Consider the following 51232-nt stretch of genomic DNA (forward strand, 5'->3'; position numbering starts at 1 on the left):
TTAAGGTAGGTTAGAGTGGATTTGTGAGGAAAGTTTATTGAGGTTTGTGAGTGATATGATGATGGTAAGGGGTTTTTATTTTTTTTCAAATGTATAAAATATAAATTTACAAATTTACCATTTACTTAAAAAATATTTAAATAATAAAGTATGAGATATTTTTGTGTAAATTTTAGTTAATTAAAATTTTATAAATACATATAAAAATATTTTCATTAAATTAAATCAAAATTAAAATTATCTTTTACTATTGTTAATATTATTATTTAATAAATTTGTTTTAATTATTATTAAATATGTATTTTTTTAATTTTTATTATTATTGTTTATAATTTATTATTATTATTATTATTTTAAAAATTTATTTTAGTTACTAGTATTATTTATAATTTTATTACATTTTATATATTATTTCTATTTTAAATTTTAAATATATTACTATTATTTAATAGTTTTTACATTTATATTACTAATTTATTTTCTTTTATTATTACTATATAAATACATTTATATTATTGCTATATGAATATATTTATTTTATTACTATTATATTATATTATTATAATTAATTATTTTATTTTTATTTATGTTATAAATATATAGTATTTTTATTATTATTATTATTATTATTATTATTATTATATATAAAGTGTTATTTTATATGTATATAAAAAATAATTAAGGGTAATTTTGACTTTCTACCGGTACTATGTGAATTTTTTGTAAACTTTCATTCCTATTCTTCACATGGTATATTAGATTCATTTTATCTATCTCCCCCAAATCAACTTTATTTTCATCCTCTTGAATCACCGGAAACAAACCCTAAATTTCATTATCTTTCAATCCGAGTGAACACGGATCAAACGAGCATAAATCATCTCCCCCAACCCCTTTTATGTTTTATTTGGATTAAGGAGTGGATTTGAGATGATTTAAAAGGAAAGTGTGAAGAAAGTGAGATTGTTTGGATTAAGGTATCTTAGAGTAGATTTGTGAATAAAGTTTATTGAAATTTGTGAGTGATATGATGGTTGAGAGGATTTTTAATTTTTTTTAAAATTTGCAAAATATAAGTTTACAAATTTACCCTTATCTTTAAAAATATTTGAATAATAAAATATGAGATTTTTTTTAAAGATTTAAGTTAATTAAAATATTTGATGTAAAAAAATATTTATTTTTATTGAGTAATTTTATTTTTATTATAAATACATTAAAAAAAATATTTTCATCAAATCAAATTTTTTATTATTATTAATATTATTATTTAATAAACTTATTTTAATTATTATTAAATATGTAATTTATATTTATATTTATTATTATTGTTTACAATTTATTATTATTATTATAATATATATATATATATTTAAAAATATTATTGATCAAATATTTCATTTAAAAATATATAAATGTATTTAAAATTATTTCTATATTAGATAATATTATTATGTTTTATATTTAATACTATTATTATATAAATTATCCTTTGTTATAGATAATTATATTTATTATTATTAAATAATTTTATAACATCACATATTCTATGTGGCTTTCTTGACTAATCTTTGGGCACATTTCTTCGCTCACAAATACACGGAAATCAGTAAAAAGAAACTAACATAATTTGTGTATTTCTTTCTTCGTATGCATTAAACAACAAAAAAAAACAAACAAAGCCTAAGTATTTCTCCAAACATTTCTGGTGATAGAAAAAATACTATAAACATTATAAAAAAAAATAATCACAACATATATTTAATTTACAATTGTAAAAAAATAGTCTCTTCAACATTCCACATCGACTCAAAAGTAGTCATCTAAAAAAATATCTTTGTCTTAGGAAATTAATCACACTCCAACCAAAACAAAGCTAAGAAAATATTAAAAAATAAATAAGACATGAACTTTAGAATATGATTTTTTTAAAAATTCTTACTTATTTTTTGGTAGAATTTAAACAATCCAATTATTTATTGTAATGAAATTCTGTTCTTTTAAAATGTTATCCAAATAACATATTTTTTCATAAAATTTTAAATTTTTTTAAAATTTTCTATCCAAACATGCCATAAAACTTTATTAACTAAATTGTTTGGTAAAAACCATTTTGGAGCATCTTTTTTTTTTTAACTTTTCTTTATGTTTTACTTTATCAAAGTTTTAAATAATAATTGAATGATTAGTGGAAGTGTTGAATAATAATTGAATGATTAGTGAAATATTTTACATTTTTAACTTTTGTAATTAAGTTATATAAGTTCTTATATTATTTTTTATTAAGGACAATATACTTTTGGATAAAAGATATGATAATCGCAACACCTAAAAATGATCAAATATTTAAATTAAATATATTATTATAATATAATTAAGAGATAATTTTTAACCATCATTTTATTAAAATTAACTTAGCTCATTTAAAAAAAAACTTAAATTAAAGCACCATAACATAATGTTTAAATGTAAAGGATGAAAGCATAAATGATTAGGAACATAAGAGATTAAAAAAAGTAGTCTTTTAAATTTCAAAAACAGGTCAGAAATGTCAATCCAGTAATTCCATGGCAAATGCGTAAATACTCACAAGTTCGGTGATGCCTAACGAACTCTCTCGTTGTTCCTTCTACTTCAGTTGGTTCGTTGTATTATTTGGACAAGCTCCGGTGCTTTCTCCGCCTCCTCTCCTCCGATCAATCTCCGGCAAATTTACGGTCGATATCCGGCAACTCTCCGGAAAGCCTCCGATCATTCTACGGTACGCTTTTTTGTCAACCTCCCTCGACACTTCACGTCCATCCTCCTTTTTATTCATCAATTTGCTTGTTATTTTCTGAGATTCCATTTATTTGCAAACTTTAAAAATCATAAATATATTTATGGGAATTATGGGAGAAAATATACAAAAGTGTCTTTATAGATGTGTGTGTTTGAAATTAACGTTTAAGTAATTGTGATTGTTACTGTTGTTGTTTCTAATTCTGGTATTGGATCTGATTGATTCGAATTGGGAAGGTACGGTAGAGAAATTGGGAACAATGAGTGAGGTATTTGATGGGTATGAGCGTCAATACTGTGAGCTATCAGCGAATCTTTCGCGGCAATGCACTGCGGCTTCTGCTCTTGATGGAGGTAATGCAATCAATCTTTTTCTTGACTCACACTCTTCAATTCCACACTTATATTATTTCAGAGGGTAATGATTTTGAGGCCCTTGTGAAAAACTTTAGGAACGGGAAGAACGTCGTAAAAAGGTTGGGTTGACATGATATTATACAATATTTGCAATTTTTACATTCTAGCACCTATACCTAAAGGCTACTTGTTTTAGTTCTAAACATACACTTTTTAATCCATTTTAGTTCCTAACATATAAAATTATAAGGATTAAAACAGATTAAAACGTTTGTATGAAGTAAAATGAGTTTAAAAAATTGTATGCTCAGGGACTAAAACTAGTAGTTTCTATGTGTATGGACCAAATTGCAATGGTAGTACTAGTATAGAGATCAAATGAGTAATTAAACCTTATATAATTACTTTCCGAATACGATGATATAGTTCTACTTTTCATGATTACGGTTGTACTGGTAGTTAGTCTAATCTCTAATTAATAGGGGATTTAACTTATCTAAAGTCGTTTACAGAGCCTATTAATCATTAACAGACAGATTCAATACAACCACTCAAAATTTTAGTCAAGAACAAAAGGGATATCTACTTGTGATACTTGAAATCAATTGAGAAAGATACGATCTTTAAAAATTAATTAATATTAGTTAAGATTCAGAAGATAACAGACAACTAACTATGTCCTATAAAATACATCTCTCACGACGAACATGGGGACGAAACTGGCATACTTTGGTTTGAGGCCATTTAAACTTTGAACCAAAACATTAATGCCCACCGTGTGGCTTGGTAAAACTCTTCCTACCTCCACATAATAATATATAAATTTTTTGAGAAATAACTCCAACATCATGAGGAATTAGAGACAACAAATTCAACCTGGAGATAATGGCTAGTCTGCATCAAATTTTGAACACCATATGGGAACTGCAGCGTGAAAATGCAAAGGCCAAAGGTCAAGTAGAAGAAGCTCAGGCTGAATGTGAACGACTGTGTGAAGAAGCTCGCGTTGAGCAAGAGCAACAAAGAGAAGAGGCTCGTGTCAAGCAAGAGTGATTGCGGGAAGAAGTGAAGATGTTATGCCAACAGAGGAAGTCATTCGAGCACATGAGAAGTTACAAAAAGGCCAATGAAGAACTGTAACAGGCCATACGCAGACAGAGATCCACCGAAGGAAATGGGGCAAATCCTTGCCCGGTACACGCTCAAGCAAATCCACAACCCTTCTCCAGGGCGATCATGGAAGAACAAGTACCCCCTCACTGCATGGTTCCCTAGATCACACCGTTTTCAGGATCTAGAGAGCCACTTAAAAGCTTTTCGAGTACAAATGTTGATATCAGGTGACTGGGATGCTATACAATGCAAAATGTTCGTCGGGACATTCACGAGCACCACACTCTAATGGTTTAGTGGAATTCACGATGGAGTCATCAACTCTTTCCAGACTTTTTCTCAAATATTTGTGGAGAGATTCGCAGCCAATAAAGTCAAACCTCCACGAATTTTCGATCTCTTTGATATTAAGCAGCAGGAAGGTGAACCTTTAAAGAGTTATCTTAATCGTTTTTACGACATCTCGGTTCGCATACATCAACCCAATTAAGAGATGTTTGTTGATGCTTTCATCAAAGGACTGCGGGCCAACCCCTTCAGTGAGTCCCTTATTCAGAATAGGGTTGATTTTATGGCTGAAAGAACAGATCGTGTTCTCGGACATCTTAGTGACTCATGGTGCAAATTTCATCAAGCTCATAGACACGATATTGAGAGATGTTATGCCTTGAAGGCTCAGCTCGCTAAGCTAGCGAAAGAAGGTCATCTAAGGGACTATGAAGAACCGTTCTGAACAACTTCACCAATCCCAAGTCTTCGTCCTTCAATTACTACAAAGCATGAAACTCCCATATTGGGTGACTATGATCAATCTTGAATCCCAGCTCAGCTGGTGTAATAAAACTGTTGATAATGTTCAGCTTAAATCCCAGCTCAACTAGTGTAATAAAATTGTTGATTGTGTTCAGCTTGACTCCTTGCTCGACTAGTGTAATAAAACCGCTGACTATGTTCAACTTGACTCCCAACTCGATTAGTGTAATAAAATCGTTGACTATGTTCAACTCGACTCCCAGCCCGGCTAGTGTAATAAAACCGCTGACTAGGTTTAGCTCGACTCCCAACTCGGCTGGTGTAATAAAACTGCCACTTATGTTCAACTCAACTCCCAGCTCGACAGGTGTAATAAAACCGCTTATTATGTTCAACTCAACTCCCAGCTCGGCTGGTGTAATAAAACCACTGATTATGTTCAACTTGACTCCCAGCTCGGATGGTATAATAAAACTGTTGATTATGTTCAGCTCGACTCCCAGCTCGACTAGTGTAACAAATCCACTGATTATGATCAGTCTTGTCTCCCAACTGGATTGGTGTAATAAGACTACTATGATCAGTCGCACCCCCAGCTCGGCTGATTGAATTTTGTTGATCAAACTCGCTTCCAAATTTGATCAAATTGTTTAGCCCAATTAGCTCTGTGATGAATGTTCTTTCTTGATTGGTCTTTGTCATGTAAGACAAATTCTGATTAAAGACTAAGGAGACATGTAATTTAAATTTGGGGAAAACGATAAGGGAGAATAGGGCCTTAAACCGATTAGACACAACTTACATCGTAATTTATTTCTTGATTTTTTGTTAGATAAACCTCTTTGTCTCGTATACTTGGCTTGAGGCTGAGGAGTTGTGTATTGGTAGTTAGTCTAATCTCATATTAATAGGGGATTTAACTTGTCTAAAGTCGAATATAGGGCCTATCAATCATTAACATAAAGATTCAATAAAACCACTCAAAATCTTAGCCAAGAACAAAAGGGATATCTACTTGTCATATTTGAAATCAGTTAAGATAGATAAAAACTTTAAAGATTAAATAATATTAGTTAAGATTCAGAAGATAACTAACTATGACCTATAAAATACATCTCTCGCTATGAACATGGGGACGAAACGACATACTCTGGTTTGAGGTCATTTAAACTTTAAACCAGAACAATTGCATTACTATAAGATTATTAAATGCTTCTCTTTGAAAGTTGATTTCATGCATGCTGGAACTAATTGATGTAATGTTTATATATGATTTTAAAATTGGAAAACACTTAAATGAAGTTCTTTAGATGCTTTTTAGTTCTGTTGTCTAATTAAAATTGGAGTTTCACACTGGTAACTTGCACAATAAAAGGGGACATTTAAAGTTGGCACTGATTAACAAGGTGGGCTCCTATTTTGATTAGAGAACAACACTTAAAACATCTGAAAAACTCTTATGTTTTGTCGTTTAAAATTCCCGTTTTGCTAGTTTCTGCAGATACAACTATAAGCATGCTGTATGAAACTTAAACATGCATCAAAGGCTTGCTATGGCGGAATGCATGATGAAGAGACCTTGCTCCTGATAATTTATTTATGTTTTTCATATAATTTCTGCTGAAGAGGCTTTAGCTTGTTTGTTAAGGATGTAGTTTTTTATCAACTCTCATCCCACAACTTACACGCACGCACAAACAATGGATAAGGTCTGTAACTTTCACTGTCTAATGTTTGCGGGTTACCGTATGTGCTGCAGAACAAAAGAAGCAGAAACTTTCTGATATAAAAGCTGGATTAGATGATGCTGACACATTGGTATAATGGGACTTTTCTTCTCTTTCTCCTCCTGATGTTTTGCTCTATTATAATTCTTGCTTGAATATTTTCAGATTCGGAAAATGGACCTTGAGGCTAGGAGTTTGCAGCCAAGTATTAAGGCAACTCTTCTTGCCAAGTTAAGGGAATATAAAACTGATTTAAAAAATTTGAAGACCGAAGTTAAAAGAGTTACAGCAGCTAATGTCAGTTTCGCTGCTAGAGATGACTTGTTGGAATCGGGAAGTGCTGATACACTGGCGGTATCTCTCTTATATATCCTTCCTCAGATATTAATAGGTGTCAATGTTACTAATTCTGAACTGGAAGATTTGAGACTGGATTTGGCTGGTAATTTTCGTTGTTAGAAAAGGCTTTTTGGAAGTTAAAGTGGTGAATTGCCTTCAAGCCAAAGTTGGCCAAGTATGTGGGCCTCCAAGCCGTAATACCCACATTTATATAACATTAAATTACTGAAGTGTTGCGTGTATTTTAGGGATGGAGAGAGCGAGAAACATTGCATGATGTTTTGATATTTTGAATCTCAACTTCGGATTCTTTGACATCTGCAATTTCACCTCCATCTCAGTACTACGTTTCTTATGTACTGCAGTGCATTGATAGATGTTAATATATTAGCTTATTTTCATTCATTTTGCATTCTAATAGCTAATTATGGATGCTAGGACAGGTATCAAATGATCAAAAGGGAAGACTTCTGATGTCTACTGAAAGACTTAATCAGTCCACTGATAGAATAAAGGATAGCAGAAAAACAATGCTGGAGACAGAGGAGCTTGGTGTCTCTATCCTCCAAGACTTGCATCAACAACGTCAATCCCTACTCCATGCCCATAAGACAGTAAGTTCCACCACTAGGGAGTTTTTAACTCCACTTAGTAATGAATGGCCCCCTTTTATCTAGGTGATTTAGCATTGGATGCTCAAGCTCAACTAGCAGATGCACTTATAAGCACTTCACTGTTTAAAATGGTTTCCCTATATAGAATCCATCTGACCTCAGGCCAGTCAGATCATGTTTTCCCAAACCTTACTCCTGATAAGTCGAGTAGAATATTAATCGTTTCTCGTTTCAGCTCCATGGGGTGGATGATAACATTACCAAGAGCAAGAAGATTTTGTCAGCCATGTCAAGAAGGATGAGCAGGAACAAATGGATTGTAGGCTCCTTATTGACAGCTATGGTCCTTGCAATTATAATCATTTTATATTTCAAGCTGACTCGTTAGCTTGCTATCTTGGCTTCTCCTATGACTAAGTATGTGTTGCCTAACAATGTCACTGTGTTTTTCAAGAGCTGTTTGAGCAATGGTTCTCATTAAAATTTCTTATTATATGAAAAACTATTTGATTTGAGAAAATGATAATAGTACCATTACACATTCCTGTGATGCATCATTGTTCATTTCATTCTATGATACTTTAGATTGGCGTATGCAAAGAAGATAGAAATATCGTCACTATGCCAAAGAAAAAAAGAACAGAAATGGTACAGCAAATTATTGTCGCTAACGTTACACAGATTTTACATGACTTTTTAAAGTTGCAAACATGCATGCTTTTTTTATTGGATTTGACTCCTATACAAGGCACATGCCCTTTAGAGCCAAATCCTTTTTTATTCATTATATCTCAATTCCATCCTACCAAACACTTTCGTTGCATGCTACCAATTCACTTTCAATTTTTTTTGTCAACATAAAAAGTGGGGTCATTAGTATTTTATATTTTAGAATGATTACAAAATATATTTTGTAACAATTTTAAGGTACCAGTAAACTAAAAAATCAAAATGACATAAATTTAAAAAAATAGTAAAACAAAACTAATAAACTATTATGTAAATTTTATTTTATTATTATATATAAAAGAGTTTAATATTTGAAGATTTTTCAGTGCTTAAGTCAGTAAAATCTTGAAAAAAAATATTAAGTAAGAAAATTAGGTGGGTACTATCTGTGGGATCAATGTGTATTTATAGGTTTTTTAGCCCCTTGAATAAATGCTAAAATAATTGAAAGATAATTACAATAAAAAAAAAGATATAGTTAGTTACTGAATAGTTATAGTTTGGAATATAAGATATAATCATTCGGTTATAACCGACTATTGTTATCATATATATACATCTTTGGTGGTAGGATACCAGATAAATATATTATTATATACATTGAGTTATGTTATATCTTCGAGTATCTCGAAATCACTGGTACTTAAATTCTCCAAGTTCAAATCCATAAACTAGGTGCATGTTAACCAATTTGGTGGATGAACAAGTTTTATAGTGTTTATAAAGTATTATCTTTGAGTAATTAGTTCTGAGGTTGCATTTTCACAACCATTTTTTTAGAGGTCAATGCTTCGTGACCTTCTTACGGTACCAAGTTTATTCAGAATTTTTCAATCATAATTTATGATAGATGTCATATAACAGTGTGATTTCTATTGTGAATCAATGAGAGATTTTAATCCTTAATGATGAGTTATCCCCTTATTTTGAGGTGTTGCGTTACTTAAACAACTAACGTTTCATTTTCTATGACATGTTGTCCTAATATGCGAGATTTGAAAGTCATTGTTTTGCGCTTAAAATGGTCATTTAAAGCCTTTCATTTTCTATATATAGGACACATTTTCAACCTTTCACATTCTTTTACGCTTTTATGAGCTTTTTAACTCTTGTGTGCAAGTATTTTCTTCGTCATTCTTTACATACCACTCATCCTTCGTTCTTAGGTACGTCATGACCTCTTATTTTTCTTTTTTTGATTCCTCTAATGAGAATAGCCTTCTGGTAAGCAAAGTGATAATTGATATTGGGGCAGAACCATCCCCAAGTTGCACCGGCTCGTTTTCTTCTCCCCATGTATCAACTAGCTTTCATATTTGCTTACTTTTAAAGACATTTGAAACACTCAAGGCAGTGGAGGAGGAAGGTTGTGCAGTGACTTTCATTGTTCTCTTTTTTTTCTAGTTTTTGTATTTGTTGGTGTATCGTATTTTTCAGGTATGAAGTTTATCTATGTTGATTGGTGGCTCAACATAAAATGTGTTTCATGAATTTTCAAGGATGGAGTCCCACTAGAAGTGTATGCACCAATACCTTGGGTGGAGATCAAAAATGATGAAGGACGCTTTTACAAAGCGAGCCATGCAATCCTAAGTGGTTACCTCCCTTTGTATGACATTTTGGAGGGAGGTCAAGTTTGTGATATTGGGTTTGCTATTTGAAAATCAAGATAAAAATCTTGCACTAAAAGTATAGAAAAAGTTTATCAAATTTTTGGACAAGGAGTGATACCATTCCAAAATTTTGATCCCTTAAGAGTGGCTGGGAAAATCTTACAATGTACTCCATATCTTTTAGAATAAGTTGGCCTCAGTCATGTATGTTTTACATGCGCCTCTGGATTTGATTATCCATTGTACTTCTTGATGGTAAGCCCCTTCCACTTTTGAGGAAGTGGGGCGTTTATGATTTTTGGGATGAAAAGATAGAATTCATCAAGGCTTTCTTCCATTGCTTCATTTAGCAGGGGTATTGGAACAAACCCTAAAAGGTTGTTTTTGGTAATATGCTTGCAACTCCCTTTTTCATAACGATCCATGAGCCCAATTTGGTGTTTGGTGCTCGACGTTGGTTCTATTTGTGACTTGGATTTGGTAATCAACATGAAGTTGTTATGTCCTACCTTTGCTTTTTGCCTCTGAAATTGGGCATCGTGATTGGTCATCCCCTGTCCTCGACATGTTATTTTTTCACTAGGGTGGGACGAGACTTAGTTGTGTGCTAAATACGTTGGGTTTTGTCCCACAAATTCTACTTGATTTGTGTGTTTTGATCCTAGGTGAACATTGTGAGTTTCTCATGGAAAGCTTGTAATTCGACTCAATGTTGGTTTCACATGAGTTCAAAGTCCTTATATAACTTGGCTTGAATGCATGCCAAAATATCATATTTTGGAGGTTCTCCTCATGTTTTTTAAGGAGACTTTCCATGTGTGTTTTTAGGGTGCTAATAATTGAGGGGTCATTCTCTCTATGACGATGAGGTGTTTCATGTAAGCACCATAAGACTTATAGTTTGGAAAAACTTTTATCCATGTGTCACGGTGAAAACTAAATGTTCTTATCGAAAGGAGCATTACTCTTCCAACATGGAAGGAGTAGGTCCCAGAATAAGCTTTCCAAAATAACTTTCCAAAATATGTTTCTAGAAAGACTCTGGGGTATGCATCAATTCTCGGAAACAACTTTTCAATTCTCTCAAAATCCACAAAAAAGTTATTTTCACATTCAAATGCGAGTAACACAAATGCAGCAGAGAAGGTTAACCTCGTTAAGGTAACACAAACAACCTCAACTAAGGACATATTGTACCTGCTAGTTTTGTAAGTATTATCCGTCATCAGCACAATGTTAAACGAATTTAGTAGTTTCACTGAATTAGGGTGTGTCCAAAATATATCTTGCACCACATTCGTCCTCATGAAACCTACACAATGAAGATACATGTCTCGCTAAAATAACATCATCAATTGTTACGTTTTCGTTTTGTGACCTCATTTTGATCTTCGTTACACAATAATGGCATATTAAACTTTCTTTGTGGTGGTGACATTCTAATCATTATGTTCATTGTTAGCAAAATATTTCTAGGCTTCAATGAACTCTTTGTCATATCAACAAGCATGGACTTCTCATTAAGTGTTACCTACCAGCATATGGATGGCCTACCAACGTATTAAGTGTCATATCAACGAATTTTGGAATTCAAAATTCAAAACAATCAATATAAATTATGGAAATATTTTTAGAATTTATATTCACTATTCTTGATTCCTAATCTATAATTCATTTTTTTTTTCATTCAAGAATTGTGATGGAAGACCATCCCAACCACCTAAACAATTAGACTCAAATGAGAAAAAATTTGGATCATAAGATTCTTTTCTAGAAGATTCTCCTTTAGTAGGTTTTCGATTTAGGTTTTTAATTTTTGTAAAGAAATTTTGGACTTCGTATTTGAGTCATTTTAATTTAAGATTGTAGGGCTAAAGAATATCGACATGGCACACAAGGCTCCACATAAGCTTCCAACATGGCACCATCCATTTTCCTTCCTTCCTTTTTCACAAAGTGACTTTTCTTCTTCATGGAGCACATGGGAAGCTTCATGTTTGTCTTCTCTCTTCCTTATACCACATGTCAACTTATTAATGGAGAGTTCATAACTCACTTTTGCATGGAAGTCTTCGCTTTTAAATAGATCTCACAAGGATAAATTTGGTATTTTAGAATTTATGGGATTACAGAATCAAATTGAGGGTTGGAAACCAATTGGCTTTACTTTATAAAAGCATCATATGGTTGGACATAACAAGGTAGGATCCACTGAAACAAGTTGGTCTCTAACAATCTGCAAATATGGTTCAAATCTCTCTTTCAAGAGATGTTCACATTAAATATATGACAGCCTCGTATATGATTAACTTCAAATAAAGAAAAAATAAAAGTGTCAAATATAGAAATATGTATCATGTATGGTGTACTATATTAATAAAGTATATTGGAAAAACATGTATTCGGTCATTCAATCATATATTATTTTGCAATTATATATTTGATATCTGCAAGGATTTATAATATATTCTAACAACTTTATTTAAATTAATATATAAAGTTTTATTTTATATAAATAATGCCAAAGAAATATTTTTATTTATATTGCATCATAACCTTTAGAAATAAAATTAAAAGTAGAGAAAAATTTATTTATTTTAAAAATGGATTCAATATAAAATGTTTATTTAATAGCAACCATAAGATATAAATACACATCATACAAACATAAAGAATTTTACTTATAAATACATTAAAATTCAAATTATAAAATAATTAATTATACTCTTGTCGTGTCACAGATTTTCTAACCCATAAGAATAGAAAGTAATTATCTGTGATACTTCAACTATCGGTTGTCCAAAGAATTTTTAAACATTATGAAATTAAAAATAACTACATTACATGTAATAAACATTTGTCAAATATTATATATATATATAGACACACACACAATTACACAATTTCTTAAATTTATATTTTAAGATTATTAAATAAATAATGTTATTTTCATATTTGAATCGATATAATCCTTCACTTGTCAATTATTAAAAAGCCACCACAAAACGCTTTTAACAATAATCACCAAAAATATCAAATACTGTGGATGTTATTTCAAGTTGACAAAATTACTCAAAATTTTGGAAGTTAAAAGTTAAATGACTCAAATAACTTCTTCAAAAGATACAAAATCAAGATAAATTTTAAAAATAAGATAAATGACCAAAAGCAACTGAAATTTTACTATGGCAGAAAATTGATTTATCATCCCGAGAACAAAAAAATGTACAAAGAAATTTAGGGGGCATGAAAGTAAAATGTTAAACAAATAACTCATTTCTCAGGTCAATTTTTTAAAATGTCATGACATTTCACCATAAAATAAGCAGGAACAAACTGCTTGCAACTGTTTCAATAAAAAGTAAGCATGATACTCTCAGCCGCAGTGGACATAACCAGCAGGAGGTAATACCTTCAGAAATAGCTCAGAAGGATCATTTAGTGAGCTGCTAATGGAAAATGACCACGCAAGAGCTTGTTTCAACTGTAAAAGATGAGGTACATATTGGATCAGCACCCCAGATACATGAGAGCAGGTGCACATGCTAATAATTTGATGCTTTGGTCAGAACTTTCCAAAAAAAGTAAGGAATCCTTTTGATAGGACAATATCAGTGCAGAAAGAATGGATTGGCCCTTCATTTTGTCAAGTAAAAGTAGCAATTACATGCTCAAGCATCCTCAGGAGAAGAATCTCTTGCTCCCTGGTCATCTTCATCCTCTTCATCATCATCTTCATCATAGTCTATTGATGCAGGCTGTCCATTGAGATCCATATTGGCGCCGTTTAATTTTCTGACAAATTGTCCCCTCACTCGAGGCCGCCTTTCAGCAAGTCGTTTCCGGTTAACATACCTAATTTTCTTATCAAAGCAGCGCTCTTTCCTTTTCTGTCTGAACTTCATTAGTGCTGCTTCTCTCCTGTCAACTTTACTTAATTTTGCTTCTGATGAACTTGAGCTTCCAAATGATGGCCATGAATGGGGTTGAGGAACCTGACCAGGTTGTAAGCATATACTCATCGGGTAGTATGGGAAAGATGCCATCCCCGTTCCGTGAGGACCACCTTGGGGAAGATGACTGTATTGAGCAATCATAGCTGCACTATGATGATTCTGTAGGTCCTGCATATTCTTTTGGTGATACATTTGGGCAGATGAAGGCATCATAACATGATTAAAACCTCCTGAAATATAATATGGATAAGTATGTTGGGAAGCCATGCCAGATACTTCATGCTCAGAACAATGAGTCCCATTTCTTGGATGCATCACACCCTGATGGAAATTTTTATCCTTGTGCTTTTGCGGTGAAACTTCCATTGATGCAGGTGGAGTACAAGACCTTTCAATAGAGAGAGAATCAGGTACACTACTGCAGCTGGGTAAGTCATCTTGCGATTGACTTTCACAGGTCTCTCCATTTTCACGTGTTTGAAGGTCATTCACCCCTTGTTGCGCACATGCTTGATGCATAGCTTCCATCCTCACATGTGCAGCACCATTGTTGTCTACATTAACAACCCCTTCAAAGTTGCTCTTCAGTATAGATGCTTTAACATACGTGAAAAAGGCTGATGACTCCCCTATCCTTAGTTCACTCTTCTTCGGACCAGATGAAAAATGTGCTACAAAATTACAATAAACTGAAATGGGTATGTGCCACAAAAAGGTTTAACCTCAGGAACTCAAATTTCAATTCAGATTGAAACCGTTCAGATATTAAAAAGTATGGATCTATAAAAGGCAAGCAAAAAACAAGTGATTTCAAAACAAGTTCCTACAATCATACTTAGTAGTTGGTGCTACACTGTATAACTTTATTTTTATCGCAAAAAATCAATAATTTATGGCTTTTAAAAAATATCAAATGAAGAAAAGAAGCACACCTGTTCGGTGATCATTAAATCCATCCACATCAGGCCTGTGCTCTGATGCATGAGCATCTAGAGGTTCCACAACAGCAGCACCAATTGCAATAGAAGACTGAAAAAATAAATTATATGTATAAATGACCACATACTACAACACTTATGATTTGAAGTTATTAGTAGCTACATAATAACGTTTACTCATAGCTTAAACACCCATTTAATGATGTCAGCTCACAGCTGACTGATAAAAGGTAATAGAGAAATGCTACATCTAAACCCATTTATACTTGCAGATAACTAGTATCCCTTTTCTGCACTACACGAACCTTTCGATCTGTGTGGAGGAGACACAAAAACTAAATATCAATGAATAACTACCGAAAAAAAAAATTAGATTGTTTAATAAAGACTGGATTTTACATTACATCTCTATCTAGTATCTACCATGGCCCCCCTCAATACAAGATGCCAACAGTCCTGCAGGCTTGAGGCGTGAACAATAAACAATCCACCTACAACTTTTAATAAGAAAAATGGGTAATGGTATATCAAGAAATCCATAAGGGGTTATGGATTTTCTAAGAGTAGCTGATCCTTCTGACCGAGATGTTCTCCATAAACAAATGTCAACCTTCAGAAGCAAAATAGTCAACAAAAAAGGAAGGGAAGGGTAAAATAGTCAGAAAGGTAATAAAGGTAAAAATGCCCAAAAGCTCTCAGGTCCTATATAAATAGTTATAATCTTGAGGTAAAACACACTGTTCGTTTTCTAGCCTTCATGTTGAGCATCAAAGTACCCTTTCCACGTACTCACCCCCATTTTCACTCGAGTCCTGACATCACACTGAGCGGAGAGGAGGAAGGCATCAAATGTCAGGAGAGGTAATTTGTACTTATTTGCAAGTACACATGGCACAGATCAGACTCTACCCCACTTAACATATTATGAACTAACCAAAAGATTAAAGTTAAACTATTAAGACACAAGAATGACTTAATATCAACTCTTAACACACTCCACATGTAATAAGGCTCTAAAGATAGTTGTGACTTTTTATATCTTCAATTTATATGAAAATAATATTTTTCAAAGTATCAGTTAATAAACTTCTAGGTTTTGTTTATGATTTCCATGACCATGCTACTTAAAATTGGTTTTATGGAATTAATTTATTTAAACTTAAATCTGATCCATTGCTTGAGTTCCTATGAACATAGTCATTTACCTTTGCTCCACAATCAACAATTTATGTTTACCTATATTTTCTGGAGTTTATAATTCAATCTCTATAGTGGCATCAGATTTGACGTTACCTTAACATTGAATGGCGATATGAAGACTTATAAGCATGTCAATGTCAGAGTTGAATTAAAAATTACCCCTTCATAGATAAATTTAATTTCAAAGTTTACCATGATGAACAAATTTATTGATTGGTGATCATGTTGGTCGAATTGTTGCATTATTTAAATACTTAAACATCTCACCTCTTGCTCTTGTTGGACTGGTAATCCCACCTCTGGATTGTTGCTTCTCTTGGACTTGTCATCTGTGTCATCAGAGAACAAGGTGGTACTGTTTGTATTGGCATCACTGGGGTCTGATGCTACAATATCAAACTCATAACTCAAGATGTTCTTCTCTACGAGTCCAAGCTGCAAGCAAAGATATAAAACCTGATTTCAATTTCAAATTGGGTAGGTCTAAGCATGAATTTGAAAATCAAGAGAAAAGTTCCAATATGCAAAGGGCAGAATCAAGCTAGGTAAAGTGAAGGGGCCGCCCTAACATTCTATATCCCATGCATATTGTATTGTTAATTCATCATCCATGTAAATTGTTTCTATATGAAGCCTCCAGTAAACTCAGGGTCCCTTCTTTCCAAAATCCAAATTATCTGACAATTTCAGTGTACATAACTTAATGCAATGCAAAAACGAAATTACCAAGTATAATTGATATCTGTGCGATGGTAGCAGGGACAAAGTTGTTTGGCTTTGCCCCTAAACTGCTGCACAGATTAGGTAGCCTGATAATTAGCATGCAATGTGGCTACTACAAAATCTTGAGCATATCCTCTAATAGTTCCATACAAAATTAAGCAAATGGTTGTGTTATCAAAAGAATGATGCAAACTGACTGACCAAAACATAGAAAACTTTTGGTAGAACGTAGTTTTGCATTATCAACCTCCAAACTTAAAAAAAAAAATCAAAAACTACTACATATATTTTACTCATCTAATATATCAAAAAATTATGTATTATATTTATATCGTATCATTCAAACCATGGTTCATGTGAGGCTTTAAATCTTGACAACCTAATTCCAAAACTAATGACTATGATATGATGGTAAGAGTTGACAGCACAAAACAGCGGTGAGTCAAATCTGCATCAATTTTATATTGCCCAAAATTTACAGACAATAGGTCGAAAACTAATGAAACGAAAAAATACAAAATGGGGAACATCCATAAATATGAAGTTGACCGATACGAACCATGCGCCTCCGTCTCCACATATGCGTCCACAAATTTAATAGTTCATTAGTACGTAAGGGCTTTACTAGATAGTCGGCAGCTCCAAGTCTCAAGCACTTAACAACAACGGATACCTCATCTTGTGCGGACATCACTTATCAAAACAAGATATTCAAAACATTGATGAGCATAATATAATTTGCTTAAATTCAAGAGTTTCACTGATTTCTTAGCAATATAAAGAACCAGAGCTTACTTATAACAGGGATTCTGCGAAACTCTTTATCCCGTGCTATGTACTTCAACATCTTCATGCCCTTTTTTGTTGGAAGGTCAAGTTCAGCCAGTATGATATCTATATGTTGCCCCTCTGCATTCAGTGCGTCAATTACCTGTCTCGGCGACTTTACTAAGGTCACTGTGTAGCACAGAGAAACAAGAGGTTTATATATATAAAATCTCAGGGTAGAATTGCCCTTATCTTTGACAGACAGACACAAATCTTCAACAAATGAGTATCAAAAGAGAAATAGCAAAACTGATTATTTCAACTGCTCATTGAAATCGAACACTGGCCCAAAGTACACCAACCGAGTTTCAAGAGGAACTATAGTCAAACATGGCTTAGGGAAATTCAAGTTTGACTAAACCATCCTTTCAAAGTGCTGCCAACTCACCAACAAAATCCGATTCCAAAGTACCCTTTTTTCTAGCAACATATTCAAATTAATACTGTTCACAAGACACGGCCAAACACAACACTTTTTTCTTCGGAATTTGAAAGATGGCATAAACATAACCACAGCAAGCAAAGATAGCACGCAAAAAGCAAACAAGTAGAAAAAAGGGAGCAAAAAAAACATAGAGGGTATTAAAAAGGATTGAGTTGAGTTGAGTATCCGTACATACCCTGATAAGAACACCCCAAAAGAAGTGTGAAAACCTCTTGAGAACTGTTGGAATCGTTATCGCACAACAAAATCCGCACCTTACTTCTATCAATGAACCCATCACCACTCTTCCCATGATTTCCACCCCCACTTTCTATATTCAAATTAATCTCCTCGCCAGACTCCATATCCAACTCAAAAATTCGATTTTTAAAAAAATAAAATCACACACTCAGTCACCTACTACCCCTAAACATCAAAACCACGACGCTAAGGAACTGAACAAGACCCCTCATTATCCGCAACGCCACTTGCCAACCCTCAATCAAAAATCAAAAGCTCACTCACCCAGCGAATCATGTCCTCCCTCAATCGAACAAAACCAAGGATGATCAAAGGGCACCGTTCAACGGCGCACGTTAGCAGAAGGGGAAGAAGAGTGGAAGGAAATGATGGTGGGTAATAATTGGGTGAGAGGAGTCGGCGAAGCGAAGCATGGTAACCTCAGGTTTGTGTGTTTTGGGAGAAAAGCGATTAAAAAAAGGGGGACTAACGTGCGCGGGGTTGGGTTAAGGGAGAGGCGCAGTGCGCACGGGGCGTTGCATAGGGAGAAAGAGACGTGGAAAGGGAAGGGGAAAAGCGCAAGAGAGAGTGGATAGTTGGGTAGAGATAGAGAGAAGGCCACGTCATCCCCAGATCTTTCTCATTCAACCAAAATGTTCAATCGCCGATGACTGTCCACAAAATATCCCATCACACCTCTGAATCAAATCTGCTCCATAATAAATTCATTCATGCAATAATCATTCTAAATTTATTCCATAATAATAATAATAATAATGGAAATTTTAAATATTTTTAATTTAAATTTCATTTATTAAATCAAATTTGAATTTTATTTTCATAATTGATATTTTATTAAAAGATTAAATATGTTATTTATTTTATTTTCACATTAAATTATTTTTATCTCTTCTCTAAATTTTAAACTTTATGCATAATTGAAGTAAGAAAAGTATTAGAATATATCATTATCAATTTTTAATACTATCAAACATATTTTTACTATGGATTAAGATATTAAAATACTATGTTGACTTATCAATATAAAACATATTTAATTGTTTATTAAATATAATATATTAATAGATACTAAAGTACATTTTACCTATTATGAGATTAGATAATGTAATACTATTTATTACACCAATACTTAGTATGTAAATTTTTAACAACAATATAATTTTGATGTCACTCAAAGAAATTTAAATAAGTTTTTATTACCATTGAAATTGGTATATATTGAAATTAGTACTTTTAAAATGATTTTAATTTTTTTATACTAAATATTTAATGAATACGTTAACCTAATTATGTTAGTACTCTCTTATTTGAAGTCACATGTTAAATTTTATATTTTCATGTGTTAATATATTGTAAATATTTTATTATAATAATTACATGTTAACACTCGCAGATATAAAAATAATAAAGTTATTGATATAACTAAATTAACATTTATTATAAACAAGCAGAGAAAAAATTCTAAATAAAAAGTAATTATTTTAGTCTCATTTTAACAGTTTTAACCAAGCTTATTTGTTTATTTTAAAGTTATTTTTTTTATAAAAATATTTTCATGTTAAGCATTATGCAACTTGACATCTCAAATAACGACAATTATCTATCATCACATAAAAAAACATTATTAAAAAGAGAAAAAAATACAAAAATATAAAAACTTAGACAAAATCTATATGTTAACTAATACATAAATAAATTATACATATTTATAAAAAAGTAAAATTTATTACCTATGGATTGGAGTTGATGGGTATGAATTATTTTAAAGTTGTTAGGATTACAACATTTACTTTCACATATTTGCATAGTTTTCTTTAAATTTTATGACAATAAATAAAACAAAGTCATAGAGCATATCAGTTTGAATATATCACATGAACTATAATAAATTTGCAGACTAGTTAGCATAATTTTTTTTTATAGTTATCCTTTTTCAAACAATTTTTCAATGGATTAGTTACATAATAGTAAAGAAATTTCGTTGTTAAATAAAATAGTTAATTAGAAAGATGTATACTCGTTTTTATTTTATAGTAAATTTATCTTCAACCTCTAGTTAATCTGCTTGTTAATTAAAATGAGAAAGTTTTATATTCTTCAGTTAATTCATAACTATTGCGAATATGTAGGTAATTTCTCTTGCTCTCATTAATCCATAGTTCATTCCTTGCAAAATTATCATTACTTAACAATTACACCACTTACATATTTAAAATATATATATATATATATATATATATAAACAATGCTTATCAACTATCAATAATACTTATTTAAGCATTCATGTTATACTTGGTGTTATACAGTCGCGAATAGCTCCTCAAGATTTGTCACGTGTTGCTTCTTCACCTTAAAGGTAACGATCATGTCGTCTACGTATGCCTGCACATTTTGTCCGAGCAAGGGGACGAGAATCCTGTCCATCAATCGCAGGCAAGTTGCGCAAGCGTTTTTTAGGACAAAGGGCATGACCTTGTAGCAATAGCTAGTGAACTCTGTCATGAAAGCAGTTTTGTTCTCATCATTGGGGTGCATCCGGATCTGATTGTACCCCGAGAAGGCATCCAAGAAACTTAGTAGTCGGCAACCTGAGGCGTTGTCCACTAAGGAATCGATGCTCGGGAGTGGATAAGAATCTTTCGGACATGCTTTGTTCAGGTCCGTGAAGTTGGTGCACATCCTCCATTTGTCGTTGGCTTTCTGAATTAGCACCACGTTCACCAACCATTTAGGGTACTGGATCTCTTTAATATGGTCGACATTCAATAGCTTTTGAGTCTCCGTCTTGATGATTAGGCGTTTCTCTTCATTAAATTCGTCCTCCTTTGCACTACTGGTTGAACCCTGCTATCCATAGTGAGTCAATGGCATAGGAAGTCAGGATTTATCCCAGACATGTCACCGAAGGACCATGCGAATGCATCCAGGTGCCTGGCTATCATTCCAACTATCTGGTCTTGCAACTCCCGACCTAACGACGCGCCGAGCTTGAACAACTTTCCCTCGATTTCTTGTTCCTGAACATCACCGACCGATCCTGGTCGTTGTTTATAGCTTATCTCAACTTCTAGGACCTCAACCACTTTGCCCTCTTGAGAAATTGTGACAAAGTTGAAACTCCTTATGTTCTTCAAGCTACTATCATAACACTTTCGAGCCGCCTTCTGGTTGGACTTTATCGTAATCACCTTTCCTTTGAGGGATGGTAGTTTCATTTTCATGTGCTTCGTAGAAGACACCGCTCCTAACATGTTCAACGAGGGTCTTCCTAACAACTGGTTATAAGCAGAGGGAGTGTTAACCACAACATACCTGATGACGATAGTTTTGGTCGCTTCCTCATCTGAAAAGGTCGTCCTCAAGTCAATATAGCCTGAACCTCCACTTGGTCCCCTACGAAACCAACTAAGCACTCGTCATGTGCCCTTAATTGATCAAGGGATAGTCGCATATTAACAAACGTGGACCAAAAAAGCACATCTGCCGAGCTTCCCTGGTCAATGAGAACCCGATGCACCTTTCTTCCCACCATAACAACAAATATCACTACTGGGTCATTGTCGTGGGAGACGACACCCACCAAGTTTGCCTTCGTGAAGTAGAGATCTAGTTCTGGTGTATCATCATGATCTCTTACTTTCAACGACATCACTGCCCTTGCGTACCTCTTATGCTTGGTGGTCGTATTGCCTCCCCTAGAGAACCGGCTCGAGATCGTATTTAACTCGGCGTGCACCAGGACCTCGTGCGTCTGGTCCCGTTGGACAGCTTCCCCCTGTGGCTCTCCTTGGTCTGCTTCAAGGTATTCCTTCAAGAAACCGTCTTTCAACAGCTCGACCAGCTGGTAGCCTAGGGTCATACCCCATATCGTTCTTGAACCCCTTGTGGAATTCACACCAAATATCCTTTCTTCCCCCCAAATTACTATCAGCCTTTTGGGGGAACCTCAGCTTTTCGCCCACTGTGGGTATGCTTATTAGTTCCTTGTACGATATGCGAAACTTGGGACGAAACTCCTCCGTTTTACCTTTTGCTTTAAACTCGCCCTTCTTGTAAAAGGCATGTCTGACTTCTGCCTTCTTCCCAACTGAGGCCTTGTTAGCCCTCAAAGGCCGGGAAGGTTTGCTAGTCTCCTTTGGCTTAGCAAGCCGAGAATGCGAACCATTGTTTCTAACCGGCATTGCTTCTTCAACATTAATGTGGGCGACTGTTCTTCGTCTGATTTCGGAGAAAGTCTCCGTCGGATTTCTGATAAGGGAATACCTCGACGGGGTACAAATATCTAAATTTCATATTTTTAGATACTTTTTCAGACCTATTGTCGATACTAAGTAGCAGCCAAAAATTTGTATCCATTTTTCATGATATTATGCATGGGTCAGATATATTATGACGAATTCGTCAATCGCAGAACGGTCCTGGAGCGACTCCTTACTCGAAGGATGACACCATGACGTTCTCATCATGAGTTCGGAGTCTCACAGTGAGAGCTCAAAATCGGTTCAAATAATCCTTCAATGTCCCCCCTTCCCTCTAGCGCACATTGAAGAGGTAATATAGGACGGGGGGGTTTAATTCAATTGGCATTAAACTGCTCTCGAAACAGTCTAGCAGACTGTGTAAAAGAGGTCATATGGTCGTCCGGGAGTCCACTGAACCACTATATCGCCGTACCCGTGAAAGTGCCCATGAACATCTTGCACCTTACCGCGTCTGACCCACCTGAGATAATCATCTGGGCGTTAAACGCAGTAAAATGACTTTATGAGTCTTCTACTCCCGTGAAAGTGATCTTAGGTGCCACGTAATGTGCGGGTACTGGCTCGTCCATGATAGCTCGTGAGAAAGGCTCGAGGCAGTCTCTCTCAGGCGGGTTTGAATCTCGCTCCCTTGAGATACGTCGATCTCGCTGTTGTTGGTCTCTACGCAAATCCTCATTGGTTTTGCGTAACTCTTCTCGTACTCTTTCTTACTCCTGTCTGGACTATTCATTGGCCTCTTGGAGATTCTTAATGGTCCCCATGAGCTACTGCAGTGTGGGAGCCTCACCTCCTTCTTGTCCCGATGACACTTGTCTCGTATTCTTCATCGTCGTCTGTAGACTCGAACCAGAATGTGGATGGGATCAAGTTTTAGCGGGCCCCACGGTGGGTGCCAAATGTTCTCGCCGGTTGACTTTCCCGCCGGTTGATTAGGTTGAACCCCTCCTCCTAGAACTACCTCTCTGGGAATCAGACGCACGTATCCTTCTCGATGCTAGAATAAGGCTCCGTTGGGACAGAAGGCGCCCTACCTGTTGATTACACTCTGACGATCAAGTCAGCTAGGGTTCACCAAAAGTAACAGTTTCAATCTAGTGTGCAAAAACAATGTACCTTCCCTTGAAAACTTATTCTCCTTTTATCATCGCACATGCAACAATTTTTCCTAGAGATAAGCAAATTTTAACTGAAAATAATCATTTTAAACTTTTATATCTAACAGAAAACCACCTGTCACGGACACCGATGATCTTCAGGTGCTATCCGCAGACCCACTTTATGTTACCAATGCATCTCCCTATCTTCTTAGGGTTAGCAACTAACTAAGTGAAACAAACATGCAACAAAAAAGTTATTGTCACGTAATAACAACAAACATACACAATAATGACAAATATTATATTCACTACCCCAAATAATTTTATAAGTATGAACATATAAAATTGTTTCGCGTAACGGGCCTACTGCACTTTGGACTCATTCCTGAAAGAAGGTCATTTGTGTGAGTTTCACACAGATCCAACAACCAAATTGTTTTCGCACTCTGCCCAAGAACCGAGCATTCACATAAGTACTGCCGAAAACCGAACACGGGTAAGTACAAAACATATTATACCACTATACAATATTATATGATGAAAATAAAACAACATCACAAAATAATATATTTATATATTATTTATAAAAAAATATAAAGTGACTTAGTAAAAAATATGTAAAAATACGTAGACGTGTCTCTTCTTGGCTAGTTAATAAGAAAAGAAATATCTAAGCTTTTGTGTACATTTTCCTGTGACACATTTATTCTGAAAATTACCTCCAAATACCCATTTAAGTGCGTAACGGGAGAAAGAGCGGAAAAACTCCATGAAACATGATTGAAACGGAAAGAAAACAAACCCACCCTCACTCATTGGGTTGAGGATGATGATATTTTCCTACACTTTTATCATACAAATTCTACATTTCTTCTGAAACAAGCATGCATGATGTTGTGTTGCGGACACAACGAGTTAAAGATAATATAATAGCCGAGTATTACCAAATTGTGTGAGTTCACTTCAGTTCATGCGATTCATGTGAGCGATGTTCAACCTTGTTCGGCGTAAAGGCATCCCCATCATCAACGTTGCTCTCACCCACCCTTCCTCATCATTCTCCTCTGACGCTAACGCCATCATCCACATCCTCACGTCCTCCAACACCATCACTGAAGCCACCTTCCTCACCAAACAGCACCTCCAAAACTCCCGCAAACCCCTCACTCTCTTTTCCTCCCTTTTCCAATCTCTCAACCGCGCCAACCTCACGCCACGCGCGTTTGGAGTTCTCGTACTCGCCTTCTGCCAACTGGGTCTCGTCCAGGAAGCCCTCTGGGTCTTCAAAAACCATTCTTTTTTGCCTCCGTTACAGCCTTGTAACGCGCTTCTTCATGGCCTCGTCAAGACCCAGATGTTCGATTCGGCGTGGGAGGTGTACCGAGACATGGTGTCGCGCGGGTTTTCCGCCACCGTCATCACCTACGGCATTTTGATGAACTGTTGTTGTGTACGGGGTGATTTTAGCAACGCGCGTAGGGTGTTCGATGAAATGCTTGAGAGAGGGATTGAACCCAACATTGTGATTTACACTATTCTCATTCGAGTTTTTTGCAACGATGGTCAAATGGGAGAAGCCGAGGGTGTGTTTAGACGGATGAGAAAATCTGGGGTGGTGACACCCAATTTGTACACTTATAAGACCCTCATGGATGGGTATATCAAGATGGGTGAAATGAGACGGGTTTTTGATTTGTACAGTGATATGCTAAATCATGGCTTGCACCCTGATGCTGTCACTTTTGCTACTTTGATTGATGTTCTCTGCAAGATGAGGGATTTGAGGGCTGCGCGAAACTGTTTTGCTTATATGGCCAAGTTTGATGTTGTTCCTAATGCACATGCTTATAATTCTTTGATTGATGGGTATTGTAAGGCGGGGAACTTGCCTGAAGCAATGCATTTGTGGGTAGAAATGGAAAGGTGTGGAATCTACCCTGATGTTTTTACATACAATATACTTATCAAGGGTCTTTGTGACTCGGGTAGATTGGAAGATGCTAAGGGTTTCATGGAGAAAATGGATGAAGCTGGGGTTCTTACCAATTTTGTGACCTACAATGTGGTGATTGATGGGTGCTGTAAAACTGGTGACATGGAGAAGGCTATTGAGGTGTGTTCCCAAATGACTGAAAGGAAAATTGAACCTAATGTTATCACATTTTCAGCATTGATTGATGGGTTTTGCAAGAAAGGTAATGTAACAGCTGCAATGGGCTTGTACACAGAAATGGTGATCAAGGGTCTTGTGCCTGACGTGGTAACTTACACTGCGTTGATCGATGGTCACTGCAAGGTTGGGAACACCAAAGAGGCTTTCAGGTTGCACAGGGAGATGCTAGATGCAGGACTAGCACCCAATGTGTTCACAGTTAGTTGTATAATCGATGGCCTTTTGAAAGATGGAAAGATAAAGGATGCAATCAAACTTTTCTTGGAGAAAACTAGAGCTGGTTGCTCTGGTGGTAAAATGGATATCAGGTTTTGTTCTCCGAACGGTGTGATGTATGCTATTTTAATTCAAGGTTTATGTAAAGATGGACGGATCTTTAAAGCCACTAAGTTTTTTGTGGAAATGAGATGTAATGGTTTCATACCAGACATGCTAGTTTATGTCACCATGTTACAGACACACTTTCAGTCCAAGCATATGGTTGATGTAATGATGCTGCATGCGGACATGATGAAAATGGGTGTTATGCCCAATACTTTCTTATATCGTGTATTGTCCAGGGGCTATTGGGAGAATGGATATTTGAATTCAGCTCGTATGTGTTCTGAGCATTTAATGGAATATGGCATTCATCTTCCAGCATCTGGAGGGTGATACAGGTTTTGGGCTCCTTGATTGCAATATATATTACAAAAGGGTTTTAACAACTGATCTTCCGTTAATGAAATCATAATGCCACTGATGCTTAGTACATTACAGACTATTGATTAGCAAGTGATGTTCCCCCGGCTAGCATTGGCTCACATCGGGCTTATTTGGTCATGAGTGTTTGGTGGAACATGAATGATTATGTTTTGACTTTTGTTCATGGCCGTCGTATAACTCCAAAACCATTGAGAAAAAGGCATTGTGACATGAAGGGAACTTGCGTTCCACCTTTGATGGCTTGTCACACGAGAAAGACATATTAACATTGGATTTCTGTGGTTTTCTTCTAGTCAGAAGAGTAGCCATGACAGAGGAGAACTGACACCTTTTTCACTAGAGTTAATGATATACTGATCTTAGTGCTAATTCTTTCTGGTTTATTTCATAAAAACAACCAACCTAGTGGCTTTATTTTATGGTGAACCAAATATGAATAAAAGAGTCCCCATTCGAGGAAACGCCAGTTTTATGAAGTCTTACATTATTTTTATCTTTATTTTATTTTAAAGTAATGATACGCACGTTTATAGTTCATAAATTTGCAACATTGTACAATGAATACTAAAATATCTCAAAGTAAATCCATGAATCCTCCTAGAGGAGTGCTAAATTTTACTTGCATTGGGATAAAACTTAAGTCTTTTCTCTCCTTGACTGTGGAAACGAGTGCTTAGGGAAAAAGATCGGTGCTAATGTACAGTTCTTTCTAGGTAAAAACACTGATGATTTGGGTCGGACATTAGTATTTTAAAGTTAAAAATCAGTATTTGTGTACGAGAAAAATGAAAAAGTACATGAATTTATATGAACTGAATTCATCAAACTTTTCATCTTTACATATAAAAATGACAATAATCTTATTTATAGCCAGAAATCATGGTTGATGGTAATCACGTATCCTTAAAACTATGGTTTTTAAAAATGACTAAAATTTGTAATGTATTATTCTTTTATGATTTTTTTAAAACTTAGTTAAATATCATGTCTGAAAAACTTTGATTTCTACTAATATTAACTTTTGAAAAGTAAACAATCCTTTTAAAATTTAAAATTTTGAAAAAGTTATATTTTCCTTCTATATTAAATGTTGAAAAAAATACTTCTATAACTTTCAATTTTGAGAAAGTTAAATTTTCCTTCTACTAAACATGTCTGTCTGCTTTCTTATTTTCTTCTTAGTTTCAATATTGTAAAGTGGAAAAAATTTGAAGGTATATCTTACTTCCTGTTCCCTTCTTCAATGTTTGTGCATTGGAAGTTAAAAAAATTCATTTCATGGAATTTTAACCAGTTTTCAGCAAACTACACGCATTTAGATCAAATTATACACAAGTGCATAGCATGGCAGAACTGAACGTGTGATATTCATGACACGCTTGAAATGGTTCAACTCTTTGCTTCGAAGCAGCGCGAACACGTTGGTTCATCGTGTTCCCATGTCCAAGTGGCATCACAAAGCTGAGTTCCCCGTTAGCCTCAAACCACCAAGACCTAACCAAACCCTTAGGAAGCACCTTGAATGCAACAGGCACACCGAAGTGCTTCTACTCTTCAGATCCTTCTTAAGAAAAAGACCCACTTTCAACGCCATTGACAGCTTTTCTTTGCTTTATGCCCTCAAAGCCTGCAACAACAAACACTCTTCCACCCAAGGAAAACAACTGCATACCCTCATCGTAAAACTTGGGTACCAAGCCATAGTTCAACTCCAGACATCCCTTTTAAAAGTCTACGCCCAGAGTGGCAACCTTCGTGATGCGCACCAAGTGTTCGTTCAAATACCCTCAAAGAATATCATATGCTGGACCTCTTTGATTTCTGCCTATGTTGACAACCACAAGCCTGGGACAGCTCTGCAACTGTTCAGAGAGATGCAGAGGAACAATGTAGAACCTGATCAAGTCACTGTGACCGTTGCCCTCTCTGCCTGTGCTGAGACCGGGGCACTGGAAATGGGTGAATGGATTCACGCTTTCGTGAGGTGTAAGCAAGGGCTGAACAGAGATGTGTGTTTGGATAATGCTCTTATAAACATGTATGCGAAATGTGGGGATGTTGTGACGGCTAGGAAGGTGTTTGATGGCATGAGAAACAAAGATGTCACAACTTGGACTTCCATGATCGTGGGGCATGCAGTCCATGGGCAAGCATGTGAGGCTCTTCAACTTTTTTCAGAAATGAGCACAAGTAGGGACAAGGGCGATTGTGTCATGACCCCAAATGACGTAACGTTCATTGGAGTTTTAATGGCTTGCAGCCATGCAGGGTTGGTTGAGGAAGGGAAGTGGCATTTCAGAAGCATGAGTGAAGTTTATGGTATAGAGCCCAGAGAGGCTCATTTTGGCTGTATGGTGGATCTTTTATGCAGAGGTGGGCATCTGAGAGATGCCTATGACTTCATTATGGAGATGACAATGCCGCCAAATGTGATTGTCTGGCGAACCTTGTTGGGGGCTTGCAGTGTTCAAGGTGAATTAGAACTAGCTGCCTTAGTTAGGCACAAACTACTGAAGTTGGATCCTGGCTATGTAGGTGACAGTGTTGCTATGTCTAATATTTATGCAAATAAAGGCTTGTGGACCAACAAGATATTTGTGAGGAATCAGATAAAACAGTCAAGAGCTCCTGGTTGTAGCTCCATTGAGGTGGAAAGTGGGGTTGGTGAATTTCTGATCGTTGATGGTGATCATCCTTTATGACAGATAAGTGATGATGTTCCCTGGAAGCTTATGGTTACTTTCCAAGTTCATTCTAGCCTATTAAGCACCAATAAAAGGTACCTTAAATATATGCAAGCAAATTCCGCAAAGCTGTTTAGTTTGTTTTCTTTTCGGCTCCTAGTTCAACCATTGTTGTTGGTAAAAACAGACTAAAAACAAACTAGACATTCCAACAATAGAAGTGGTAATAATGTATATGTGACAAACATAGCCAATTCAAGATTCAACAGTGAAGTTTAGCATAGGGATAAAAATGAAAGTTAAGAATTCACGAACGAGTTTTGCCAATTATTTTTATTGACCGTCAATCCATGAGTGTTTTTAACAGCAACTGCTATCAGTATGTATGATTGATCGAGAAAGGAAAATAAGAAAGATCATTTATCTCTCTTTAACTAACTCGACCCCCACCTTACCTATGAGTTGTTTTGTAATAATGGGTCTAACTAATCTTAGGAATTCGGGTATAGAAGGGGTTTAGGGGCTTTTGGAATTGGGTTCCTATAAATTCTAGCTCCTATAAATTTTGCCGTGTCCTCAAGAGAAAAAGGTAGGAAACGTCTCCTTGATTCCCTTTGTTTCTTCCCACGTAGCCTCTTCCATTGGTTGAGTAGTCCAAAGATTTGTATCTTAAACCTCTATCTCAGGGAGCATTGTGATTTTTACTTATTTACCTTGATGAGATTTCTTGAGCTAGGATACATGAAATATAGGATGAACTTTGGATGCTTCAGGAAAATTGTAGTTTATACGCGACCTCCCTTTTGTGGGCTACAATTTAGAAAGGACAAAATAGCGTGGAGACAATTTTGAATTGATCCACTTAGCTATAGTATCTTGTTTATGTATGTACCTCAATCACCAACAACATATGTCACTTGTTTGTGAGGAGAATTCGGATGTTTCTTCATGATTTGTTGAGCTATTTGTAGATGATACTTCAACTTACTATAGGCCTCATCTCTATCAACTAAAACACACACCCCTAACTTGGTTTCCCCATTCAAAATACCTTATGACAGTTGGTGGAGGCCTACCATAGACTGTTTCAAATGGGGTTTTTTCAACCGTTGTATGGTATGATGTATTATACCAAAGAAAAACACTGTTTTGGTTGCTCAGGAGAAAACATAATAAGTTTTGGAACATTATCTCTGTTTAGTCATCCGTTTGAGAATAGTAGTAGGTACTCTTGTGCAACAATGTTCCTTGAAGGCAAAATAGTTCCTTCCAAAACCAGCTCAAGATAAACGGGTCACAGTTACTAATGTGAGATTAATGGAATCCATGCAATTTAATGACTTCTAGGGCAAATCTTTCTACAAAAGTTTGGTAGTAAATGGGTGTTTAAAGGCGATAAAAGGGACATATTTAGATAACCTATCAACTACTACCATTATAACTTCATATCCAAGTCACTTTCGAAGCCTCGTGATAAAGTCTACTGAAATATCTTCCAAAATTTTCTCTAGGATTGGAATTGGCAGTAAGAGTCCATCTGGGACAATGTTTGTTATGTATGCCACTGACGTATACCATGCCCACACAAAAAATCCATAACACTTTTCTTCGTTCCCTTTCAGTATAAGTTTCCAACCAACCTCTTGTATTTTTATGTGAACCCAGAGTGACCTCCCATGGGGTGAATGAAACTCTTGTAATTATTTAGGAATCAACAATGAACTTTTAGATAATAACAATTTCCGTTCATAGAAAAGCATTTTGCAATTCAATCAAATCAATTTCCTTCTCCAACTTGGAAAAATCCAACCAGCATGGACTCTTACACTTGGTTCTTAATTCAATTGTACAATATCTTCTTGAAGAGGTATATTTTGCAACTTTATTTTCGCGACCAAGTTTATACAAACCATCGAATTAGTACTCCAACCAAAAGCTTAGATAACCAATATAAGTAGTGGTAATTCTCTGATAGAGTAAATTCTTCTAGCTACTATGATCAGTAAACAACTTGAAACTTCTTCTATGAGCTAGTACCTCCAATGTTGAACAACCAACGCAAGTGCCGTAATTTCCTTTCTACATATATATTTAGATAAAGTTCCTTGTGAAAGAGCCTTGCCAAAGTGTGTTATGGCTCTTTGTCGTAAGGGATACACCTATTCCACAACGAGAAGCATCACATTCAACCAAGAGCTCCTTAGTGAAATCTGCCATAGCCAATACTAGACAAGAAGTTAAACAAGCTTTGGGATAATGAAAGGAAAGTCGGGCCTTCACCCCAAGTGAAACCCATCTTTTTTTATTTAGATTTGTTAAGGGTTGAGCTAACTTCCCATTGAGCTTTTGCTTCTTGCACCATCCAAATTTCAACCTACACCCCAATAAGATTTGAAATACCGATTTTGCCTATTGGAGTTTTATATGAAACGGTTTTCTCCTTGAAGATGTTGGGTTCTGGTGGCTGAAGCTTGGAAGAGGATAATTTCGGCAAGGGGTGGTAGAGCTCATGGTGTTGTTTTAAAGTCACTTAGGCGGGTAGTTTTAGGTATAGAAGGGTGGTTTTTTCGGTTTTGTTGGTTGTAATGGGGAAGATTTTGTTGCCAGAATTTGGAGTTCATAAATATGCGTTTGGAACACATAATCCAGAAAGTGCTTAGTCAATAAGAATTGCTTTTGGATTTGTATTTCCAGAAAACACATTTTGGAATAGTGTGAAAGGTGTGAATTGTATTATGCATTTGTGTTTAGGGAAGCATATTTTGTACATCCTAGAAAGCGCATTATGGAAGTATTGGAGAAGGGTTTTAGAATGCTTGTTCTAGGAGGTTTATGTTGAGAATGTACTTCACAGTATATTCAGGAATAATTGTTTTATGAAAATATCAAATATGGAATAGTAATTGTATGTTCAAGAATGGTCAATCTGGAATTGTAAATTTGCATTCTAGAAAGCCTTTTTTGAAATACAACATTACAATTCTAGATCGACCTTTCTAGCACATACAATTACTATTTCATATTGGTCTTTTCAGAATGTGTTCATATCTTCACACCTCCCCCACCCTAGAGTACAATTTTAGAATACACGTTCAGAAAAGTAAAAAATAAATAAAAAATTGGTACCTTCAGTAGCTGGGATAGGCCACGTGAGGCGAAGAAATGGAAGAAAAGTGGAGGTTAAAGCAATGCAACAACAAACAAAGCAGAGGAGAAGTGGAATACACTACACAGGAAACAAAGCAGGGGAAGGAGAAGGGAGCAAAGGTAGGGTTAAATTAAAAAACCCATAAGGGAAATTCGATCTTTTCGCATACTGCTTGGGGGTGTTGGTCAAAATTTGGAGGCACGAAGCAAAAGCCTTCCCATTGATGAACTTCCAGTTTTACCTAGTGGGCCTTAGAGTCCTCTTACTCCATTGATGTAATGTGTCAAATCTTAGAGTCCATCATACCTACACATCTAGAGATGAAAACTCTGTTGGATAAACATCCAAAAAGGTGGTCAACACGATATGCATTGTCTGTACACACCTCTACATTATCACCAGAAGTGAAATCTTCAATCCATACAAGCTTCCAAGTTTTCTACTTGTGGATCTGACATTTTCTCCCTCTCAAACAACATCAAGAAGAGTACATAAGTTATACTTCTATGCTTTTCAGATCATACATGTCTTTTTGTTGTCTTACCATCCTGGTCAATCATTTTATCTTAAGCGAACAAGACATGCTTTTCAAGGTTGTGTTAGACAGAACTAGTGCACTACTTCAACCTACACTTGAAGCTCATGTTCAAGCCCTTCAAGAAGTCGCTAAGTGGAAAACAATGGCCATGTTCTTGCTCAGTCTTGGACTTAAGCCTTTATTGCCAATAACCTTCTTGACTCCGATTGTTCTTTCATCTGATTTCTTTCATCTGAAAAAATGGGAGAGGTTGATTAAAGATGTCCACCTCTTTGTTGTTGTTGCCTCAAAAGGGGAAGAAGATAAGAAGAAAGGGGGAGAAAATCATGATTGAAGGGGAGAAGTGAGAAATGATAAATTAAGGGGAAGATGGGCGAAAAGAAAAGCTCTAAGAAAAGGGAAGAGGAGAAGCGAAGCGAGAAGTGAGAAAATCTAAGAGTTCATCAGTTTAGGGGGAGTATACACATATAGGCGATCTACACAACGTAGGGGGAGCTTTCAATTTTTTATGTTGTTATGTTCCTGCGCTGAATGTAACAAATTCAAATATATATTTGGTTTATTCTTGTTAGATCAAAACAACTCTGATATCCTGTACTCAAATTACTAAAGGTTATATCATCTTGATATGATCTAATTAATGAGAATTCAGTTTTTTTGTTTAACAGTTTGACAAGCCATCAAAGTTGTGCTTCAAAATATATATATATATATATATATATATATTTATATATATGTGTGTGAGAGAGAGTTTGTATGGTATTCAAAATGTTTGTAAAAACTTGATTTATTCAAAGCTTTTTGTGAAAATATCATGTTTCAACTTTATTATTTTAAGTACCATAAAAAGGCGGAAATTGTTAGAGAAAAATCAACAACCCAAACTTTGATTAAGTGATGTTAAACAACAAATTATAAAACATGGTCATACTTCATTTGTAAGATGAAAGCTTTTTTTTTCAACAAATTATGTAAGAAGCAAGTGTTCCATCTAAAAGGAGATATAACACTTTGCAGTTTCTTTCCGTCTGATCAATAGTGTTGTGCTCATATGGTAAGCACATAAACTTAAGCTAATGTTGTACTTCATGAAAAATCTCTTTATGCTTATTTTATGTTGTAAGGAATATGTGCTTCCTTCGTCTACCAAGTTTATCCATAAAAGCATATATCAACATCAACGATCTCTTAGAAAATGTGCTAAAGTTGTTATGCTTCAACAACTTCTTGACGCTTGCTCTGTCAACTCTAAAAAATACTATCTAACTTGTATGATTCCGCACTTTACACAATTTCAAGTAAAGGCACTTTGACCAAAGATGAATAACTACTACCAACTATTGGGATGCTACTTCAAGAGAAGAGCATTTAATGCATGCATGAAACACATTTAATGCATCCTCTACGTTCAAGCTAATTAGACAAAAGAAAGACGTTCAAATGAAATAAAGTTGCTCAACGACTAGAACAACATTTGCAACGACACTATTTTCCAACGTTTATATAAATACACCCAACAATAAGAAGAACAAGAACAGTTTGATTTGAAAAGTTCTGAAACACTACTAAAATTTTCTGAATTTTTGAAAACCTTTGTAAGAAAATTATTGTGTTCATTAAAAAACTAGTAAAGAGTTTAAACCCTATATATTGTAAAACGCTAAGCAAATCATTATAATCTTGTAGATTACATCTTAGATAAGTAATTTTCTTAGTGAAAAATGGTTGTGTTTAAAAGAATACTCGGTGGGTTAGCCACAAGTGATTACGTCCCAAAAGAATACTTGTGTTTTTAGCCATGAGTAATTAAGTGTTCAAAGAATACCCAACAAGTTAGCCAAGAGTGACTATGTTCCAAAAGAATGCTCATTTGTAACTTATAGGAGTAGTTTACATAGTGAAACTCAATTAGTTGATTTAGAATTGAATATAGTCTACACTATCCAATGAATTAGTATAAAAATCTGAGAATGTATTATTTTTTCCTTCATCTTGTTAAAATTGCATATAATTAAATCTATACTAACTTAAGAAGAAGAGTTTTTCAAATTAAGTTTTTAAAAGTATTTCATATGTTGTCTATCAAGTCTAAAAATTATTGTCTAACTATGTATCATCAAAGGATAATTGTGAAAGTTAAAAAAAAAAAAATTAAATACATAATTTAACAATGTCTTTTTATGTATTTGACCCGTTTTCACTTCATCGTATTATCTCAATAATACACATTTGCCTTCATATCTTTATAATGATATAGATTTTGTTCTTATATAATATATTTACAATGTTGTATTTTTGTCTTTATTTTTACAATGTTGTATATTATATTTTCTAAAAGGAATCAATATTGGTATGTAATAGTTGACAAAATAAAATTGATAGTTATTCACAAAAATACAAAAAAACTGTAAATTTTTTAAATAAAATATAATATTACAAAATAGAACAGAGATGAACAAAAGAGAACAGAAATAAACAAAAGAGTAAACTGAAGACAACGGATATGAGAATGAATATCTTTTCTTTCTTATTATTCAAATCAAAACAAATGGTCTGAATATATACAAGTAGTATACTCATTCTAGGTCTGAATAATCAATAATTAAATACTAGAATCATAACACACAAGATAAAATAAAGGTTATTCCCCTCTATAAAGAGAAATAACTGATAATTATAAAATACACTCAATTATTCTCTTATACAAAGAGAAACTACTGATAATTAGAAAAGACACTCAATTATTCTTTCTCTATAAAGTATAAAGAGAAACAACTGATTTAATGTATAAAAAAATGCATCAAAATTAAATATAAGAAAAACTTCACAAAGAAAAATTAAAAAATTAGAAAAAAAAATATAACTAAACATTTATTATAATTGATTTTGTTCTTATATAATATACTTACAATGTTGTATTTTTTAATGTTGTACATTATATTTTCTAAAAGGCATCATGTAATAGTTGACCAAATAAAATTGATAGTTATTGACAAAAAATACAAAAACTGTAAATTTTTTAAATAAAGTATAAAAAATAGGCATGTTATTTGGTAACAGTATGAGAAAAAGACAAACTACCACATTCACAAAGAAGTAATTCTATATTTTATAATAATGCGTATATATTATTTTAAAAAATATGTAAAATTAAATTGATATAATGTTGGAGTAGTGTAGTGTCTCCTATTTTTGGTAAATAATTAATTTTGAACCTAGTAAACAAAAATATTTAAACTACAAATTATGGTAGGTTTAATTTGTTTATTTATTTTTATAAAATAGGAGGAAAAATGGTTGAGTGAAAACTTGGGTTGTGGCATGATGAGTGGTGGTATGGTTATGGAAAGGATCTCCAACTCCAAAGTGGTGTAAGAGTAAGCAGCACCGTGTTTGGGTGTGAAGGGAAGAAGCAGAGCATAACCCATGAAGAGGCACTGGCGCAACACCAGTCACGACGAAGAAAGCTTCCCAGATTCCGATTCCGACACGCGCTCCACCCGCAAATTCCCTCTCACGCGCCTCATGGCCCTCTTTCTCTTTTCTCTCTTCCTCTTCTCCCTCACATTCCTTCTCCCGCACCCTCCCCTCCAATCATCTCCAACTGCAAAAGCTCTTCTCCAACTCAAACAAACTCAAAAAGGTTTCTTCTTCTTCTCTAGTTTATGATTTCATCTTCATGTCACTTTTAACTTGGTAGACACGTATGGAATTTAGATCTTACTGTTATGCGGCATTTTTTTCGTTTTGTGTAATGTGATGCATCCGCGGGGAATATGTGACTGCTATGCTGGATTTGTTACTGATGAATCGCGACCTTTTTTTAAGTATTTTCTGGTTTTCTGTAGATTTTTGTTTCGTACAATGTATGCGGTGCAAAATCCAATGATTGTTGGAGATCCAACAATCACCGTTGTTAAGGCTAGAATACTGTACGTAAATAGGGACAACTGTCAACTTGTGACTTCACTTTTCGAATCGACTTCTGACTTAACTTGTGGAATTGAGTTAGGTACAAACTCAAAATTTTAAGATGGCATCTAAGCATGTTGGATCACCTTTAAATATTTAGTCTTCGAATTTCGTGATGTTCTGTTCTTGACAATAACATGAAGTAGTGTTGCAAATCTCATATTAACTAATGATATAATCAAAATAATATATATATATATATATATATATAAAAAGTGGGAACAATCTAGTTACATAAGAAAATTTATTGGATTGAGTTGGAATCAAACTCAAAATTTTAAGAAAGAAGTCATGAATACGATGAGGGAGAGAACTTGATGTTTTCCATATATTTTTTGTAGTTCTGTAAATGAATGAACTGATTTTCCCTGAGAAATTAGTTTGTAGGTGAGTTCAAAAGCATTTTGTGATTCATGTACCTGATTTAACCTAGAGGGATATGACTTTGGTTGTTGCTCTTATTGTAGTGACCTGATTTTCCCATTTCCAGTTTTTTTAGATGTTTGATTTTCTTCTTACGTACATGGATGAACATTGTGGTTTAATAATGGAATTCTTCTTCTTTGACTTGTAGGGGAGGTCTCTGACTCTGTTGAGTTGCAAAAAGATAAACTACTTGGTGGCCTTATAGCTGGTGGTTTCGATGAAAGATCTTGTTTCAGCAGGTACCAATCTGCCACATATGGCAAAGGACTCTCAGGAAATCCTTCACCTTACCTTATTTCTAGTTTGAGAAAATATGAAGCTCTTCACAAGGAATGTGGACCTTACACTGAATCCTATAATAAAACGGTGAAAGATCTCAGGTCTGGTCATGTAAGTGATTCCCCCGCATGTAAATATGTGGTATGGATTTCATATAGTGGGCTAGGGAATAGGATATTGACCTTAGCTTCTGCATTTCTATACGCCCTCCTCACGAATCGTGTTCTATTGGTTGATCCTGGAGTTGATATGGTAGATCTTTTCTGTGAACCGTTTCCACATGTTTCCTGGTTTCTCCCTCCTGATTTCCCTCTCAACAGTCATTTTTCCAAATATGATCAGAAATCTGATCAATGTTATGGGAAAATGCTGAAAAATAAAGCAACTACAGAATCCATGGTGCCCTCTTTTGTCTATCTTCATCTAGCACATGACTATGATGATCAAGACAAACTTTTCTTCTGTGATGAAGACCAAACTTTTCTTCAGAAAGTACCATGGTTAGTTGTGAGAACAGATAATTACTTTGTCCCATCTCTATTCTTGATGCCATCGTTTGAGCAGCAACTGAGTGATCTCTTTCCGAACAAGGAAACAATTTTTCATTTCTTGGGTAGATATCTTTTCCACCCCACTAACAAAGTATGGGGACTTGTGAGTAGATACTACCATGCTTATTTAGCTAATGCTGATGAAAGAATAGGCATCCAGATAAGGGTGTTTGACACGGGAACTGGTCCATTTCAACATGTGTTGGATCAGATCTTAGCTTGCACCTTGAAGGAGAATATTTTGCCTGATGTTAATCCAAAGGGTGATATTGTTAACTCATCAGGAAAGCCAAAGTCAAAAGCTGTGCTAATGACATCGTTGAGCTCTGGTTATTTTGAGAAAGTGAGAGACATGTATTGGGAACATCCTACTGCGACAGGAGAAGTTATTGGCATTTACCAGCCAAGCCATGAAGGGTATCAACAAACAGAGAAGAAGATGCACAACCAAAAAGCTTGGGCAGAAATGTACTTATTGAGCTTGACCGACGCATTGGTCACGAGCTCATGGTCTACTTTCGGGTATGTGGCGCAGGGGCTTGGAGGTCTGAAACCATGGATACTGTACAAGCCAGAGAATGGAACAGCCCCTGATCCTGCTTGTCAACGTGCCATGTCAATGGAGCCATGCTTCCATGCTCCTCCCTTCTATGATTGTAAGGCTAAGAGAGGAACTGATACTGGCGCACTTGTTCCACATGTACGCCACTGTGAGGATATGAGCTGGGGTCTTAAGCTTGTAGACAGATATAGTTAGCAATTACTAGCTATGCTCATGAATGCCATCATCACTCTCATAACTCATAAGTTTTGCAAATTTTGTTGTACCATAGAATTGGTTATTGGTTTTAAATTTATATTGTTTCCTATAGAAACCATGAAATAGAAAATTTTCTCAGTCATTACTATGTTTCTGTTGAGTGTACAATATGTTAGCATTTATGGGAATGACTACGATAACAGTTAGCATGTGACTTTTGTATATTTAGATACACTGGGGTAGAGTATTTGATTTATGTGTCAAATATTAACTTCTTTTGTCGATCACTTGTTTTTCTTCGAGAATGTAACTGTCCATCTTTAGTAGAGTTCCTTCTCCTAATTACATTTCTTTAGATCTTAATTGCGGTTAGGATCACCTTAAGTGGTAAAAAACGACTTAAACACAAACTCAACATAGATCAGACTAACCATGAGCTAATTATTTTTTCTTGACTTATAAACTGTGATTAAATTAAAACAATAGAACCTTCGTTTTCATGTTCTTCATCAAACCCATCTACATAGTTTGTGAGCATATAATTTGTGATTAAATTCAATAATTTTGTGAACATACTATCAACATAGTTTGAAATTTTGAATGGAAACTGCTCCCCCCATCTACTTGCTCAGTTTAAGGTTGTCCAATTGTTTGTGTGCTTACTCATTCATTTTATTGCACTTTGTTTGATAGAGAGAAAGTAGGTAGGTAAAATAAATACAAATCAATAATCAATTATTTTATAAATAATATATATTTGTAATTGATTATACACACGAGTGTGTGTATATATATACATATATCCATTATATATGTATTGTCACGGTTCTTACTATAAAATATAATGATTTGAAATATACATAATTATCTTAAGTTTTTTACCCGTTTATTTTGGCTCAGTTACATGAAAAAATAAAAAAGTAATACTAATTTTTTCTTTATTTATTCGCTGGCTTTTTCTTCCAACCAAATGGTGTGGTTTCATATAAAACAAATCCTCAGAAATACTCTTTTATCACAGTACCATAGATGCCATTATTAAGTGCTTTTCTTTTTCTTCATTTTAATTTTTTCTCTCTCTTTATTGATGTCTACTTTCAATAAATATATCCCTTCATTTATTTATGAATAAATAATTCATTCATGGATATATTTTATTTTTAGTATAATAAAAAAATTACACTTTTATGTTTGGTCTTTTAGTAGTTATTACTTATGTTTATTAGAAGAAACATTAAAGTTAATATACAATTAATCTTTGAAACAGGGTGTTTTTAATCCTTTGATCCTTTTGTTAAAGTTGTTATATTAAGACAATAGTTTATTTATTTTATCATATTTATTATATTAAAAATAAAATATTTCAATACTTATTATAATGAATCCGTTATTATCTTTTCTTTATTATGTGGTAAATTTTTATTTTAACATTTACCACATAATATATATATATATATATAACAACCTATTATACGTTATTTTTGTACTAAAAAGTAAAATTCTGTTTTCATTGCAAATCTGTTTTCATATTTCATCGTTGATTTGGTACAAAGGTAAAGTTTTTTTTTAATGTGTTTACAGTACATCAGAAAAAAAAAAACATAAGTTCTAATAGTGCATTTTCTATAGATATAAAATCGATAATAATTGTATTTTACTATCAAAATTAATACAACAATAAATGTATAACTGATGTATACCTAGAAATATTGATTATTATAAATTTCCTCTTTAACTTTCACTTTTTTATCTTCAATCAAACATATCTTTTTTTATTTTATTTTCACCTTTTCTACTACTGTCATTTTTTTTTTAATTTATCTAATTATCAACTTATATAAGAGCATGGGTCCTCACATTTTCTCCACCTTCATAGTTCCTTGAGTAAACTTCCTTCCTCTCCATAAATTTTTCAATTCCAAAATTATCTTTGAGTAGGGTGTAAGATTTATTTTTCTTTATTTGTAATTAAGTAATTCGTAGATCATAAATTTTTTAATTCCAAAATTATCCTTAAGTAGTAAGGTGTAAAATTTGTTTTTCTTTAATTCGTAGATTTTTCAAATTCTATTTTAAATTCAAGAATTTGAAATGTATTTTCGAATGTTATAGTTTGAAAGGTGTTTTTTGACTTTGAAAATACATTCCAAACTCTGAAATATAATTTTGTATTTCAAATTTAGAGTTTGTAATCTAAAAAATATATTTTGATCTTTAGAATTCATAATATAATTTTATATTCCAAATTTTATAGTTTGAATTCATAAGATTTCTTATTTCTTTCAAAAACATATTTCCTTCTGGAGTAATTATCTTTTTTTAAATCTCTCCATTCTTATTTCTATTAGTATTTCATTTCATTATTTGTTTTATCAATTGAGAAAAATAATCTCTCAACTAGTTTAATTCTTGATTAAAATATTCTATTATTTTACTATGTCGCTACACATTACTAGAATTTTGAAGAATTTTGAACTCTTTCAAAGTTTTACTTGAAATATAAGCAATTCCCAAATAATAAGAGAAGTTATTCTTAATGAATTATTGTATATTGATTTATGTTTAGGGATTAATCAAAACTGAATTGGATGGCTAAGTTTCTTTGTTTAAAATTTTAGAAATTTGTTGACAACTTTGTAGGGGCCATTTGAGTGTTGTATAGGTTGGGATTAACTGAGAAATGGTGTATGTTAGAATGGAAAATAATTTTAATTTTAGGTATGAAACTTTGTAGGACAAATTAGATTTAGTTTTATTGAATTGACTTGAGTTTGGATTGATGATCGAATCGAATTGAATTGAATATTGAATGTTGAATGATAATTTTGGTTGAAATGCCTATTGGAACATGAAATTTGTGCAATACATGAGCATATTTGCATATTATGAATTTGTTGGAATCAAGAGAATGATTCTGACAAGTCTTGAAATTGGTTATATTGAGGCAGAACTACTGGTTTTACATAATTCACTCAGCAAATTGGGATTTGACTAATGAATTTCTCCTCCAAAGTTAAGGGCAGTTGTAGGACTAAATTTGCTAACCGAATTCAAATTCACCCAATGAATTAGATGAATGTTCCTAATGGATTAGATGAATTTATCCAATGTAAAGGTTGACCTAGCAAACTTCAACCTGAAAGTAATTAGAATTAAGTGAGGGTCTATATGGCATTCCCTCCTTCATTTCACCCTTAACCTGTATCTGTGATAAACTTGACAACAATACATTAATTAGAGACTGCCAAAACCTTATCCTGCCCGTAGGTACCCCAAAAATGAATTTGGTGGTCTACATGATTGGTACTAAAGCAGTGTAATACTTCACAGAAGAAGTAAAACCATCCACATTCACATATATTCTCTGAATTATCAAAGTATTAGAAAGCAAAATCAGTACACATACTAGAAACTGTCTGTTTCTATTCTCAACCACAATCAAAAAGGAAAGGAAGCAGATAATTATATCAGAAAATTGAGTACTCTGATGGCCTTGAAGTTCAGTTTCGTTCTTAATCAGGGATCAGTTCTTTCTTCCTTCACTTAAGATAACATGGTAGCCATGCCTGCAACATCATCCAAGTAATATTTAGCAAGCCTGGGTAAATAGTGAAGACAAGGGGCACAGTTGCTAATCAGGATAATTAAAGTTAGAGTGCAAGAGAATACGTTGATTTGAAAGGAGCACTAGTTGCGCCAACAGGTGTGTTGAAGGCAACATCCTGAAATGGCCCGGCCATCTTTCCTCGGGGAAACCATCCAAGGTCTCCACCCTTCTTTCCCGAAGGACATTCAGAATACTCTTGAGCTACCTGTGAAGTAAGCGAAATCTTTTTTTTAATAATGACCAAAATATTTTGCTCTAGATTAAATTTCAAATGAACAGATTCGTATTTACACTTTTCAATGTATAGAATCAAACTTCACATCACTAACAACAGATTGTGGGGGGCAGAAAACAATTATGATATTTAACTAAAGCTCCCTTATGAACAGAAAAACCAAAATAAGGATTTAAAACTGAAACAAGAATAAAAATCATTGTATGACCTCCAAAAGAAAAATACCTTTGCAAACTCAGCTGGGGGGACCTTATCTCCGTTGCTGAGCCAACCATCCTCCAGCTTCTTGTACGCTTCATTGATCTTACCTTGTTTCTCACATAAGATGTGCCTGGCTATAGGAAATAACAAGCCAGAAGAGAAATTATGGATACAATGAAAAAAACTAATCATGGATACAATGGTATCAAGAGATAGGAAATTTTCCTACCTTTTACGTAAGTGCAAGTTCCGAGCCCATCTTGACCTTTCCCCCCTTTTCCTTTCCCCTTAGAAGCATTCTCATCACTTCCACTTGCAGCCTGCTTCCCCTTCCCCTTCCCTCCTCCTGACTCCTTTGGCTTCGCGCCTTTTCCCATATTTTTCACAACTTAATAATTTCCACTGAATAAGCAGACCAAACATTTTGAAGATTGCAAATGTAAACCAGTAAGAGTCAAATAACAAAGGGATACTAAATATAAACAGCTTAACACAACTATAATACAAGCAGCAGTAATGCATTTATATAATAACTTCAACAGAAATACAGAATGTTCCATATGCTTAATGGACTTTCCTGTTGGAGATAAAAGTAAATAAAATATCTAGAGGAGGGCATAGATAATTCAAACTATTCACATAAGAAGAGAAAAATAGGTGGCCATAAAAACAAGCAACCGCCCTCAGTAGTCTCCCAATTAAAAAGGAAAAAAAAGGAAAAAGAGAATTCTTCAACTCAACCCAACATTGAACTCCTAGGAAACAACTCCAATCTATCTGACAGAGATGCACGGGTGGAGGATTCTGAATAAAAACACTGGAATTTACCTTCGTCTGTCCATGAAGACCAAAACTAAACCCAATAAAACGACCTCATAGTCACAAAATTTTCAGCCTTTTTTCTAATATACAGAAATCAATTCAAAAGGTCAAGACTAACCCATTGTTCCAAACAACAGGCTTAACAAAAATGAATCTATGTTTCTATATCTATCAAAATAACATACACAGGCAGCACGCTAAGGCTGTGAGAAGCAAAACCAGCAAGCAATCTATCAAAACTTTAAACTTCGGACCTTCTTAATACCAGTTAAAATCGCTTACGAAGGTTCGCTAAATGCTCTCAAAATTTTGGTACAGGGAAAAAGAAACACACAGACAATTAAAGTTTACACACACAAAAGGGTTTTTGTGTATGAAACAATTAATACATGAAAAACACAATCCGAACCAAACCATGGGCATAAGCCATGTGATTAAATCAATGGCAATATGGAAACGGAAATTGATGTTAGGTTTTCGGAAAAGTGCTACGGCACAGATGTGGCGAAGCGCACAGCATAAGCAAGAGTAAAAAAAATGCACAAACAAAGAGAAAGTAGAGAATTGGAAGAAACGAGTATGTAAATATCCGAAGTCTTTTCAGCTATAAGAACAGATGAAATAGAAAAATACCAGAATCGGAGACTGAGAAGTTATGAAGGACGATGAAGGATGGTAACGAGTCACCACACTGGCAGTGGAGAAATAAGAATCTCTTCCCATCTCGTTTTTTCGATTTTACGCTATTTAACCACTATCATACCTTCTCTCACTTCCCTTTTTTTTAATTTTAATTTTTTTTAATTTTAATAATATCTTATAAGTATGATGATAAGTGTGATCTATGTATGAAAAGTTTAATATTTTATTTTTATTTTGAAGTGGTGGTGATTTTTTTTTTTCCTGTTAGTTATTTGTACTTAAGGATAATGAATTAATTTAAGGATAATAAATTAATGAATGATTATGGTTGAGATAAGTTTTATGGTGTCTTGGGTGATTATGTTTACGTTTCTTTATTTTTTTAGAAGCCACAAAACCTAAAAAAAAACTTACAAGATACAAAAATAGAGTATAAAACTAAAAAAAAATACATTAGAAAACATCAAATACAATGAATCTTGTCATCAACTCTCTCACACATGCTTAAATGACAAATTTTCTTGCAAACTCTCTCACGCATGCTTAAATGACAAATTTTCTCGCCAACTCTCTCACGTGTGCTTAAACTATGGAATTTCTCTCTCAAACGCTGCAATTGGAGAAGAATGGAAGTATTGTGATTGGAATGAAGATATGTGAATGTGATTTTCACAATTTATATCAAGGTGCATGGAAAAGGTATGAAGGTGAAAGGAGAATTTGTCCTATTTAATAGCATGCATTGGTTCATACCCAACTTCAAAATCAAATGCATGTTTTGGGGTACTTCCTAATACTTTTCTCATCAAATTCTTCATGCACCTCCATATTTTCAAAATTACTAAAATTGTCCATTCTGAATTTTACAATTTGGAATGCAAATTTTATATTCTGAATTCTACAATCTAGAATACAAAATTTTACATTTTGGATTATAGAATTTAGAATACATTTCCGAGTTCTAAAATCCATTGTTGACTTTGTTTAAGGTCAGTTACTGGGTTTTGTTTTTTCATTTTTGAATTTTATAATCCGAATTGTAAAGTTCAGAATTTGGAAGGTAACTTTATATTCCAAATTGTAGAATTTGGAAGGTATTTGAAAATATAGAATTTGGAAGATATTTGACAATTTACAATTCGAAATATAAAGTTGTATTTCAAACTCTACAATTTGGAAGGTATTTTGTAGTATCGTGAAATACCTTTCGAATTGTACAATTCAGAATGAAAAGTTATATTTCGAACTTTATAAGGAAGATATTTTTGGGAATGTCAAATACCTTACAAATTCTACAATTCAAAATATAAAGTTACCTTCCGAATTCTAGAGTCTAGGACATATTTTATGGATTATGAAACACCTTCCAAATTCTACAACTCATAATATATTTCGTTCTAAATTGTACAGTTCGAACTATTAAGTTGTATTTCAAACTCTACAGTTCATAAGGTTTTTTTGAATCCATAAAATAACTTTCGAATTATACAGTTGGGAATATAAAATTGTATTATGAATTGTACAATTCAAAAGATATTTTCTGAATTCAGAAAAACCTTCCAAACTTTAGAGTTTGGAATAAAACTTTAGAGTTAGGAATTTTACTGTGACCCAATTCAAGAATTCATAAGCACTCTGGCCATCTAATGCCTTCGGTGTTGACTTGTCAAAAAGGTCTTTACCTTCTAGTATGGGATTGTCTAATGATTTCATTAATGCAAATGGCTTCAATCATGGCACATATTGTTGATGCTTAAATTTAAAGTACTGCACACAAAAATTTCCAAACAACAAAGTTCATCAAGTCCAAACATATACTTGGAGTATTTGTTATCATCAAAATCATGGTAGATGATTAGATTATCTATGGGACCTCAGACTATTTGATGAATTAGATTGTCTAACAACTGTTAAACAGTTTAATGGTTCAACACTACCTTTCTTAATGGTAGAGACCTCAACTCAGGACCAACATTAGAGTTATGGCAATGAGGATACAAGAAAATTGGGACTCTACTACTGATGGCAGAGAAACTCTCTTATACATGTTCAAAAATTTCATAACCTAGTGTAATTTGCTATAGTAGGATTTTAATTTTATTGCTTAAAAGTAGAGTATGAAATTTACTTGTAATTTTGTTTAATCAATTAGGGTTAGGATTAGGCATCTAAAACCTACCTAAGGTATAATTGGGCTTAATTACAACCCACATTAAGCCTAGGCCGATCATTATACCTAATTAGGTCACATGGTGCACACTTGATCATGCTTGCCTTTTGACTCCTAAATTAGGCGCCTAATTCAATTTAAATAGCATTTGAATTTCCCTCTCTTTTTGTAACCCATGGTCGGCCTCCTACACCTATATAAGGAGTAGCTTGGTTCATGTTTTATAAGATCAATTTTATAGGTGTTATACTACCAAATTGCAAGCCTAACTCCTTTTTCTAAACCTCTTTAAGATAGACACCTTGGTCTTCTTCACCTTTTCCAAGTGATATGGCCGAACCAATCACTCTCCCTACTCTTCATGCAACTCCAATGAATCCATAGCTCAAATGGAGCCATCCTTGACACATTTCCTCCACAAAGCTTCCGCCAATCTCCTTCAAAATTGAAGCAAAACCAAACCGGATGAGAGGATGTTATCAATCCTTCTTCTACGTAGTAGACAATCCATTTAGATTGAATCTTTTCTTCTTTATATTAAACACAATCACTAAGCGTCTACTAACCAGACAAAATACTGCATCACAACTTTTTTTTTTTTTTATATTAAACACACACAAAAATAAGGGTTTGAACTGAAGTCGTTGAACCTTGCAACGATTTCAGTGTAATAGATAATTAACTTGAAGTTGTGTTAGGTTGACATGACTTCATTGTAATATATATTCAAGAATTAAATGATCTACTACCTTTCTTTTATGCGTTAAATGCCCCATTACCAGTGCGTAAGTGTTCTCATGTTTCACCAATTCTTAGTCGTGTGTTTTAACTTATTAAACCTCGTTTATTGATCAATTAATTATTTCTCAAACTAAAATCAAATTCATATATGCCTTTTCTAATTTAACCAAATATTAAGAATTGTTCTCACCATTACTATCATAAACATATCTTGGGTTTAATTTCCAATATATCATTTCCAAATCCGGACGTATCATCAGATTTAATCAAACATTCAAAAAGTAAAGCATATAAGTCATTTCTTCATCAAAAGCTTCTATATACAACATCTGCAACGAAGAACACCAAGCTCTATAACACATCCTTTTAAGACGTACCTCTGTTTCAATACTCCAAACACTTTTCTCTCATTAACCTATATAAAAATCTTCAACTACAACCTGAAAGAGACACCAAAATCACATGATTTCACTCATTTATATGTCATACAAAAACATAGTACAATATAGTACTCTCTTACATTGTCTAATACCAAAACGAAAGACCTAATCATACGAAAACTAAAGTCATGGCACCCTGGGGGTACACACTTGATAAGTGCCAATGTATAATATTTATAATTAAGAAAATTGAACATTTTGAAACTTAATTGTTGCTTAATTTTAGAAAATTACCCTAATTTGAGAATTATTGAGTCCGATTATATATTTTGAACCATGAAACAAATGAAGAAATTTAATCCCAATTTTTATGTAAATTTCAGATGAATGTAAAACATTAGAAAAAAAGAAAGCAAAGACTTATAGATTAGATCACAAGAAGAAGTAAAGAAGGGAAATTTAAAGAGAACATCTCGCTTAATCTAGAAGATTTCTCTCAGGCGAAAATTATCCATATTAATCTAATGGTGCAATACTAAACTCGCTCAGGCTAGAATGGCTCACCTAAGCTAAAACAACACCGAGCAATCTCACCTAAGCTATATTGGCTCATTTGAGCTAGATTTCATTAAATCAATTTTGGAAAAGAGTTAAAACAAAAGACAAGAGGGAGAAAAGAAGGAGATTACTGGAGAAAATAAGAAAAATTTGTTCTTAGGAGAAGAATTTGCTAAGATCAACCCTTTTTATGCAATTTAGATTAGGAATGAAAATTGAAGAAGTTATCATGAGTGGCTAAATGGTTTGAAATTAGGATTGAATGTAATCTACTATGATCAAATGTATTTTTGGTGATATATATATATATATATATATATATATATATATATATAATATTCTCTTTTCTACTTGTTCTTGGTAATTTATTTCATGCTTATTGTTGGATTTTATCTGATTAATGGAATCTTGACTTTGATCCTTAAATTTAGCTAGAAAGTATTTTTATGGATCTGAAATAGACGAAAATATTTGATAACTTGTAATGCTAGGAATAGATTTCAAGTTATTAATTGCATCATAATTTTTTTCATAAAGTTGGATGATTTGTTAGATATCTGAGGAATTAGTGTTTGAGAAATTATCTTATGAATTTCATCTGTGAGGAATCATGGTGAATAACTTCAAATTACAACATCAATAATAAGTAGTTTTGAGCATTATATATTTTATTATTCCAAAATATAGATGATTGAGATAGAAGCAATTTAATCCCAAACATTTTTATCTATATTTGATAAGTTAGTTTCATTACTTGTTGAATCAAATCTTAAACTTTGAGTTATTTCTGGTGAAAGTGTTAATTTGGTAATGAAAGTTCTCACATTTATTTTCTATAGTTAATGAGTTTTATAACAAAACATTGTAATTAAAATTGTATTGTTCTCTGTGGATTCGACATTCGTACTTTAAACTAAATAGTACTATATTACAGTTGATTCGGTATACTTGCCGAGGAAAATCAACAACACTGTTGAAGATAGGAGGAAGAAGACAAATGAGGGTTTTTGTTGCTGAAGATTGGAGGAAGAAGATGAATGGTGTAGGGATTTAAGATTACATATTAATTTCATTAAGGTTAAAATAGACTTTTCATCAAAAGTATGGAGGTGCATGAAGAAAACACCTTTTTCTCCTACACCCTCATTATCTAAAAATACTCATTTTGGTCTTTCTCATCTCATTTATAATCTCCTTTAACATCCACAAGCTCCATTGTTGTCATGCAAGCTCTTGCTTTGGACTTGGATTTGGCAAAGAATATTGGCGGAGGTCAAAGTTTTGTAAATGTTGAACCTAACTAGCTCATTTAGTAAACATTTGTCTTTATTTTCAAAAATTCAAGTAAAAGTGAAGGTGACACTAACTTTTGAGTTATTTTTAGATTATTCAATCTTAAAGTCTTTTAAATTAAACAAATCAGACTAGAAAACAACTTTATTCATTGTAGTTACATATTTTACAATCTATAAGGACAATTTTTGCTTTTCTGATTGTATAATTTGTAGTTATAATGCATTAAAGTCTAGATTGTGTAATCCAAGAAAAAACCTCACTATAAATTTTTTGGATTGATTCAAAATTCCAATTTTAACTTACAAATTGTGGAATATGTAACATGTTTTAGGATTATTCAATCCCTAACATACTTTTGAATTTACCAATCTGTAAATATGTCTTTTTTTTCTTCCAAATTGTGTAATTTGGAAGTTGTGTTTTAAATTTTGCTTTATAAAGTACTACATTTTATTGTTTGAAAAAAATGATTATGTTTGACAAATGGATGATTAACTTTTTAACAAAATACTAAACATGTTGACTTGTATGGATGAAGTTCTTGATATGCTGAAATGTGATTCTACAACAAAGAAATTAGTTAAAAGGGATTAGAGTAAAACTTTCACAATGAAGAACATAAGTAAAATTTTCATACTGATTTGAGAAGTGGCATATGTTGATGTTGTAATGTATTTTGCATAGATGTTTGGTAGGTGATAACACACTTAAATTGGTTCATGAGGCAACATTGAAGCTTGAATTTGTTATTGCTATATTACGTTGAGATACAACAAAGGACCAACATGGTAAAAAGACACATGTATTGTTAAGATGTGAAAGAGGTGACAAATACAAACGTTACAAAAATGATTTAGAGCTAACTATAACTAAAACAAAGAAATGTAATTATCTATTTAAATTGTGTGGTAAACCAAATAAAAATAGTGGATAATGGATTGTGAAGTTATTATGTGGATACTATAATCATGAGTTAAAGAAATACACTGGTAAATCATCCATATACTAGCATATAAAAAACTAATGAGAAGTTCATGTTTGTTGATATGACTAAGAGTTTATTGAAATCCAAAAACATTTTACTGACTTTGAAGGAGAACAACTAAGAAAATGTCACAACTTTAAAAGCATATGTACAATGCGATGTATGCATATCGAAGATCACAAAGATGATTGCAACAATTAAATTTGTTGTTAGATTGTGAGATATATATTCATTGAAATAGGTTTGATAAGACTTTGAAAGGTGACAAATATTTTTAGACACATCTTCTAACTATGTTTGTTTCACAATAATAGACAACTAGTAATCATACTAAGAAAATAGAGGTAAACAAGTGGTGAACATTGTTCTATGTGATCATAGATTTTATAAATCAATTTTTAATAGATTTATAGATGAATTTTTTAACCCGTGAAATGATTTTTTTTAAATCCAAAAAGATATTATAAATGTAGAAAATTTAAAAGAATATTATAAATTAAAATTCTGATAAAAGGGTTCATATAAGTATATAAAAAGACAAATAACACAAAAATAATATATATTTTCTAATTAATTGATTTTAGTTCCATTCTAAAATTATTTTGTATTGATGTAGAAGATAAAATGTAATAAAAATTATTAAT

At 33.6% G+C, this 51232-nt stretch overlaps 7 protein-coding genes across 9 annotated transcripts; 4 read left to right on the forward strand and 3 right to left on the reverse strand.

Moving 5' to 3' along the window:
• The first annotated feature begins 2539 nt into the window (after positions 1-2539).
• LOC137821509 (vesicle transport v-SNARE 13) lies at positions 2540-8234 on the forward strand. Of its 2 annotated transcripts, none has more exons than XM_068626132.2 (6): positions 2540-2761; positions 3028-3135; positions 6764-6822; positions 6897-7085; positions 7514-7684; positions 7920-8234. In XM_068626132.2, exons 2-6 carry the CDS (start codon positions 3042-3044, stop codon positions 8070-8072), a joined length of 666 nt encoding a protein of 221 aa, XP_068482233.2. In that variant the 5' UTR covers positions 2540-2761; positions 3028-3041; the 3' UTR covers positions 8073-8234. The 2 variants fall into 2 exon arrangements, with proteins under 2 accessions (XP_068482233.2, XP_068482232.2); XM_068626131.2 differs by having other exon boundaries at positions 2554-2761; positions 3019-3135.
• Positions 8235-13279: 5045 nt separating this feature from the next.
• On the reverse strand, positions 13280-19056 carry LOC137820243 (two-component response regulator-like APRR1). The gene is made up of 6 exons (XM_068624208.2): positions 18292-19056; positions 17639-17800; positions 17403-17536; positions 16388-16555; positions 14915-15011; positions 13280-14653 (listed from the first exon to the last, which is right to left on the reverse strand). Exons 1-6 carry the CDS (start codon positions 18458-18460, stop codon positions 13698-13700), a joined length of 1686 nt encoding a protein of 561 aa, XP_068480309.2. The 5' UTR covers positions 18461-19056; the 3' UTR covers positions 13280-13697.
• Positions 19057-20654: 1598 nt separating this feature from the next.
• Positions 20655-22005, reverse strand: LOC150025253 (uncharacterized). The gene is made up of 3 exons (XM_090295686.1): positions 21736-22005; positions 21305-21631; positions 20655-21200 (listed from the first exon to the last, which is right to left on the reverse strand). The coding sequence occupies exons 1-3, from the start codon at positions 22003-22005 to the stop codon at positions 20655-20657; spliced, it is 1143 nt and encodes a 380-aa protein (XP_090151812.1).
• Positions 22006-24426: 2421 nt separating this feature from the next.
• On the forward strand, positions 24427-27054 carry LOC137822524 (Pentatricopeptide repeat (PPR) superfamily protein). Its single transcript, XM_068627421.2, has one exon. The coding sequence runs from the start codon at positions 24704-24706 to the stop codon at positions 26540-26542; it is 1839 nt and encodes a 612-aa protein (XP_068483522.2). The 5' UTR covers positions 24427-24703; the 3' UTR covers positions 26543-27054.
• A 745-nt stretch (positions 27055-27799) lies between these two features.
• Positions 27800-33185, forward strand: LOC137822476 (putative pentatricopeptide repeat-containing protein At1g74400). Its single transcript, XM_068627366.2, has one exon. The coding sequence runs from the start codon at positions 27964-27966 to the stop codon at positions 29293-29295; it is 1332 nt and encodes a 443-aa protein (XP_068483467.1). The 5' UTR covers positions 27800-27963; the 3' UTR covers positions 29296-33185.
• A 3041-nt stretch (positions 33186-36226) lies between these two features.
• On the forward strand, positions 36227-39157 carry LOC137821845 (galactoside 2-alpha-L-fucosyltransferase). The gene is made up of 2 exons (XM_068626620.2): positions 36227-36606; positions 37510-39157. The coding sequence occupies exons 1-2, from the start codon at positions 36390-36392 to the stop codon at positions 38946-38948; spliced, it is 1656 nt and encodes a 551-aa protein (XP_068482721.1). The 5' UTR covers positions 36227-36389; the 3' UTR covers positions 38949-39157.
• A 3117-nt stretch (positions 39158-42274) lies between these two features.
• LOC137821809 (FKBP-like peptidyl-prolyl cis-trans isomerase family protein) lies at positions 42275-44632 on the reverse strand. 2 transcript variants are annotated; one of them, XM_068626566.2, is made up of 5 exons: positions 44450-44632; positions 43224-43396; positions 43019-43128; positions 42621-42763; positions 42275-42517 (listed from the first exon to the last, which is right to left on the reverse strand). In XM_068626566.2, the coding sequence occupies exons 2-5, from the start codon at positions 43369-43371 to the stop codon at positions 42475-42477; spliced, it is 444 nt and encodes a 147-aa protein (XP_068482667.1). In that variant the 5' UTR covers positions 43372-43396; positions 44450-44632; the 3' UTR covers positions 42275-42474. The 2 variants fall into 2 exon arrangements, with proteins under 2 accessions (XP_068482667.1, XP_068482668.1); XM_068626567.2 differs by having other exon boundaries at positions 43224-43382; positions 44450-44536.
• Positions 44633-51232: the final 6600 nt, after the last annotated feature.

The sequence above is a fragment of the Phaseolus vulgaris genome, chromosome 9, assembly GCF_051622355.1.
Source record: "Phaseolus vulgaris cultivar YP4 chromosome 9, ASM5162235v1, whole genome shotgun sequence".
NCBI lineage: Eukaryota > Viridiplantae > Streptophyta > Magnoliopsida > Fabales > Fabaceae > Phaseolus > Phaseolus vulgaris.

What these genes read in the sequence shown, in the direction of transcription:
- LOC137821509 (XM_068626132.2), top strand. Translation starts at nt 3,042, where the DNA reads ATGAGTGAGGTATTTGATGGGTATGAGCGTCAATACTGTGAGCTATCA. An exon ending in GGCTTCTGCTCTTGATGGAG is followed by an intron (nt 3,136 to 6,763) that starts GTAATGCAATCA and finishes TATGTGCTGCAG; the next exon opens with AACAAAAGAAGCAGAAACTT. An exon ending in GAAGTGCTGATACACTGGCG is followed by an intron (nt 7,086 to 7,513) that starts GTATCTCTCTTA and finishes ATGCTAGGACAG; the next exon opens with GTATCAAATGATCAAAAGGG.
- LOC137820243 (XM_068624208.2), bottom strand. Translation starts at nt 18,460, where the DNA reads ATGGAGTCTGGCGAGGAGATTAATTTGAATATAGAAAGTGGGGGTGGA. An exon ending in TCGCAGAATCCCTGTTATAA is followed by an intron (nt 17,537 to 17,638) that starts GTAAGCTCTGGT and finishes TGTTTTGATAAG; the next exon opens with TGATGTCCGCACAAGATGAG. An exon ending in ATTTAATGATCACCGAACAG is followed by an intron (nt 14,654 to 14,914) that starts GTGTGCTTCTTT and finishes GTAATTTTGTAG; the next exon opens with CACATTTTTCATCTGGTCCG.
- LOC150025253 (XM_090295686.1), bottom strand. Translation starts at nt 22,005, where the DNA reads ATGTCGTTGAAAGTAAGAGATCATGATGATACACCAGAACTAGATCTC. An exon ending in TCGTAGGGGACCAAGTGGAG is followed by an intron (nt 21,632 to 21,735) that starts GTTCAGGCTATA and finishes GCTTATAACCAG; the next exon opens with TTGTTAGGAAGACCCTCGTT. An exon ending in GGGAGTTGCAAGACCAGATA is followed by an intron (nt 21,201 to 21,304) that starts GTTGGAATGATA and finishes TATGGATAGCAG; the next exon opens with GGTTCAACCAGTAGTGCAAA.
- LOC137822524 (XM_068627421.2), top strand. Translation starts at nt 24,704, where the DNA reads ATGTTCAACCTTGTTCGGCGTAAAGGCATCCCCATCATCAACGTTGCT.
- LOC137822476 (XM_068627366.2), top strand. Translation starts at nt 27,964, where the DNA reads ATGACACGCTTGAAATGGTTCAACTCTTTGCTTCGAAGCAGCGCGAAC.
- LOC137821845 (XM_068626620.2), top strand. Translation starts at nt 36,390, where the DNA reads ATGAAGAGGCACTGGCGCAACACCAGTCACGACGAAGAAAGCTTCCCA. An exon ending in ACTCAAACAAACTCAAAAAG is followed by an intron (nt 36,607 to 37,509) that starts GTTTCTTCTTCT and finishes TTTGACTTGTAG; the next exon opens with GGGAGGTCTCTGACTCTGTT.
- LOC137821809 (XM_068626566.2), bottom strand. Translation starts at nt 43,371, where the DNA reads ATGGGAAAAGGCGCGAAGCCAAAGGAGTCAGGAGGAGGGAAGGGGAAG. An exon ending in AACTTGCACTTACGTAAAAG is followed by an intron (nt 43,129 to 43,223) that starts GTAGGAAAATTT and finishes TATTTCCTATAG; the next exon opens with CCAGGCACATCTTATGTGAG. An exon ending in CCCCAGCTGAGTTTGCAAAG is followed by an intron (nt 42,764 to 43,018) that starts GTATTTTTCTTT and finishes CTTACTTCACAG; the next exon opens with GTAGCTCAAGAGTATTCTGA.